At 44.2% G+C, this 71564-nt stretch overlaps 3 protein-coding genes across 8 annotated transcripts; 1 reads left to right on the forward strand and 2 right to left on the reverse strand.

Moving 5' to 3' along the window:
- Positions 1-2132: 2132 nt before the first annotated feature.
- On the forward strand, positions 2133-7195 carry Mrpl16 (mitochondrial ribosomal protein L16). The gene is made up of 4 exons (XM_021662094.2): positions 2133-2301; positions 2575-2640; positions 4656-4804; positions 6546-7195. The coding sequence occupies exons 1-4, from the start codon at positions 2247-2249 to the stop codon at positions 7029-7031; spliced, it is 756 nt and encodes a 251-aa protein (XP_021517769.1). The 5' UTR covers positions 2133-2246; the 3' UTR covers positions 7032-7195.
- A 791-nt stretch (positions 7196-7986) lies between these two features.
- Stx3 (syntaxin 3) lies at positions 7987-49327 on the reverse strand. 6 transcript variants are annotated; one of them, XM_060386863.1, is made up of 11 exons: positions 49013-49286; positions 31889-31972; positions 22516-22615; positions 21133-21207; positions 19786-19853; positions 17971-18079; positions 16964-17037; positions 16689-16823; positions 14386-14496; positions 9639-9721; positions 7987-9144 (listed from the first exon to the last, which is right to left on the reverse strand). In XM_060386863.1, exons 1-10 carry the CDS (start codon positions 49040-49042, stop codon positions 9644-9646), a joined length of 864 nt encoding a protein of 287 aa, XP_060242846.1. In that variant the 5' UTR covers positions 49043-49286; the 3' UTR covers positions 7987-9144; positions 9639-9643. The 6 variants fall into 6 exon arrangements, with proteins under 6 accessions (XP_060242846.1, XP_021517768.1, XP_060242834.1 ...); XM_021662092.2 differs by lacking the exons at positions 7987-9144; positions 9639-9721; positions 14386-14496 and adding exons at positions 11640-11779; positions 13114-13227; positions 14613-14723 and having other exon boundaries at positions 49013-49281; XM_021662093.2 differs by having other exon boundaries at positions 7987-9721.
- An 8804-nt stretch (positions 49328-58131) lies between these two features.
- Positions 58132-59228, reverse strand: LOC110564597 (olfactory receptor 10V1-like). The gene has a single exon (XM_021662089.2). It carries the CDS (start codon positions 59077-59079, stop codon positions 58132-58134), a length of 948 nt encoding a protein of 315 aa, XP_021517764.2. The 5' UTR covers positions 59080-59228.
- Between the last annotated feature and the right edge of the window lie 12336 nt (positions 59229-71564).

Genomic DNA, 71564 nt, shown 5'->3' on the forward strand with positions numbered 1-71564 from the left:
CTCTTTTTTAAAAGGTTGGAGTCCTGACCCCCTCCCTTGTCCTTTGAAATGTGGCTTTTTGCCAGGGAAGGAGGGGGAACGTGCTCTTTACAAAAGTGAACAAGTTTAAATTGTGGATTTTTTTTTATGCCATCTCATTGTTTATTATTATGTGTCTAGCTCTTAACATTGCCTGGCATAACATGGAAGGGACATTTTTTAAACATTTAAAAACTGAATTTTCTTTATTGGAAATGACTGGTTTATAAAACTTTTTGCAGTATTCAACAAAGTACAGTGTACTTCATGCCAAGATTTTCATTCAGTCATAGCTTCCATAGTTATCCCTAACGCTTCAGACATTGCAGTTTAAACCTCTTTATATATTTTTTACTTTTCATTTTTTTAATTTATTTATTTTTACAGTTTATTCACTTTGTATCCCAGCTGTAGCCCCCTCCCTCATCTCCTCCCAATCCCATCCCAACCTCCCTAATCTTCTCCCATGCCCCTCTCCAAATCCACTGATAGAGGAGGTCCTCCTCCTCTTCCTTCTGACCTAGTCTATCAGGTCTCATCAGGACTGGCTGCATTTTCTTCTTCTGTGGCCTGGTAAGGCTGCTCCCCCCTTAGGGGGAAATGATCAAAGAGCAGGCCAATCAGTTCATGTCAGAGACAGTTTCTGTTCCCCTTAATAGGGAACCCTAATAGGAACCTTAATAGGGAACTGAGCTGCCATGGGTTACATCTGTGCAGGGGTTCTAGGTTATCTCCATGCATGGTCCTTGGTTGGAGTATCACTCTCATAGAAGGATCCTGTACCCAGATTTTTTGGTTCTGTTGCTCTCCTTGTAAGGCTCCTGTAAAATTGTGTTCTTAGGGTGGCTTTGTAAAGTCCATTAACACTTGCAAAGCAGATTCATTGCACAGGTGTGTAGATTTCTAAGCAATTTTCCCAGTATATCTACGAGCATTATAGGATGTATTTACTGTTTGTGAAATTAATTCTTAAGGGCACACAGATTTAACGTGACTTAAACACAACAAACATCAGTCTCATTTGCTAATCCCATTTGAGTCCTTAAAGCTTGGATACAAATTCTCTTGTTATAATCATTACAAAGCTCCAGCCTCATGAAAAATGGTGTGCCCAACATTCCCAAAACGATAATTATACATTATCTCACTTCCCTTTGTTATTAATGTGTGGTCCATTCACTATCCCCCATCCTGGAACAGCAGAGTGTTCTTAACTACCCAGCCATATCTCTACCCACTTCTCTTAGATTTCTTGAAGGAAAAGACTTGCAGACAGACACTGCCCCTCTTTTGTGAAGACTTTAGTCTACTACTGCATCTTGAAACAGAACTGATCTCTTACAGAAGCAGACTGATCCAACTGTGCCAGTTTGAGATCACCACCATGCCAAACCAGAACTGAGGTGAAGATCAACCTTGACAAGGACGGCTTAATATGCATACTTTTTAGCCAGCTCCCAACCCGATGCTCCAATTCGTCCTCTAATTAAATTTAAGCTGCCGGGTGTGGTGGAACATGCCTTTAATCCCAGGACTGGGGAGGCTGGGGCAGGTGAGGCGAGCCTGGTCTACATGGTGAGTTCTAGGACAGCCAGAACTGCTTAAGGATCTACCCCTTCATCTATTATTCAAAGTGAAGCCACCTTAAAGGAATAGTAGCTTTTCACCGTTACTCTCTCTTTAATTGGCATATTGGAGACAAGTGATCAAACCAGCCGGTTGGGACTGCCCAAGCCTGTGCTTTTACCTTGAAAACTCCGGCTACAGCTCTTCTCGTGGATTTGTCAGGACCAAACCCTGCAAGCATCCAGTATATAAGGCAATGACAAATCAATGACATCTTTCTAAGGTCCTCTAGAGAAGGGACATAATGTAGCGAAAATTAAGGAAACAGCTTGCCTACCAAACCTCGGGCTTTCACAGACTTCTAGACCAAGGAGAAAACCCTGAGCCACGACTACGCAGGAAAAAACTAGAGACCCTCACAGAAACATGAAACACCTTGGGCGTGGCTTGGCTTGCAGGGCCTTTTAACCGGCAGACACTTGCTCCGGAACCAGGTACTCGGCTCAAGTTTCCTCCGCTTCCGTCGGGACTCTCAAAGAACTGGACCTTAGCCAACGTCACTTCCGGTCCTGTGCGCCTTCAGGCCGACGGAGATCTGCCTTCACTGAGGGAAGCTACTGCTGTCGCAGAGGGAAGCCTCACCCAGCCTCACGCGCGTGACCATGTGGAGGCTGCTGACGCGCGCCCCCGTCCCGCTCCTGCGGGTTCACTTTTCAGGTCAGAAGACCTGTTTGGTCTTTAAAAAAGTCATTCCCCTCTTCTTCCTCTCCACACTCCAAAGTATACGCTTACTCTGATAGGACCTGAGCTTTCCTGTCGCCACCCCCCACTCTGGGGATGCCTGGATCCCGCTCTTGTGAGGGAGACGGTGCTCCGGGACCCAACTAGCTCTTTGGGGAGCCCTCTTAGTGGATCTCGCGCCCCCATGCTTCCAGACACCTGTCAGGAATGATCCAGAATTAACATTAGTGGCTTGATTCATCTTTGTAGATTCTTGGGCAGCCCTTCCCACCAGTGCTGGTCTGAAGACATTCCTCCCAGTGCCCACTTTTGAAGGTGAGTGCCTGTCATTGCCATTTATTTATCTGCTAAAACCCAGCGGATGATAAAAAGACATCATAGGTGTTCTTGTGCTTCCTATATCCGTTGAGTGATTCAACAAAATATGTGTAATGAAGGCATGCTGTGCTGCCAAGCTATGTTCTAAGCACTGGAAGCAACGAACAAAAGAAACTGTAAAAGTTCTTCGCTGCTTTGGAACAAATACCTGTTGGGTTCGCTCCCAGCCATCCTGCCACTGATATGTAGCCCATGATCTATCCAGTGACGGCTAACGGGGCACGAACCAGACTTTTTATCTTCTAAGCGACAGTACATACATGCAGACAATTAGCAGTGTGTGACCAGGTGAGTTGCAATCCTGTAAATCTAACTTTACTTTTTTTATATTAAAAACTCCAAAAGTACAAACGGCCTGGACCTCAGAGGGTCTTCTGCACATAATTGTTAAACTATTGTACGGACTGGAGCAATGGCTCAGCGGTTAATAGCTTAATAGCACGTGTTGCTCTTGCAGAGGACCCAGGTTCAGTGGGTCCCACACGATGGTTCATAACCATCTATATTCCAGTTCCAGGGGAACTGCACATCAGTACATGCAGGCAAAACACCCATAAAATTTTAATAAAACGCTGTGTGCTCTTGGAAGTGCATACCAAGTTGTAGATGAAAGAAAGCTTTACCAGGCTTCACAGTAGTTGCCCATAGAAGTTGGGAGTGGGGGAGATTGTAACTTGGAATAGCAATTTTGTAATTTCACTGACAATTCCATGAATCTTTGAGGCTTCCCGTTTTATTTCTATCATGGAGCCATACATTTTTCACATTTAATTTTTTTATGAATCACAATTGTTTTTCCCAAGTTGTCAAATGAAGAGGATAAAGATGTGAAAATACTGATCAGAGAAATCCTAGGTTGTAAGTTTCCCAAGAAAATACAGCACAATTGAAGAACTTAATTTTTATACAATGTAGTTTTCTGTATCCCTATTAACATCCAGAGGGGCAATGTGTTAACTGAGTTAATTGTGAAATGTCTCTACACCGTAAGTTCTTCTTTTTGAAAATGGAGATTTGAATACCACCTACCCAATTACCTGTTTCTTGTTCTAGGCAAAAATTTTGTGTTCTTGTTTCCAATTTTTTTATTTATTTTTATTTTGTATGCATGTACATGTGTAGGTACACATGTGCCATGGCACATATGTGGAGGTCAGAAGATTTATGGAGTCGGTTCTCTCCCTCCACCATGTGGGCCCTAAGGATCCAACTCCGATGGGCAAGCTTGACTGTAGGTGCATTTTACCAGTTGAGACATCTCACAGGCCCCTTGTTTCCAATTTCTAATACTTCACTTTGTATTTTTGCCTCTTTTTCTATTTAATGTAGTTTGTAAGTTCAAACTTTTAAAAAAGAAGCCCTAAAAACTATAAAGATTGCCATGCATGGTGAGACACACCCTTAGCCCAGTACTGCTTGCAAGTTTAAGGTTACATGGTGATCACCTGACACCCATTAAGACTGTCTCAACCCTCTACATATATGTTATGGTTGTGCAGCTTAGTCTTCTTGTGAGACTCCTAACAGTGGGAGCAGGGGCTGTCTTTGACTCTTTTGCTGGTTTTTGGAACCTTCTTTCTCATACTGGATTGCCTCATTCAGCCTTAATACAAGGGGAGCTGCTTAAGTCATGATGTGGGGTTGGGGGGAGACTCTCAAAATACTGACGCTGCTTTAACGATGAATGAAATACTAATTTAGAACAGTCCCTATTACAGGTGCTAAATGAACATAGAGCAGGGGTTAATAAGTGAATTGGTTAGAAACATTTATATTATTATAGCTGAAAGATCCCAGTATCAGTGGAAACATCTACAGGAGAATAGTAACCACTGGAATTATTATTCTGTAACCTAAGACTTCCACTTGATTGGTGTGACTCTTCAGAGGGAGAAAGCAGATCCTCCGAGTAGCATAGCTTCACTATTTCTTGTTGCCCTTCTTCCTGCTAGATGTCTCCATCCCTGAAAGGCCCAAGCTTAAATTTGTTGAAAGGGCCCCACTTGTGCCACAAGTAAGAAGAGAACCTAAAAATCTGAAGGACATTCGAGGACCTTCAACTGAAGCCACTGAATTCACAGAAGGCAATTTTGCAATTTTGGTGAGTAATAAAAGAGATTAACAAAGTTTTCTACCCTTTGAGTTGATTTGTCTCTTCCTCTGCACTTATTAGAACTGCCACACCTACATGCTACATTCCTGTTGCTCTTAAATAGATGCAGATCAAAGACAGCCCCTGTTTCCCTTACGAGGGAACCCACTTGGAGACTGAGCTCCCTATGGGCTACATCTGAGCAGGGGATCTAGGTCCTCTCCATGCATGGTCCTTGCTTCGTCTCTGCAGGCCCCTCTGGGCCCAGACTTTTGGTCTTTATTGGTCTTCTTGTGGAGCTCCTGTCCCCATCAGATCCTTCTATCTCCCCTGCCCATTCCCCCAGACCATTCTTCCATAAGACTCCCTGTGCTCTGTCCAAAGTTTGGCTGTGAGTCTAGGCATCTGCTTCATGAAATTCCCTGCTGGGTGGAGTCTTTCAGAGAACATCTATGGTAGGCTCCCGTCCAGTACCCTCTCTTCTACTGCTTCTGGTGTCTATCCTATTTGCCCTAGGGAGGCCCTCCCTAAGGTCCTTGTTCTGTGGATTGTAGTATGGTTATCCTGTATTATATGCTAATATCTGCTTATAAGTGAGTATCTACCATGTGTGTCTTTCTGGGAGGGAGGGAGAGACGGAAGGTAAGACTGGGAGGAGATCAGGGAAGGGCTACAATTAGAATAGGAAGTGAATAAATTATAAAAAATAAAAATAGATGTGGATCAAGGCTGCTGGGCACCCAAATAAACATGAGTTATATATGTCTTGTTTGGTGTAGGATTGAAACACAGTAACCAGGTACCGGATGCTTGAGAGTGTGACTAGCACTGAATTCTGTCTGCTAGCCCTGTGATAGTGTCACAGTGGATCTGATAACCTAGTGGCTACTAAGCAACCAACAGGCAGGTAGTGTATACAAGAGGTATACACTGAACAGGTGATTCATATCTAGGTGAAACTGTATAGAACAAGATGATGCTAGATTTTTATCTTGCTACTCCAAAAAGTGTTTAGTTAAAATTATAAGTTGTTTCCACCAGGATCTCCACTATTTCAGATGGGTTGAAACTATAGAAGGGGTAGGGAAGACTACTGTAAAAACAGGGAACAAAGGTGCTGCCTCATTTGCCCAGTAAGAATGAGATCTTTTCAAGCTTCTGCTAAAAGTGAAGTGTTCTGGCTGAGGATTAGAGCAGCAGCTGCTTTATTACTGGTTGGGTGGTTTCCATAAAGATTAGTATCAGTAGCCACACATATGGATATACACTAGCATTTCTGCTCTATCAGGCAGCCAGAGTGATGCTGTAAATTCTTCTTCCCCTGGCCTGCACTCTACCCAAGTGCTGCTGCTGACCTTTCAGAACCTTACGCCCACTCTGCATTCCTCCTGGACCCCATCTACACTGATTGTACTTAAGCTCAGCAAGCCCTTGGCTGTGTCAGGGTGTTTACATCAGTGTTTCTCTGCCTGGGACTCTCTCTTTCTCTTACTCTTGACTAGTTCTTAGGATTCTATCCTCAGCTTTAACTCTCATATGTACAAAAAGGCTCCCCTGGGCTCTCCATGGGAATGACTCTACCCTTGATGTTCTCTATTACTGTCCCTGGGTGTCTCCTCCATATTACTAATTAGGACTTCTATGTTTATTTTCCATGTGTATCATTAAAGCCACTTACTATAAAAAAGAAGCATGCTAAGAGACTCCATAATATTTCTAAATCCCCATTGATTTTTCTATTCATTTTCAGGCACTAGGAGGTGGTTATCTCCACTGGGGCCATTTTGAGATGATACGCCTGACAATCAACCGTTCTATGGATCCCAAGAATATGTTTGCCATATGGCGAGTACCAGCTCCTTTCAAGCCCATCACTCGCAAAGGTGTTGGGCAGCGCATGGGGGGAGGTAAAGGTGCCATTGATCACTATGTGACACCTGTGAAGACTGGCCGCCTCATAGTAGAGATGGGTGGACGCTGTGAATTTAAAGAGGTACAGGGTTTTCTGAACCAAGTTGCACACAAGCTGCCCTTTCCAGCAAAGGCTGTGAGCCGTCAGACTCTAGAAAAGATGCAACAAGATCAAAAGGAAAAAGAACAGAACAACCAAAATCCCTGGACCTTTGAGCGCATAGCCACTGCCAATATGCTTGGCATACGGAAATTCCTGAGCCCATATGACTTGACACAGAAAGGGAAATATTGGGGTAAATTCTACTTGCCTAAGCGTGTGTAGTGAAGACACATGTGCACAGACTCTTGAGCAAGAATCTGCATCTTTATTGTCCTTAGGATCTTTGATGGTTCTTGGATCTTAACTAAGCACATCAGTAAGTGACTTCTGAAAAACTGTTATCTGAGTGTTTCTAATTAAAGTTTGAGTGTAACTTTGGGGTACAACTTTTCCTTGGTCAGTTTCAGTTGCTTAAGATATTAAGGACAATTTGCATAGCCAGGGGTGGCAGGGCATTTCTTTAATGCCAGCACTAAGGAGGCAAAGTCAGGAAGATCTCATTTGAGTTCAAGGTCATCAACAGCTACAAGCAAGATCCTGTCTCAAAAAAAAAAAGCCATATAGGAACTCTTAGTTCTTGCATGCCTCCAGGGATGAAACTTGTCTTTGCACCTCAAGGCTCTGGAAATGTAAATATGTACACAGCTTAGTTTATGACATTTTGCTCATTACAAATGCATTTTTAATTATAAGGATAAAAATGACAGTAATGATTAGTAGATTCAACAGATATTTATTAATGCCCAGCTGCCCATCTTCTGTCAGTCTCAGAAGGGGATACATGGAATATGACAAGAAATGTACCCTTTAGCAAAAGAACTCAGAAGAAAAGTAGAAATCCATTGTGTTTACAGATCTGAAACTAACTAAGGAGGGGCATTTTGGCTCTGTCCCTTCAAGATCTAATGTATGTGGACCACACACGTTTCTGCTCGATAAATGAAGGTCCCATGTGTTCCAAAACTTCATAGTTCCAACTCCATTTGTCCATAACAAGATTATTCTTGTTCTGAGCAAACCAGCATCCCCTGTTCACACTCAGGGAAACAGGAATTGATAGAAGTATAAACCACTTGCTTTTGAAGGTAGGTAGGGAATGGCACACTGGTAAAACATTGGTTCTTATCCTGCTTCTTAACAAATAAAATCTCCAGCAAAGAACAGACAAGTATTTCACTTACTTTCAAAAGTTAGAAGCAGATTTTTAATTTATCTTATTGAGTGTCTTACAATGTAATAATCTCTAAACAAATTATTTTTTCAAGTGAAGCACAATAAGACCTTGAATTGCAGGCATGCTTGGACCAGTTTCTTGTACATGTCACTGATCTGTAGCTTCTGCTAACACAGACCTGGTAAGGGCTGAAGGAGAAGCCTCATTACTCTTTCTCTCATTCTGGGTAATAGAGTATGCTGGTTTGGAAGCTGAAGCATAGAATAAACTTTCTTTTGTTGGAGGAATGAATTTAGTGAGTGAACCTCCATCCTGAGACCAACCACCATCTCTGCCAAATGAGAGGCTATAGATAGAAATTTGCACCACTGATAGAAACCCAACCTCTACTTACCATCACCACCACCCCCAAAACAAAAGCAAAACACTTTAAAGTGTATGATATGGTAATAGGGGGTTGTTGTTATATTTTTGCATCTATGTCTGATACTAGTAAACTATGTTCCCAATAATACCTTAAAGAGTTTAAAAGCCAAGCCCAGGGACTCATCCATGAAGGGCATCAAAGCTAGACTACAAGTAAGCAGGTATCTGGAAGTGGAGGCACTGTGTGTGCTAAGCAGTAGGGACACAGTAGTGTCTAAGACAGGCATGGTGCCTATCCTTAAGCAACGTCTGTATTAAAAACTAATCTTGGACCTGAAGAGGGAAGCAGACAACTGGTTGGTTAAGGTTGAAGAGCCTTAGTGTAGAAGTAGTGAGTACCATGATCTGAGAGACGACTTCACAGAATTTGATTAAGACCCTGTTGAGTTGGGCATGCTGTAATACCTGCTTCTTCATACCATCCTGGCATTCAGACTCTGGGTGTTGTACCCTAAACAGGGACCCATTATGTTTCTCTACTATGCAGGCCTGCCCTTTAAGGGCCATCTAAGCCAACTTTATATTGCTGGGCTCCCTGTTCCTTCATCCCTACCCGCCTCAACTCCACATTTTCATTAATTTGTTCCCCCTGTGTGTGACATTTAATAAGCAGTTGATTGGTGCCCTGTGTTGTAAGTTTCCTAATGAAAAGAGGCATAGCTGATGAGGACTCTGAAGGGGAGACGTGATGGCACCACAGAGGTGGAAGATTGGAGATGCCTGTTGAGATTCCATCTGTGAGGGCAGAGGAAGTAACAGAAAATAGAAAGGAAAAATTATATATTACACAGCATGGTGTTCATGACCAGGATACCACCTCCCCTGCAGGGGTGAGAAACTTCTCTCAAAACTGCACTAGCTTGTTCTAGCCTTGGAAGCAGGGGTTTTAAGGCAAGTTCAATGCAATATATATATAATTCCTTTTACCATTTCCAGATACAAGGGTTCACATTTTTACAACAGGAACAAACATCCTCACTGTTGAGAATCACCATCCAATTAGCCTCAGTCAGGCAAATTGCTACCTTGTCTCCCCATCTCCCTCCCTCACTACCTCCTCCCAGTTATTCTTCATCAACTCTAAAATATCCCTTTCCTTGTTTTTCTCTAACATTCAGCTACTCCTTATTCTCACCTACTCCTTATTCTGTAACCGGGGTGGCATACACCCAGAATATAAGTCTGTCAAGTTAAGTGACAGCAGGCCTGCCCCTCCCCAGACAGCTCACCTTCTTCAGGCAAATATGCCCCCAATGGTAGAAGCCAAGATGATGGCAAGGATAATACAGCAGATCATAATCATGATCTTCTTCTGCTCATCACAAGGAGAGAGAAATACATGAGAAATGGCATCACTGTGCACATACACATTCTGACGAAAAGGAAACAGGTGCAGCTAGACATGGAAGAGGGAAGGAAGGGACAGGGGATGCCAGAAGGAAAATGGATGGATCTGGCTTATTCATAGGAAAGTTTCCAGCTTCGAGACTTAAAATCATATCCACAAGGATCTGTGTGTTGTCCTTTCTGCCTTCTGGATAGCATCCCAACAGATCCTAACTAGAGCAAGTGACAGTTGTCTCCTGGGAACCAAAAGTCGCCACATGGTGGCACCAAATCACCAAAGCATTTTGCAGAGAGATAGACCCAGAGCTGTTTTGTAATCAATATAAATTCATTTTATTTTTAAATTAGCAATAAAATAATCAAGTTTACATTTAAAAAATACAAACAAAGGCCTTTCACATGTGGCATTTCAAACTTTCAGCTCCTGGCATCATCAGAGGAGAGAAAAAGCCTGCACTGAGGACTGCCTGCTCTCCTAGCTGGAGCCAGTCCTGCCAGACATCACAGCCATAGGGAGGAGGGCATCCCTTTGGCTCTGTCTTGAGTGCTGGGTGACTGAAGAAGGAGCCTTGACAAAGGAAGCTAATAGGCAGGGCCTAGATTAGAATGTTCACCCTGTCTCACAAAACATCAAATTCAGGGCTTAAATACCCAAATTAAGGGATACTGGCAGGGACCACCAAAGGTCTAAGGCTTACCACTGGGTTGCAATCTCTAAACAAAGACTTCCAGGCTGTTGCCTCCATGATAAGAATAACAGGAGAGAGCAGGAAGAGCTGTCCTATAGCCTTCCAAGTCTCCCGCCATAGGGAGACATCACATAGATAGTGCAGATAACATCAGATAGTTGCAAGATGTTCCCTGGACAACCCTCTTGTAGACAGCTGATGGGGGTAAATAAATACTACACTCTCTATCTGCTGTGCAGAAAACTTCAGTGGGAATCAATTCAGCCCTTACTCCAAAGGTCTCAATTGATTCCCATCTCAGCAGCCATCCAGAAAACAAGCTTCTTGGTGGCAAAGGGGAGGGGAAGGGAGGGTGGGAATCACATTTCTACAATGATTCACTTGAGGTAAGCATATATTCCTTACCTGCTTTTAGCCAATCTCTGTTTACCTTTATCACTTTTTTTTTTGAGGTCATAGTCTAGTTTTTCTACTTCCTGAGAGGCAGACAATTATGTACATATCTCTCACATACACAGTTATAAAAGTACACCTGGAACACAAAAATGATTGACATTTCCAGAGCCTGAGACTATAGCACCATGTCCCTGGACCAGTTATAAATCCCTGGTTCTGTTTGGCCTCAAGGTAATGGCTTCACAAAGAGCAATTCTCTAACAGTTTCCAAGACTCAGACATGGAAGCATATTCCATAACCTCAGTCTTTGCCTATGGTAGCTTCCAAGGATTGTCACCCTGATCCCTCTGAGTAAACGAGCAAATGCAGAGAAAAATCAAAGTGGCCAACAAGCTGAAGTTAGAGCTTAATTAGAGGGTGAATTTCAAATAAGCCAAATTATAAGGCTAAATGGCATCTGTTAGTCCCTCCCGTTTTCAGGATATGGGACAACAAAAGACTGGCTTCCTGCCAGCAAGGGGCTCTGATGTAAGCCAAACTTGGAAGAACCCCTCTACTTTGTTAGTTACTCCTCTACGAAGTATATTCCAGGAGAAATTCCATGAGGTAGAAATACAGTGCCTCGGGCTGGTCTCACAGGGATTTTCCAAGGCACAAGGCATAACTGACACACCAGAGGGAGAGAATGCTGGATTGCTTCACACAGTCCAGAAGGGAGGGTGCTTCAGCTGCTAGGGTGGGAGGTGGTTTTGAGGAGACTCAGGACTGCATCAGGTAGTCTAGGTTCCTCCAGGGGTAGACTGCTTGCTGAGCCAGGTCCAAGGATGGTTACAGGGAAAAAAAGGAACAGGTGCCCCTCATTCTCAGGAAGGCCACTCAGACTCTGTTCCCATCTGGAGACAAGAGTGGTCAGGCCAAGCTGGAGTGAAATCTGGTTCTAAGAGAGGTAAGGAGAGGGGAGCTGATCAGTATACAGGACAATGCTAAGGAACAAGATGAATTGGCCACAAACCCCAAATGTGGAGATCAAAGATCAGAAATGTCTACAAAATAGAGCATGCAGAAATCAATATGAAATTGAAATAGCCCAGAGACAAACCTAAGGCTGGACATGCAAATCTATATCAGCTCTCAAAAAGGTTCATGCCTGCTACTTCAGTAATGTAATTTCTGATTTTATAATAAAGAAAAGAAAAATACAAAGTTCATCACACTTAATGATAGCAAAATAATATAAACTCCAACACTGAGAAAATGCTAAATGTCCTCATGTTGAAAATTAGATTTACAATAAGATTTTAGTGATAAATAATGGTCCTTATGATTTTCTAACTGGATAAAAGCACTATATAGTTAGTATAGTCTGAACTATGCAAAACTGTGTATGAGCCTGCCACATAGTGACAGAAATAATACTGCAAGATAACTTTCACTTGTCTATATCTCAAAAGCTTTTAAAATAACATATACTCCATTTTATATTTTATTCAGGAAAAAAAAAAAAAGAATGATCTTAAGTCCCAAGGACTACTAGTTCATCTTTATCATACTCACCACTAAGCCTGATTTCCTGGCCAGCTATGTCCTACTACATCTTGGTTGATAGCCTAGAGTTCTTTTGTCCTTGTAGACAATGGTAAAGACGACCTTGTTCTATAAAGGGAAGCTAAGGTGTGGTAAAGCACTCTCCTAGGTCTACTCTTAGCTGTGTAGCTCTGAGATTTGAGTTTTTCTACTTCCAAAATAACACTACCTGTCCCACAAGAATGTTGTGAGTATTCTTCTATATGTAAAATGGTGTTTGGCAGACTCTCTGCCACGTCTCAACACTTTAAATGTTATCAAGTACCTATTCAGTAAGCCAACCATTCAGTCACAAACATAAGGCCTGAGGCTGCAGTGTAAAGCTTCAGCTATGTTGAAAAGGATGAGGAAAGTAAAGCCCAGCATCCATGAGAGCTGCTGAGGATTTGGAAAACAAGTTCCCAGATTACACCCAGCATCTACCCATATCTCCTGGGTACAGAGAGTAGAATAAGGTGCTAAGTGACAAAGTAGAAACAATCTTCAGGCTACAAAAACACCAAGACCTGACCCATATCCCGCAGCCAGAACCCAAGAACGGAATTTTAAGAAAATGAAAGAATTGAGGCTACCAGCAGTTTCAAAGTTCACTGTGGCAGTCATTAGACCAGAGTAGAATTATTACAGCCCAGACTAATTCCTCAGGAGGAGCCAATCCAGACTCCCCAGAAGCATTCATCTACTTACATTTCAGTGCAGCAGCCCCTTAGGCCACTCTTATTTCAGCCCAACGGAAAGTCCAATAATCAACGCTAAAATGCCCAGCAACACAACTACTACCACAATGATAATTATCAATTTCTGGAGAAAGGAATAAAAAGCAAAAATAAGATCATTATTACAAAAAAAAAAAAGTAATAGCAACTCATCTAAAATTCAGCCTTTCTCATCTCTTCTACAAAAAAAAAAAAATCTTCTTAATCCAAGTAAGACCTATACATTGCTATATAAAAATGTTCTCATGGATATTTTTCATTTCTTAAATTTCCTACCTAGCAGTGCCAGCAAGTACAAATGGTGTGAACTACAGGTTACACATGTACACTCCTGGCAATCAGTATCATCAGATCTCTAAGCAGCCCATCACCAATCCACGAAATGTCTAAGTTTGCCTATTCAACAGGACATATGAAGATATCTCTGACATAGTCCTAATTACCAACGTGTCTTCATCTGTCCTCCTAAAACCCCAGTTACATACTTCAGACTACATTTACTGAATAGGTGTCCAAAGTGTGATTCATGCTAGCTCCCTGAATAATTGCACAAGCAATAGGTGCAGTTGGAAGAGAAAGAATTAAAGAACAAGAATATCAGAGCCTAAGAGAAATAAAATTAAAAAAAAAAAAAGGCAGAAGTTGCCATAACTGGACATCCACAGCCAGTGAGGACAGAGCTTCAGTGTTCTTGAGCATAGGGCCAAGAGGAAAGGCAGACTCAAGATACACTGGAAAGAGTGTGAGTGGGGTGTGAATGGCAGGCCCACCTCCTATACTCCTGAGTGGTCTCTGACACTCAAAATATTTCAACTAGAAGAAGAGAAAGGAAGTACTTCCATGAATGTGTGGTAACTTTTATATAACAATTAGCACCAGTGCTAGGCTCAAGTTAGAGAAGAATGGTGGGCAGAATGGAGGACCATGTTTTCCAGAGATCGGAGGAGCTGTATAATATAAGGGTTCATGAGCTGCATTCAGGAGATTAGTGACAAGACCTAGGCCATGTATCCAGCCCATGGGGTTACTCAAGTGTGGGTTCTTGGGCCAAAAACATGTGAGAGCCAGATCCATGCGAGGTACCCGGGAAGGAAGGAAGGAAGTCTCTAGGAAAGGCTAAGGTAGGGGATTGGAAGAGGCTAAGGCTAGGACAGAGACAAAGGACATGGTCTCAAGAACAGAGGTATAAAGGTGACAAGAGACAAGGAGAGAAGACACAACAAGCAGAGCCTGAGGCGCTCACCCTCCGGGCTTCACTCTGATACTTGACAGCCTTTTTGGTATCTGCCACAGCCCGCTCCACAAAGCCCACTGACTGGTCCATGTTGTTCTCAATACGGTCAATCATGGCTCCCTTTCCCCAGATGCAAGATGTGGTGGCAACAGAAACAGACAGGAAGAGGAGAGACAGAAAAGTGCAGTAGCAAACAAAATGGTCTCTGCTGTCTGAAGACAGAAGGAAAACCTCACCTTCCGAGCCTGACTCTGATACTTCACGGCTTTTTTAGTTTCATCCCGAGCCTTCTCCACATGGTCCACTGTATGCATGACATTCAACTCTATGTTATCTAACATCTCACCCTGAAAAGAAGACACAGCCACACCTGTTAACCCATCCACAACAGCCCCAACTAATGTGGGGAAGGGACTGTATAGTGTTCAGTGCCAAGTCATGGACAGAAACCTTAGAGCACAACCTTCTGTAAAGAAAACTTTCCTACTTCCTGTGTGATGACCTCTAATTCCCCAGTCCTTGACAGTGGTCACTCATTCAAATAACTACTGGATTACTTCCTTGAGATCAGCACTATACTAAGCATCTGAAGCAGTTTTACTAAGCTTAATAACTATGTGTTACTAAATATAAACAAGGAAATTCCCTCTCCCACATTTTTCTTTAATTTTCCTATTTTTTATGCATATAGGGTTGAACCAAAATAAGAAAACGTCATATTTTTAAAATATCACAAGGATGCTGGCCCCTTCTTAGCCATCCAAACCCAAACCAAGTTCTTGAGTTTATTCACTACTATGAAATACTTCCTGGCTCATAAAAGGTATTCAGTAAGTATCAGGTTGACTACAGTAGAAAGGACCTAAGTCCTTCAAGAGAAATGACCAAGCCCCTTACCCAGTGATGTTGGGTCTACACATGCTTTGGGGTATATCTTCCCTTCTAGACTCTAGTCTTTTAATAAGACTAATCATTCCTAATCATTTCCCAGCTCTTACTGCCCATCAAGGAAGTTTGGTGACTCCAGTTACTTCCGAGAAATCTGAAGATGAGAATTTCCATTGCCCACCTACACCTTTCTCAACCCCATCCCATCACCAGAGGATTCTCAGTAAACACAGCAAGGCACTTACCATTACTTGAAACTCAAATCAGATCCTCAGCAAAGGCAGTATGGTGGGAAAAAGAAAAGTGGGAATGGAGGGATTAAGAAAGGGGTCTCAAAGGCCAGAAAGGGGGATGGGAGGGGAACACCAAACAAAGGGGCAGAGAACTAATGTAAAAAACTAATTATCCAGTGTTCAACTAGGGCTTCAACTAGGTTTAGCGGTCTAGCTAATAAGCAAGAGTTTCCAACTCTGTCCCAGTGGCTGAACAGCTGGACATTCCTAGTGCACAGCACCGTGACCCTGAAGATACCTAACTCTATCCCAAGAACCAGGGACCAACCATCTGACAGAAATGAACACCACATACAAGCAAAACTGAATTCCACCCCCGAGCAAGCATGCCTGGGGATGAACTGTTAAGTAACATAAGTGTTCCAAGTGTTTCTATAAGTATTATTTTTCTAATTCTTCACTTATGTCTAGTGTTGATTCTTAGCAAAAAGTACCAAAATGCTCCAAAAAAACAGAAGTGAAAGAGCAAAACTGGAAAAAAAAAATAACTTGCTTTTAAGTTCTATGGTGGATTAGAGGGGAAAAAATGTTTTCAGTAAAATAGTTCATATCAGTAGACTGATTGTCAAGGTATTGTCAGTAAGATCTTTTACTTTTTTAGGAAGGGTAGGTCTCATGTAGCCCAGGCTGCCCCTCAGACTTGCTCTATATTAAATGATAATGTTGAGCTCCTGATCTTCCTGCCTCTGTCTTCCAACTGCTATGAATATAGGTTTATGCTGCTATGCCTGGGTTATGCAGACCTGGGCCAGGAAATGGCTTGGACTCAAGGCCTTATGCATGTTAGGCAGGCATCCTATACTGAACTATATACATTACTCAGCCAAAGAACACAAGTCTTTAGTTTTAAAGTGGGAAAGAAAAAAAAATGCTGTGGCTGGGTGAACTATGTTCTTGTCCTGATACACAAAACTTCATGACTAACTAGAATCACTGTGAACTCAAAGTAGCAGGCAAGAACAAGATTGAGGTAGCTCAAAGTGCCAGCATTCCATAAGAATACACACCTCTGCCCCTTACACTAGAATGCTGTTGCTTTGTGATGAAAATTCCCTATACCTGCCCTACCCAACCTCCAGAATGGCAACTATGGTTCTCAAAGAACTGTGTGCTTTTCTCCATGCCAGCTACCTGATTCTCCACCAGCATGGCGATGTCCATAAACATGTCATGGAGCTCCTTGATGCTGCTCTCCAGCCTCACGATGTCCTTGTGCCGACCCTCAATCTCACTGAGGGCTTGCTTGGAAATCTGGGAGTCGATGATCTACAGGAGGCCCCATACAGATAGGCCATCAGCCACCTTAGGAACAGAGTACCCCTGCACAGCCCTCACACTGCTCCCTCCCCCGCATGGGCTGCACCCAACACCCCCATCCCTGTGTCCATGGAGGCTCAGCTGCTCACCCCAGAAGTGAAGATGGCAGGGTTGCCACTCTCCAACATCTCTTCCAGCTCCTCATCTGTTGTCTTCTTACCAGCTTTATAACAAAAGAAATACAACATCAGAAACACGTTTGAAGAACAACTCCATTTACGATTTCCTCAAACACTGCCCGCAACAACCTCCCGACTCTACTGATGTCTCCCAATTAATCCATCTTGAACTTTATCAGCAATATCCCCCCCCCCACGGCATTACTTCCCAGCTCAGACTGCTGATTAGCCCAACCACCGTACCACAGAGCCCCAGGCCTCGTGACAGTGCAGTTTGTGGGCAGCCATCCCTTACTCCTGCACTGCAACTTCAAACACCCTCCTTCCAACCCCAACCTGCCACTCCTAAACAAACACATCTGCTTTTTCTTTATTCACACAGCTTCTCCCATTTGAAGCCATTTGCCTTGTAAGGCCTACGCTTCCATATCACTAAATTCCTAAAGTATATACTTTTTTTTTTTTTGAGACAGGGTTTTTCTGTATATCCCTGGCTGTCCTGGAACTCTGTAGACTAGGCTGGCCTCGAACTCACAGAGATCCACCTGCCCCTGCTTCCCAAGTGCAGTGCTGGGATCAAAGGAGTGTGCCACCACCTTCTGGCCACCTTTATTAAATTTTTTTTAATTCCTTATAGCAACTAGCACACCTTTCTCTCATAAACGTTCTTTTCCATTTAACTGCAAAACTGCAATGAGTTCTCAGGAGACTAACTATTTAGTGTGTGTCCCCTGAAGAGAAGGGAAGTGTCAGACCCCATAACAATATAGTTCCTTGGCTCAATAAATGTGCCCCATTTCCACTTAGGCTACCACGTTACAGATCTATCCGTCCCACAGCATCTGTCCTGTGTTTAAGTCCCAAAAAGAATGGAGAAGGCACAAGCAGCAGGGTCATTGTTACTTCCCCCAGGACTCGGGATGGACAACCACATTGCAGGAAAAGGTGGAGACGCTGGCCCAGCTTCAAACACATACTAATTTCAAGCTGCCGCTGGATGCGCCCTTTGCTGCGTTCACGGAAGTCCACCTGAGCCTCATTGTACTTTGTCATCACCTCCACAAACTTCCGGGAGAGCACAGAATGCTGCAGGAACAATGTTAAATGAGTAAACCCTCTGGAGACGGTGTAAAACTCCGCCCCACCCTGACACAGCCTACTCTGCAGCCGCCCTGGGCTTGGAACCGAAAGGAAAATATTAAAAACCCAGTTTTGCTTTCCTACTCTGGCACTGAACAAGGAGTCCACTGCCACTCTTGGGGTGAAATCCCCATTACGCATTTTCTGCTTTACTGAACTCACATAATTTTTAGTCAAAAGGAGAGAATCACTGAGAACCTGAGAGCCCAGTTAGCAATTTTCCACCATGACCTTGGCTAAAGTTGTCAACTTCCGTTCCTACCAAAGATCCTTCAGTTCTTACCCCAAATGACAGCCTCAACATTTCTTGCTTACAAATAAACATTTTCTCTCAACAGACCTTTTTAATAATTTCATTCCTTGCCCACCTCACACAGCAAGCCCTCTTGATTTCTCTTTTTACTAAACACATAACTATCATGTAAATTCAGACTAAATCACTGAAAAAGCCTAACTAGGGACCTCCTAGCATCTTGTCTTGTCTCCACTCACATCCAAAGGACTATCATATCCCCCTAGTGCTGTGTAGACTGAAACAAATGACTGTCAGCAACTGGATCGGCTCCAATTCTCTCAACTAGTATATAAAGACCTTTGGAGTTGGACACTACATTATCTGCTGGAAATTCAGCATCTGCTACCCAACTACAAACTCTCTTCTCAATGACATTTGTCCGTCATTCATCCCCACTGCCACCAACACCACTCCTCTGCTGCTGCCAACACACACACACAAACATACCCATCCCTAATCCCATTTCCTATTTCTCTCAAAAAACAAAAGGGAAGCTCTGGCTCCTGAACCTGCCTGTCCCAGGACTATTGCTTACTCACGGCTAGGCCTTCTCCGGCTACCCCCTGTTCTCCATGAGCTCTTTCAACGATGAGACGAACGTGTAATCAATTATGTCTTACATTGTCCTCCTGCTATATAAGATTTACTGCACCACTTAAACATCACATCAGGTTCCTCCCTCCTTCCTTTCTTGTTCTGCTTTTGTCTTTTAATGTTCTCACACCATAGCTCGAGCAAGGTAGCCCTGAAGTCTCGGCAGCCCTCTTGCCTCAGCCTCCCAAGTGCTGGCATAATGTATATGAGCCACCATGCCCAGGTTCTCATAGGACAAGGACCATGTTTTTGATGACTCCAAAGTGCCTGACTCCGAACTGGGCAACTGCTAACTAACAATCTTTAGAAGAAAGACATCAATCTGTTTCTTTGCCTATGAAACAAGGCAGTGCTGAGGTGTGCTCTGAAGAGTCTCGGGGTGGGGGGGTACTTCAGGGGCCTCCTTTCGAGCATGAGAGAAGGCCAAAAGGGACCAGTGGGCCTGGTCACTGCTTCAACCTGGATGGTTTCCCTTTCCCAGTTCCTCAAACTGAATTCCAATACAATAGTATCATATTTTTTCCTTTTTTTAAAAAAAAAGATTTATTTATTTACTGTGTACACAGATCTCACTATAGATCGTTGTGAGCCACCATGTGGGTGCTGGGAATTGAACTCAGGACCTCTGGAAGAGCAGCCAGTGCTCTTAACCTCTGAGCCGTCTCTCCAGCCCCCCCCCCCCCATATTTTTTTTTCAAATGCACAGAGGAGAAAAAATACTTAAAAGAATGGTAAAAAATGATTGCCAAGCCAGAAATGTTACCTGGGACTTTCGGATCCGCAGGTCTGCTGAAGACCGGACCTCGTCTTCTTCGATATGCTTCTCCATGCCTGCAGTGAGAGGGTTAGTCTGGCATCACATTTGTCCTTCCTTCCACACAGCACCCTATTCCACACAGACCTCCTTACCCATCCTCACACATAAAGGCCATGGAGATGGACAACAGGGAGGTCCAACTACAAAAGGTCAGGGTCCCCTCCCATGAGCTGCACACTTGCTCTTTTTCTCCTATGCTGTTGTCAGGTCTCAGCGACACAACCAGCAGTTCAGTTCAGGCCATCAAGGGACTGAGACTCAAATCTCCGCCCTGCCACAGATTAGCTGGGTGGCAAGGGGGAAACCAGGAAACTCTTTCCACCATCTGTCCTCTTGTTTATAAAATGGAAAGGGCTGAGCACAGTTTGTATGAAATGCTTAGAACCAGGAGCGTCTCATATTTTATCAAAATTTGGAGTATTTGCACATGAACCATGGTGGGGGTGGCACACAGGAGTCATGTAGAGCTTAGAGATAATTTTGTACTGTGTTTTTCGTGCACTTGTGAGGCGTGGTGTGAAATTTTCTACTTACAGTGTCATGTGAATGCTCAGAAAGTTTCAGATTTTGGAACATTCTGATTTTGGAAATTTTGGATGAAGCATGCTCAACCTGAATCTCCTTAAAATACCCATGCGAACCGCTTAGCATTAGGGCAGTCATATGATCACCATTTTTAGAAGCTGTCTTCTTCTCCATACCCATTAAAATAACTGTTATAATTTACTGGAAAGGGGAGACATAATATGATTTCCTCTCTGACCAATACCACATACTGAACAATTACTTTGAACAGGAGTATGGATTGCAGATGTGGAACTAAGCAAGTGTTTGGGCATCATGCTGAATCTATGACGGTGGTTTACTGAACTGTGCTCCAAAACCAGGAAAGGAAGAAGGAGTAAGAAGATACATACAAAGAAATGTCTGCTGACTGAATGGCAGCCCCTGCACCTGTGTCCCTGCGGTTACCCCTCAAATGCACACAGGGGCTGGGGAAGCAGCAAGAGAGAACCAGGGGTGAGCTAAAGCAACCATAACAGTAGAGAAAAGCACATCTGCTCTCCCACTTCCCAACTTCAGTTCTGGGCATTTTCAACTGCGATGAGAATCCAAGGGGTGACAACTGACTAAGAGTACAGCAGGTCAGTCCAGGGACAGTGCCTAAGCCTCCAGTAAAAATAGGACAAGTGATATCTCTCCCTTTGGGATGATTGACAGTTGAGAGGTGAGCCCTGAGAGGCTGTATCTGGTTTTGGTAGAGACTGGCTTATTCCTGTGTTCCCTTCTTACTCTTCAGCTTGTTCCGGACGTTGTTGGCCCTTTTCTTGATCTCAGTCGTGAGCTGTTCAAGGTCATCTTTGGTTTCTGGGTAAACATAAGAGGCAGGCTCAGTTAGAAAAAAAAGAATGAACTGCTCTACAAGTGACATCAGTGAACAGACGAGGCAAAAAACTTTCTCAGACAGCGCTGCCACTGCAGTGTTCATCTCAATGTGCTTTCCAGAATCTACGACTTCAGTCAGAGTATTCTCAGACTAAGGAAATAGCACAGTGGCAGATCATGTGCTTAGCATGCACCAACCCCTGAGTATAATCCCTCACATCCAAATAAAACTATTAATTAACTAAATTAAAAGGCATTTTCTAGGCACCCCCTCCCAGACCTAAAGAACCAACTACCCCAGGGTTAAAGCCTAGGATTTGCTTTTAACAGTTCTCTTCAACCCAAGTCATGCTTTTAGAGGAATGAACTTGTTTAACATGTGAGCTCATTCTCAGTAGATAGGAGAGAACTCTATGGAAGTTCTGGGGAAAAGAAATTTCAACCAAAATCCATTATCTAAAATAAGGCAAATATTTATGATATAACTATGAGGTGCCCAGAGCTGTCCCAGCTGATGAATGGAGCGCTGTACTCATGGTGGGTATATGGAACAAAATTAACAATAACTACAACCATTCATTGCAGAACTATCCTTCAGTACCTCCACACTTAAAACCAAGTGAAAAAGGAAGGGACCAGAGAGAAGATAGAGATTCAGCCATCAAGGGGCTGGGCCTGGCAGGGAATGAGAAGGCGTACATCAGAAGTCTTGATAAGTAGCACAAGGTATGGTTTAAGTTCTGAGCAGGGTGAGGGATGGCTATGGAGAAACCTTAGCACAGCCTCAAGAGATCTGGAAGAGTCCCTAGGGGCAGAGATAGTGGAACTGAGTCTCAACAAACCTACAGGTGAGCAAACAGTAAAAGAGTTAGTTAGTTAGTTAGTTAGTTAGTTAGTTAGTTAGTTAGTTAGTTAAAATGAAAGACTACAGGCTAGCTAGGTAGCCAAGGAGACTAAGAACAGGAATCCCAAGGAGAAAGAATGATGTATAAAGAGCAGGAGGGAACAAGGCATGTTTAAGGAACAACCAGAGGTTAGCATGAGTAAAGTATCAGGGGCAGAGGTGACAGGTGAAATGGTGGAGAGAAAGGTGGAGAGAACATGAGGAGACAATTCCCATATGCTCCACTGAAGAGTTCCAGTTTTAACCCTCAGGAGAGAGGTGTGATATGTGATATCATGTGTACATTAGCATAAGAGAATGTTATGCTCCCAGAAGAGAGGAAAACAAGCCTGTCTCAGCCCTAATGCAAAGGACCAGTACAGCGACTCAACTCAGTCAGCACTCACTTGGCTCTGGAATCGGTGCAGAGAGAATGATACTGTAGAGTTTCTTAGCTTCCTCCACATGCTCTGAGATCTTGTCAATGTTGAGCCGAGTTTCCTCAATCTATAATCAGAAAGACAACAGCCTTCACCATCAACGAGTGAAACTATGTCCTCACCTAAAGGGAATGATTATCAGAGCTTCCTGCTCCAAACTGTCCACCTTCTGTGTTTGTAGAAGAATATGAAAAAAAAAAAAATTTCTTTAGCCACCCAAAGAGTGCCATCTTCACAGTCAAGTAAATTGGTCCATAAAGAACAGTCATTAAGATCCACACTCCTTGTATGGGTGGCACATGCCTGTAATCCCAGCACTCATGAAGGTGGAGGCAGGTGGATCTCTGTGAGTTCAAGGCCAGCCTTGTCTACAAAGTGAGTCCAGGACAGCCAAGGCTACACAGAGAAATTCTGTCTTGAAAAACAAAGGCCACACTCCTCCTCCCCTCCACACTCACCTTAAGGTAAGGTTCAGACCATAGACAAGAAGGTCAGGAAACCCATGGAGAATAACCAGGAAAGGTAACTGCAAACAGTATGAGAAAGATCCTTTGGCCCCAAAGTGAGAGGAGAAGAGAATGAAGGTGGGGCAGGGAGGAAGGAAAACAGTCAAAGACAACAGAGCAAACCTAGAGAATGAAAACCAGAGAAAAGAGTAAAAGAAGAGAAAGGAAGATGGAAAAGACAAGGGACAAGGGAAAGAAAGAGAGTAGGCAAGTCCATCTCAGAGGACCGTCAGGCCTCTCCTGGACACATGTTCTGGTGAACCAAATCTTATAAGCCAACCAACACTGATCGGAACCCAGATTTACAGCCTTGGACCATTTCTGTACATTTTAAGGCTCCTGACTGAGCAGGTGTTGTGCCATAAAGCATTTAGTTTGTGACAGAACCCCATCACAGGATGCTGCTGCTCCCTCCACCAGCACCAGCTGCCTCGGCACCATGGCCCCTGAAGCAGATCATAGTGAGGGCCACTGAGAAGAGACCTCAGCACCCAATGTGCCTGCCTGCCTCCTCCCAAAATGAAGAGAGCAGCAGCATTGTGATGGTTAACCAAAAGGAACTTTGTCATTGGCATAATACAGTTTTAACATCTGGAATGCAGATTTGAAACACAGGTGCCCCTTTTCTCCAATGGATGGGTCACCTCCTTTTTAAAACCTAATTACAGTGCTCTAGAAAATAGCAAAGGTCAAGCTGGACCTTTCTATCCTTCACATCAGCACTTTTGCCACTAAAAAGGATTTTTTTCCCCTCTTTATATGTTGGCTTCGATGTACCATAGTTTGATAGTAGGATCACTATTTAAAGATGTAAAATAAAGTATTAATGTAATCATATCAGAGTATAAATAAACATATGTATAACTACTCAAATATTTATGTAGCATTTTAATAGTTGACAAAATACCAGTTAAGGGTATATTATTATTCAGATTAGAAAACTAAAGTTTAATAAGTCACGGATCCCAACAGGTGTAATCACGTTATTGCCTGCAAATACTGGTGGTCTCTAATCCAACCTCCCCTGCCCTTCCCCTTTCTCTCTTCTAAACACTGGCTCTTGTGGCTAGAACTGGGGAGAATCCTGATCCACAGGGAGCTGCTAAGTCTACAGCACCTCAAGTTCCGAGTTAGTATAGGCATTTGAACACTGAGAGTTAGGTCCAGGGCATCCTGCCTTCAGCTTCCCTTCCGGATGTCCCAAGTCCAGGAGCAAATTTCATGCCACCCTACTAATCACAACTGCTCTCCTCCCTCTGTCCTCATCAATCTCTCCATTTGGAGGCCTTTGGGGGATCTGATTAAACATCACTTCAATCCATTTGCCAAACAATCACGAGACCCTTTGGAACTTCAGCGTGAGCAATAAGAGCTTTTCTCTCCTGAGCTTTGTGTCAGTTTTTTCTTGGAAGTGTTCGTCTTCCTGAAGGATGGATTTCTGAGTATTTCTTGGTAACAGCTACATGAGATTTCCTTTTGTGCATTTGACAGATCATCAGACAAATCATCTGATGAAGCCGTGTAAGGACTGAGAAGTACTTAATCTTAAAAGCGTAAAGTACTATCTGTACATGTGCCCCACATTATCATATATGTAGACGATGCCTGGCCCTTTTCAGTACTTCTGTGAGGTCACCATCACTATCTCCTTTCACACAAAAGAACTGAGGCAGAGGCTTCAAGCCCATCTTCAAACAAGAGGATACTGAGGTTGGAACCAAGCATCTGTTAGATACCAAACCCTGTCTTCTAAACCAGGCAAGGACCAGAGCAGAAGACTCCTTCTCTGCTAAGCTCACGAGTAGTCACCCTACATCAGGGTGATATACATGTCCAACCTAAATTCTGTAAGATTGGTTCTGACAGGCCAGGCGTAGCTGCACATGCCTGCAGACCCAGCACTGATGGGCAAAGACCAGTGGCTGATGAAAGCACTGGCCAGCAAGAGTAGCCAAAACTGCGAGCTTTTGGTTCAGTGAGAGAGAGCCCCTGTCTCAGAATAGTAAGCAAAGAATGATGGAGGACAACACTCACATCCTGATCCGACTTATCATGCATGTTCATGGGTAAACACGTCTGCACACGTGTATACACCACATGCATGTGCACACACAGAGACAGAGAGAGAGAATGAGAGAAACTGACTCGTTTCAGTGGCATTTCATGGCGATGTGCCTTACTTCTCTGTCTGACCACAACTCCCTATCAGGAGCTTTTTGTAGAGTTAACAGAAGCTGATAGAATAAGCCAGCCCAAATGTGGGGTTTTCAGTTTACCCCTGAATTCCAGGGTAATGCATCCCCACTGCCTTTTTTACTTTATATTGATTTTCAGAATATTTACCAATGATCTGTCAGCAATATGAGACTCTAGCAAATACAATTTAAAGAAAAAAAAAGTAGCAAACAGAAAAGGTTCAGGGTTCAGCTCCACCTCTTAGCAATTTTATGACCTTGAACAAGCTTATACTGTATCAAGAACAAAATGAATGTTAGATGGTAACAGTAAACACAAATAGCAATAATAACCACTCAATTATTATATGCCAGGCACTAGGCTGCACCTTTACATGCATGTCTCATTTAATCCTACAGCAATGCTAGTGTCCTCAGCAACCATTCACAGAAATCTAGGGAAATCTGGTCACCCACTGTGGGTGCTTCCAATTAAAATGACCACATCATACTAACCAGGATCATCTAACTGAAAGGAAGAAGTTGGTTTTTTGTCTTTTTCCATTTCCATGAATATATGTGTGTTATGTGTACATGTGTTTGCATGTTTATGAGCACATATGGGCACAAATGCACATGTGTAAACATGTGTGGGTGCCTGAGGTTATGTTGGGGATCATCCTCAATCCCTGGTATGCCTTATCCATTGAGGCAGGGTCACTCCGTCATACCCAGTGTTCATGGACATGGCTGCTTGCTCTAAGAATGCCCTAGCTCTGTCCTCTGAGGCTGAAATAATGCCTACTTGGCATTTACATTGGTTCTGGGGATCTGAGCTGTGGTCTTCACACTTGCGTGGCAAGTGCTTTAATCACGGAGCCATCTCCCCAGAGCAGGTGATAGTTATTTTGAAGGCATCAGCGGTCTCTTTCCCTGGACCTAATTCTCCAGTGGAATCTGATTAGGCAACAGAAAACAGAGAGATTCCTGGCAGACTGGCTGGGTGAGGTGAAAGATAAAACATTTGCCTATTCTGCTTAAGAATTAGTCTCTGCCAAGACTTCATCCACCAACTGATGGGAGCAGATGCAGAGTCCCAGAGCCAAGTATTAGGCTGAGCTTGGGGAGTGCTGTGCAGGAGGGGAAGGAATTATGGGGAAAGGGGAGGGGAGGACAGAAGTCAGAGATACACCTCATGGCCACAGAATCAACTGACAGGGACTCATGAGAACTTGAGAGATACGGAACCTGTAGGCATCTGAGCTAGGTCCTCTGCATATGCTAAGGCTGAGTAGCTTGTTGTTCTTGCGGCAATCCTAACAGTGGGAGTGGGGCTGTCCCTGGGTTCTCTGTCTACTTGTGGACGCTTTTCCTCCTACTGGGTGGCCTGGTCCAGCCTTGATGTGATGGTAGGTGCCTGGTCTTACTGTAGTTATGCTGTGGTTGGTTGGTATCCCTGGGAAGCCTGCTCTTTTCTGAGGGGAGGAAGGGGAGCAGGGATATGGAGAAAAAGGGAGGGAGCAGAGAGGCTGCAGGGAAGGGAGGAAGGGAAAACTGTGGTCAGGATGCAATATATGGGAGAAGAATAAAAAATAAATAAGTAAAATTGAATAAAAATTTTAAAAGAATTATTCTCTGTCTCTATTAAACTTCCAAGTCCCTAAAGAGTTTTTATCAAGATTTAGATTAGTGTTTCAGCTTTTCATGAATGAGAAGAATGACCTCAGAGTTCTTGCTGGCCAATAAAAACAAGTTTTCTGAGGCAATATTCTCAAATCAACTAAGCTGAAATACTGATCTTCCCCAATCAGAATGTCAATCATAAGAACAAACACGGGGGTTAAGGGACTGCGCTGTGGATGGGAATGTAAATTAGTACAGCCACTATGAAAATCAGCGTGGAGGTCCCTCAGAAAGCTAAACACAGAACTGTATGTGATCCTGCTGCTCCACCCCTACAGACACACCTGAGGGAAATGACGTCAGCATGCAAGAGATACCTCACACCCATGTTTACTGTGGCAATACTCACAATGACCAAGATAGAGAATCAGCCCAAGTATGTCAACTGATAAATGGATTTTAAAATGTGCACATATTAGAATGATATTGAGCCATAAAAAATAAAATATTGTCATTTGTGTGAAAATGGATGGATGACCTAGAGGTTAAGTGTGGAAAAAATCATGTTAAAGCAGTCTCAGAGAGTCAACAAGGCATGTTTTCTCTCATATGGAATTTATACACACACACAAAATGAAAGGTGAGTCACTATTATTCACTGTAAATATCTGTTTAATGAATATATGACCACAAGTAACTTCAAGAAATAAGCATGCTTGAGGCTGAGGTCTAGTTGGTAGACCATTAGAAGAGGTCCAAAGTAAAAAGCAAGGGCACAGTAGGGTAGGTGGCTTCAAAGAGAGCACAGTATTCACATATATGACAGATAAATCTGATAACCTGTATAATACATACATTTTATAATTTATTTTATTTGCGTTGGTATTCTGCCTGTAAGTATGTCTGTAACAGGGTGTCAGATTTTCTGGAACTGGAGTCACAAACAATAGTGAACTGCCCTATGGTTCCTGGGAATTGAACCAAGGACCTCTGGAAGATCAGCCAGTGCTCTTAACCTCTGAGCCATCGCTCCAGCTCAATATATACATTTTTAATGTGGTTCCCAGCAACAAAGAGCAAAGTGCAGAAAATAAAGTGGGAGAAATAGGTCAGAACCAAACTGTCAAATAACTAACCAAGACTTCCTGCCTCACTTTTGGAAGAGCCTGACATCAGAATCTGACAGCTTGCCTACTTTCTTCTAATTCAAATACCTTACAGAAAGAGTTAAGAAGTTCTCAACCTCCTGGACTTGATCCGAATGCCTGGATTTCCAAATTATAATCACTTTGAAAGGTCCTAGGTTCTAACAAAACTTAAGCCCAAACAGCAAATCCCTGTGCTTCACGATAAGTCCCTCTGTAGCATCTACTGCTTCATCAACACACTCCCTTCCCCAACCCACCCCATCCTGGCTCTGGAGAGCTTTTCGTGTACTCTGTAGATACGATTCAGACCGCTTCAGATTCGGGGACTGAGTTTCTCATCTCGGGCTACTTGATAGACTTCATGCAGGGTCTACTTGATAGACCCAAACATGCAGGGTCACCCGTAAAGGTCTTTTAACAGATGTAAGTTCAAGAAATAGGTGGGTTTGAGGCTGTGGGAAATGGTCCAGTTGGTAAAGCATTTGTCTTGTAAACTTAAAAGGCTGAATTCAATCCCCAGAACCCAGATAAAAACACAAGGTATAGAGGCATGTCTGTCATCCCAGCACTGGGAGGCAAGGACAGGTGGATCCCTGACGAGCCAGCTTAGCCTAACTGGTGAGCCCTGTGCCAGTGAGGCCATATTGCAAAAGAGGTGAATGTTCCTGAGGCTGACACCTGCGGTTGCCTTCCAGTCCAGCCCCCCACACACACATGCACACTTGTGCACATGCTTATACACACCTCTGCGAGAGAGAAAGATGTTTCCTAACCACAGCTAAACAGTCTCATCCCTATAATGAACTAGATGTTGTGCCTCACGAATGCATACATTGATTCTTAATGTAAAGGTATTTGAATGAGGCTTTTGTAGGTTAGTAGGCCATGAAGGTGGATCCCTCGTGAATGGGATTAGCTGTCTTTGCGAACACTTTGGGAGGCTACGGGAAGCTGAAATACACTGTAATCTAGAAGGAACAGCCCAGCAGAATCCAATAGTGCTAGTACCAGAGCTCAAACTTTTGGGCTCAAGAATCACAGCAAGTAAGTTCTATCATCTACAGGCCATCCAGACCCTGTACTTTGTGACAGCAGCCCAAACTAAGCCCAAAGAAAGCTTCAATGGTGCATTTTCCAAAGTGCAGTCACTAAGCCTTGTTAATAAAAGTTCCATGTCAGGTCTGTGAAGAGCTAAATGCTGAGTAAGTCTAGTAAAGCAAGTTTCTTCACTGTGGGACTTCCTGGAGCCTTTAGGAAGATTATATGCATTCTAAGTTTCTGAGAGAGGGTCAGCAAGATGGCTCAGTGGATAAAGACATTTCCATCATCCAAGTTAGATGCCTAGGACCCATATGGCCAGAGAGAAGGCATTCACTGTAGAGGAATTTTAATTCAAAACATGGCTGCTCTGGCAAGAGATCACATCCAAAGACTTTCTGGGTCTGTATGATCTGGCTAGACTATAAACACATCTTTAATCCAAGAAACAGAGGCAAGCAGATCTGAGTTCAAGGCCAGCCTAGTATAGAGCAAGTTTCTGGCAAAGAAAAGCTTAGGCCCAGATATGGTGGTACAAGACTTTAATCCCAAACAATGAAGGTAAAGTTCGTTTGTAGAAGGAAGTACTCATGTTTTGAAAGTGATGTCTAATTGAGTGGCAGAAAATGTGACAAATCAGAGAAGATTTGACAGACTACGACACACCCAACTCTCACAAAAAGAGAGGAAAGGGAAGCTACTTAAGGGGCATTGCAGAGAGAGAAAAAGGCAGTTTTCCTGGGGCAGTAATAGAGAGAAGGGTTTCAGAGAAAGAATATAGGTGAAGACAGAATGAGTCAGAAAATGAGAAGGAGCCAGAAGACTAGAAGAGATTGTTGGAGTTAGTGTGAGGCCAAGTAGAGCAATTCAGAGGCCAAGAGAGAAGCCAGATTGAATAAGTCAGCTGGGAGAGGAGTTTGAGCCAGAACAGCTGAGTTGAACCAGACAGCTATGAGCTCAGAAAGAACAAGAAAAGGTGAGCTTAATAAGTAGTGAGTCTCAGAGGCTGAAAACATTCTAGGGCCTACATTAGGAGGCTACTGTACAGAGGCTAGAATCTTCCAGGACTAAGCCTAGGTTAACTGATGGAGGCAAAAATCCTCCGAAACAACACTAAAAACAGCTGAGTAAAAGATCCTTTTACAACTCACTCTCTTTGTGACCCTTCTTACAAAGGCTGTTCAAGGCCACGTGTCCAGTACCAGCTAGGAAAACAGACTCTAACCTTTACTCACAGACCAAAGCCCAGCATCTTCCTACCTTGCACGGAATATTGTCTCTTAGGAATCCTCCTATGGAACAGGAGAAGAGGGAGAACACATGTACTAGAGAAGATCCCTCATCATAAAGAAGATGTTCTTTAGCACATGTGAGTCTCCAAGGCAAGACTGTAGTGACAGGGACACTACATCTCACATCAACTCAAGCCCACCTCCACCACTGAACAAGAGTATTGTCTTCCACTGTGCTTAAGTAGAACAACACAGGTGCTGTCTGACATCACTGAGTCCTTGACTGAAAGGTCATACCCACCCTCAAGCAGAGCTGGGAGCTGTGTAGGCTGACAGCAACTTTCCCGTCAGGCCAACACACACTCAGCTTACCTCTTCAACCCAGCTCTTAATCTAGCAGATGAGCAGGCACAAACTATCAAGCTCCAGTCCACTCCATTCAGGGGAACTGTGGAGGACCACTTCTCCACACCCACGATCCAGATGGTGGGAGACCCCTGAATTCCCCCTCAAAAGAAAATAATGTCTCTTCTCTCTTTCCAGGGAAATTAAAAGATACAGTAGAGACAGAAACTCAGTGGCAATAAGACTGAGGAGGAGGGGTGTTAAGAACAACGCACTGAGTACATACATGCCTAGTAATATTCTGGATGGTTTATGAGTATAATCAGACCCAATCGATATAACCCTATGGGGAATCATTATCCAGCTGACCCCAATTTACAGAGGAGGAAAACAAGGCTCAGCAGGTTAAGAAACATCCACAAAATCGGCCGCGGTCAGAAGCAGTCTGAGATCTGAACCCAAGCCCGTCCACTCCGGTCCAAAGGCAGCACTTCTGTTCTTTATACTATCCCGCCTCCCGATGCTTGCACCACTCAGCATTGCTATAGCTCAACCTGAAGGCCTTCCTGCACAAGAACACGTGACTACAGAGGCACACGTGGCCCTGTAATAAACGGCCCAGTAGAATCTTGTTTTCTCTGTCGACACTAGAATTAAAGCAATTAGAAAAATTTTTAAGATACGACAAATTTGACTGGTATGAATCAAAGGCTTAAAGAAGCAATAGTTTTGATTTTATGCCTAGCTGTGACTCCCTGGTTATATAATTTTAAATAAGAAAGGACATCTTTAAAATGCTCAACTACATGCAATTTACCCTCTTCTGACTTTTTTTTTAAATCATTTATTCTTTATTTTACTTTGTGAACGGGTATTTTGTCTGCATGTATATGTGTACCATGTGCGTGCCTGGTGTCCACAGGGGCAAGAAGAGGGCATTAGATCCCTGGCGTTAGAATTACAGATGGTGTGACTCATCGTGTGTATGCTGGGAATCAAACCTGGCTCCTCTAAAAGAACAGCAAGTGCTCTTTAACCATTGTGCCATCTCTGCGGCCTCTTTCCGCTGACTTCCTTAATAGGATGTAAATTCTAGCTACTCCCAAAAGCTGAAAACAGAATCTCCCTGGAACAACTCTGCCTGCCCATCTGTTCCTTTGCCAGCATTAAAACATCTAAGGTGGGTTTTGTTTGGTTTTGTTTTGTTTCATTTTTACTAAGGAAACTGTGTTTCCTCATACACATTCAGAAGAAAACACCAGAAGGCTGCCCACCTCAGAAAAGAACTCATCCATGAAGGCTGTGTTGTCGATAGCAATCTCAACCTCGTCGGTGTCATCATCCTGTGTCAGCTGCTTCTGCAAGAGAACAAAACAGGCCAGGGTGAGAATAAAACCACCATAAACAGCCACTGTAATTGAAGGAGTTATATTTAGGCATACATATACATGTGTCTAATGATGTCATTGTATGACATCATTTTATAATTATATATATAATTATATGTGTATAAATATATAATTTTCTTTAAAATGAATAAAAATTCAATATTATAATACTCTGGAGTTGTCTGTAATTAAATTCAAGCTCTACCACCTGCTGATTTTGTGCAAGGGAAGAAGGAGGAAAGAAACAAGTTACTACTCAGTTTGTTGGGCCTGGGGTTCCTTTACTGTCAGAAGCAAATAGCACTACTTCATAGAATTTGTTAACAAAAAATAGATAATCTGGGAGGTGGTGACACACACCTTTAATCCCAAGCACAAACACTTGGGAGGCAGAGGCAGACAGATCTCTGAGGCCAGGTTCTGGGACAGCCAGGGCTACCCAAGAAACCCTATTCAAAAATAAATAAATTATTAAAAAAGAAAGAAATGATATAATGAAGATAAGCATTTGTGCACAGGATCTAGTACACCGCATACTCCGTGTTAGGGCCTGGGTTGTGGTTGTTCATCTGTCTTGTTTTGCTTTGTTTTATACTGCGGGCGGAAACCTAAGCCTTCACATGCATTGGGAAAGCGCTGTCACTGAGCTCCACAAACACTCCAGTCTCATTGCTGTCGGCGGTGGCGTTTCTTTAACTCACTCTAGTTGAAGAGCCTAAAACTTACAGAGATTTAGCAATAGGCAGACTCTAACCCACCCACACTGTTTAAACACTCTCCAGGCAGTTCCTTCCAAGCATGAGTCATTGATCCTCACAGCTGGAGTGAAGATCTTCCTGTTCAGAAACTACTTATTGCAAAGAAAACCACGTTGCTCCCTGTCCACAGCCCACATTTATCAGGAAAAGAAAGTTCTTTCCCAGGCCCCCAGCAACTCAGAGAGTGCAAGCCTCCTCAACTTCATTCACCTTCCTCCTCAGAATTACAACATGGCCCTCTGGAGGAAGTGACTCCATTCTCACCCAGCAACAAGGGCCTGAGCTGTTTGCACATTCTTCCTGATTGCTCCCTCCCAGACAAGGGCTATACAGGGCACTGTTAACTTCCCAGAACACAGAATACCGGCCTTTGAGAGTGAAGGTGTGGCAGGGGCAGCCCTACGCCTGCTTCATCATGCCCTTCAATGGCTTACAGTCTTCTACATTCAGCTGCTTCACCCTCGAAGGTTCAGAGCTCCACAAGCAATGAAAATGGCCAGGCCTCACATCACCTGTTACCATCCCCATAAATCCATAGGGATTCTCATAGAAATCTGCAACCACCCGGAAAATCTCTATAAGGGTTCTCCCAGCATCTCATTTTCTGTCTGGTCTGGAATCGTCAGCATCGCCAGCTTACTGGCTACATTCAAGAGAGTTGAGTCTGAGGATCTTCCCATTCGTTCTGTAACTATCTCCTAAAAAAAAAATCAACTAATTATGTCCTCCTAACACTGATGGTCAGATAATGACAGCTTATCTCCTAGTACCAAAATCCCTCTGCCCAAAAGAACACACTTTTAAAATCCAGCCTCATCACACTTCTCACTCAGTGAATTCTTGAGATCAGCCACTTGAAATTCCTTGCATTTCCTAGACACATCATTCCTTTATAAGTAACGTCTTTATTTCCATACTGCTACACACACAAGAATTCTAACAAAAAGTTATCTCTCCAACTACCAAAATCTTATTCAGCTTTAAAAGTCACTTCAGACTGCCTGACACCTATCCCTCCTGTGCAAAATTTCAAACTTCCCTTAAGCTCCTGCCACTCTGTAAAGACCTTCCTTGGCAACCACCTTGGCCTACTGTCATTTGCCCCTTAACTCATCGCTCTGTACCCAGTGACTCCGGGAGGATCAGAGTTATCACGTGCACCTTTTAGAATACACTCACTGGTTTATCTGCCTGCCAGTCCAGGGTACCCTCTGTGGAATGCTCTTTCACCTGAGAGAACCAGTCCTGACCCCTCCCCCGCAAAAAAAAAGTCATCAGTCCCAAGAACTAGGCTGTAGGTCACCAATTCCAGGAACAACACCATAAAATTTCCTACCCAAGGAACAGACTGAGGATACCCACAGAATGGGAAAGTATCTTATCTTGGAGGGAAGGGGGCATCTATGCAGGCACCAACCCTGTAGTAGAATATTCATGGCACAGAAAATACCTAACATTCCTGAGGTCTATAGATAGCTCCCTCAATGTTAGTTACGTTCGTTAGCCAATCACTTTGTAGCAAGCTTGCCCTTGCTGAATGTCACCCAATAGTGTAACTGCTAAGCTAGAAATCCCTGGTCCTTGTTCAGACCCCAATAAACACCCTGCAGAGCAGGTGCAGCTGCTGGGGCCCTCTCCTCTCTGATCCACTGCGTGGAGAGGCAGAGCTTAAGCCCAAATAAAGCTCTTTGCTCTTGCATATGTAGTTTGGCTCTTGGTGGTCTTTGGGGACCCTAATATCTGGGCATGACACACCCTTCCCACCTGATTTTGGGAAGGCCAAAAGATCACTCAAGGTCCCTGAAGAATCTGAGTTGTGAGAAGAGCCTAAAGGGAATGAAGCCTAGAGAACCCCAGAAAGCTGCCCTCTTTCCTTTCCTAAGTCCCACTTCACTTGGCTGCTGGCAGATTCTGCAGATCTCCCATTGTATTCTTTCAGTTAGCTCAATGGTTCTTTTGTTCTTTTAGCCAAAAATCACCCTTATCACCTGCAATTAAAGTACCACGCCATACCTGTTATAATGCTTTAAATAAGAATGGCCACCACAGGCTTATACATTGGAATGCTTAGACAACAGGAAGTGCACTATTTCAAAGAATTATAAGGATTAGGAGGTGCGGCCTTGTTGGAGGAAGTATGCCAATAGGTGTGGGCTTTGAGATTTCAAAGCCCAAGCCAGGCCCAGTCAATCTATCTCCATCTGTCTCTCCCTTCCCTGTCTTCTCTCTCTCTCTCTCTCTCTCTCTCTCTCTCCCCACCCACTCTCTCTCTGCCTACAGACCAGGATATAGAACTTCCAGCTACTTCTCCAGCACCATGTCTGCCTGTGTGCCACCATGTTCCCCGCCATGATGATAATAAACTAACCTCTGAAACTGTAAGCAAGCCCACAATTAAAATGTTTTTGGTTTTGTTTTTTTATGAGTTGCCTTGGTCATGATGTCTCTTCATAGAAATAGAACAGTGACAAAGACAAGTTATTTATTCTATATTTCCCAACAGAAAACTAATCACTTCTAGCAGAATATAGACCTGGCATTCACAGTGACCTGCATACTCAATTCACATATCAGTTTTCAAACTTTGAGACAAAATGTTCCAATCCTCAAGCATTCTCAACATCCAAGCCTCTCAGAAGCCTCTACAGGATCTTCTCTCCAGGGAAGACACCTGGGCTATTTCCTAGAACACACAAAGCCATTCTTCCTCTAGGAAGTTAGTAAGCTTTTGTCAAGAACGTCCTTTCTGTTTTGGTTTGGTTCTGGTTTTTCCAGTCAGGGCTTCTCTGTGTAGCGTTGGCTGTCCTGGACTCACTTTGTAGACCAGACTGGCCTCAAACTCAAAGAGATCCGACTGCCTCTGCCTCCCGAGTGCTGGGATTGCAGGTGTACACCACCATGGCCGGCAAGAATGTCCTCTTTTTAAAGGATTAACTTATTAAACTGTTTTATGTTCACAAGTGTTTTGCTTGCATGTATACCTGTGTACCACTTGCATATAGATTCTAAGAACATCAAAAGAGGCTAATGTATTCACTGGTATTGGAGTTACAGACAGCTGTGAGCCACCACGAGGGTGCTCAGAATGAAACCAGGGTGCTCTGCAAGACCAGCGCATGATCTTACCTGCTGAGCCATCCCTCCAGCCCCACGAATGTTCTTTCCTAGGAGGTGGTCTAGACACTCTGATACACAATACAAAAACACCTACGTGATGTCAATTCAGTGTGCAAACTGGCATACCTGCTAAAGAAGTAGGAAGAAGCTACTTCTAGATCAAGAGAATAGACCAAGGGAAGCTCCCGGAAGCTAGGGACAACTCTGGATTGGAACGCAAGAAGCAGATATCCAGTGATTATCATAAGATGAGGCAATAGGAGTAGACAATGCACAGGGGTTGTCCAACGTCCAGAATGGCTCTTGGCTTCCCGCAGGCTTCCGCCAAGTGTCCTGGTCCACTTTTAGTGAGAGAGTGGACTAGGAAAAGAGAAAGAATCATGTGGAGACCTACAAGCTCAGTCTACTACCACTCTAGCTGTGAGACCTCAATCAAGCACCACACTTGTCTGGTTGTTTTAACCCATTGTTGGTACCAGCACCACAAACTTTATTACTTCTGTGAGAAATGAAGACATCACATATAGAAACCTTTTAGCACAACACCTAACTCCCCGACACCAGCACCTGCCAGGTGTCAAGTTCCCCATCAACTGGCATTAGAGATGTAGGCACAGAAAAGCAGAATCCATGAGGAGGGGACCCTCCCCTTTTCCTAATAGCTGCATCTGTAAGACAGTTCTGTGCGTGCAACACGTGCCAGGGTGACAACGTGGCCCTATCACGCTAGTCACTGAACCCTAAGCATGTGGTTTCACATCTCGGAGCCTCTATTTCCTCACCTACAAAACCAAAAACATCCCACAGAACCTTGCATGAGAAGCAGGCTCTGTACATTGCAACAGCCCCCTCAACCACTTGATCTCTTTTCCAATCCAGTTACCTCCCCAGCTCCTAATATACGATATTATATATTGTATATTAGGATATATGTATATATCGTATAGGATGCGTATATATCCTAATATACGTATATATCATATATTAGGATATACGTGCTAGGCAAAGTCAAAGGTCTCCTTTTAAAAACCCTTTAGAAGATGACTATGCCTATGTCTTAGAATCACAGTCTCCCTGCTTGGCACCCAGCACTTCCTGTCCCCACCAACCTGCTCCTACATCGTCTCCTCATGTCATGTTTATTCCTGTTCCTGGGCCTTCTACTGGCACTCCACCCTTCATTCCCTCCCAAATATTCATAATTAGGAGACCCCCACCTCTCTATGTTCTACTTTCAAAGCCTAGCTTTGGTCATTTTCCCCACAAAGTTTTCCCTACCTCATTTTTTTTTCTAATAATTTTGGGATCTGCAATCTCTAATATTAAGCTCAATTTTAAGCAACTAGAGGTAAAGAAAATCGTATCTCCTAAATCTCAGGGCACATGAGGACATAAAAAGTACGCAGGAGTCAGCTGACTGAATTTATCTATCACATTCTATGTAGCCACAGGCCTACTAGCTCTGCCAAAATTTATTTCCAAGTCTGACAGGAACAAGGAAAACTGAAAGGTCCACCTCCTCTCCCTGATCCTTCCCTGTTAAAACTTAACAAATACACAGGGATCAATGCACGCGTATAGTCTGCATGACTGTTGTGAGGATTACATTAGGCAATGTTTTCAAGTTTCAGTTTATATACATACATACATACTCTCCATGAAGCACTGTATATAAAAGCTACTTCTAACAGCGTTACCCTTGGTCTAAATGTCATTAAGATAAAACAGGACTTTTGGAGCTGAATGAAACCTTAAGGGTGCCTGACACTAATGGGTTCTGGAAGTCCATCTTCTCAGGCAGAGTTCTTCCCATGTATAGCCTCTAAGTACATAAAATAACAACATTTAACCCCCATCAGAAAATGCAAGCAAAAGGTCACAGTCACGTGACCCCTGACATCACTGGACCCAGGATGATCCTCTAGCTTCTCTACAATGTATCCCAGGAAGGGGGCGGGGCTCCTTCTGATCCAAGTGGCTACAGTAGTAAATCCAGGTTCCTCAGGGAGCACCACCCCCCAGAAGGGAGGGGATAGGGAGGGCAAGGAAAACACACTCTGTCCTTTATTCTCAGGCCACATGACTGAGTTTAACATCAGCATCAGTATCAGAATCAACAGCCCCTGAAAGTTCAGCAATGGGGGAAAAAAAGAATGGGCAGGAGAACCACAAGCCTAGCCACCTGCTTCCTCACGCTGCCTTTCCTGTGGGGAGATGAAAGATACCACCAACGACTCGGGGAACAGCAAGCTGCCCAAAGATTTATCTCCCTTCCTCAAGCCTCCAAATTTCAAAGAGGAGCCCAGAATGCAACCTCAGGCAACTTAACCTGTAATTCTTCAAACTGCCTTTTTCTTAGAGGCCTTCTCTACCATCCTCTGTCTGACCACAGTCTCTATATGAACTTCTATATACTAAATAAATGTATTTGTCACCTATAGCCACTACTAGGTACTTGGTGGCTATAACACCCTTACTACTTTTTGCACATCGTGTCAACAAATCCCCAGCTGGATGCTGTAGCTAAGAAACTAGAGGTCAGAAGTAGTCAGGTCTTACAGCTGCTGATGCACAGAGCCACAGCTTGGGCATGGGGCCTCTGTCCTAAGCCCTTCTTACTGCTGTGCTCCATGCTCAAAAGCTACCACCAGCAGCAGCCCAAAACATGAAATTGGCAGCCCAGGCATGCAGAAAGCAAGCATGCAGAAAGCAACCTAGGCTGAGAGAATGGAGCTATAGATCTTGGTCACAATACACGTCTCTGGGAAATACGTAGGATGCCCCAAATGTGCCTCAGAAACCACCCAGCATAGTCAAAGGAGGGAAGCCCAGCAGGTGGGCTCCAGGGCCCCACATCCCTTTTCATGTGCAGGAGCTTTTCCTTCACCGGGACTCTGGAGAGATATAGAGAGGGAAGAAGATGGAAAGCCACTAAAGTAGACAGTGGCTAAGAAGCTAGGAAGAGAGATGAATCAATAGAGGAGAAGAGACAGATATCTGGTCACCATCATCCCCCTTAGAGGGCTAGCAAAGAACTATAGCTTGTGGAAGGAGCCCTCCTGCCAAGCACAGGAAAGCACAATTTTTTTCTGTCTTTTCACCCCTGGTTGAAACAGTTATTGGCTCCAGGCAAAGACTCTTTATAAACCCAGTTTTCTCCTGACCCATCTCAGAGGGACGATGACATACATCCCCTTTTCCTTATTCTTGCTACCCATTCCTCTAAAGCTGCCTCCTTTAAGACCGAGGTCTGTGGCCTCCCAAAGACAGAACCCACAATTCATGGGGCCCCAGACACATGGACAGATTATAGCAGGCACACAGACAGATAGACACACATATGCACACGCGCAGTAGCCCAATCTGAGTACCCTATCCCTCTTCTTTAATTAAAAGAGCCAGGAACTCTTAAGTGAGTGTGTGGGTTGTCAATGGGTACCTAGGGCTCTCTATTCCCTGATGAAGAATCAGATAACTCTTTTCCAATGCCCAGTTCTCCCAAGGACAATTCACCAGGAAAACCCTCCCTGAGAAAAATTTCCTCTTCTCTCTGAATTTCATCTTCTCCAACACCCTTGTCCCACGAATAAAGAGGAAATCGGCAGCTAATGATACCTTAGTGAGCATCCTGCTTTTACTTTCAACCTCTTGCTCTTGCTGAGCAGTTGAAGGCAAAACATTAGCCTTACCTGAAAGGAGGAGACCTTAGGAATAAAGTCATTATCAGATTAGTCCAAGACCAGCAGGGCAGAGGACAAGAGCCGAAGTCCCTGATGGCTCACCCCATGTACTTTGTGACAGCAATGACAGTAGGTGTTAGGCATGCATGTTTGTCACAGGCACTTCCATGACTTCACATGTGTTATCGAAGTCTCACATCAACCCTCTGAGGGACAAATATTACTTCCCTCACATACAGATAGGATAACTGCTAATTAAGGTTCATTAATTCACCCAAAGCAATTCAGCTACTAAATGACATCATTAGGACTCTCCGCCAGCAGGGGCACGGGAGCACATGCCTTTACCTGCTCCAGTGCCTGGAGGGGCCTCTCCACAGTCTCAGTCTTCATCTATTTTAGAGGATGTGACGACATCCATAAATCTAAGCTGCATGAGTCTATATGCTCCAATGAAAGCGCTATCATGCACGTATTCCTACCTCTGTTCATGGATATGAAGACGTTCAGGTACATCTGACTCCTGTAGTGAAAACCCAGCATGGCACCCCACGGCTGTGAGCTACCATCTTGAACAGGTTACTTCTCTCTGCCTCAGTTTCCTCAGTGGTAACATGACCAGAACACTCTGCTCACAAAATCAAATCAGCTATTACACACAAAATGTTCAGGGAGACACTGGGTTCTAAACTCATTACATTTGACTCCAATGCCAGTTCTCAGATGTGATGGAAGAAGAGGGAAATTCATATTATTATGATTTATTTCATTTGTTTTCAGCTTAAGCCCTTTGGTTTTCTGCTATATGAGTTTTCAAAAACAAGCAAACAAAAATCCTTCAAATTATGTTCCAGCTACATTCTCACAATTTTACTACTCTTAACTATCATTTATTTCTTAATACTTTGTCCTTTCTGTTTTGATTTATATTACCTGTTATTTAGAAAAAAGTTTTTAAAATTCTAACCTGGGAGAGTATTATTGTATTGTTATTCTAAGGCTATCACTAACTCATATCCTGTGGAAGTGAACATTTTCTTGTATCTTAGTAAAGAGTCAATATTTCTTAATATTCTATGTAAGTTTCAAAATACCTTTCATTCTGCTTGTTGAAACAAACACTGAAATCCCATCCCCATATGTCCAGCTAGTGCCTATCTGGTTTTGATTCTCAAGACCTAAGCTAGATCCTGAGTTAGAACAGTAAACATTCTCAAGAGAGGAAGTAGGTAGAGGGAAGTAGGTAGAAGTAGATATTATAGCTATAAATAAAGTTAGGAGTGACCAATCCGGGTCACTCAGCTAATCAGGAACAACGCTCATTCTGGACCTCTCTTTAATATGATCTGAGCTTCATTACTATATTAACTTGGAGAAGGATCTCAAGGTTGCATAACCAACCTCCACACTCAAAATACTCTCCTTCTCGCCTTCATTCATCCAAGAGGAAGAACTTACATCTGCCAAGTCCCAACGCTAGAGACTCAAAGGACAAACTCAGCATCTCTGGCTCTCCAAGCTCTCTCTGGATAAAATAGGAGACAGCTGGGCAAATACCACATGAGGAAGGGGGACAGCAATTACAATGAGGAAAAACATACAGGAGAAGACAGGGCACTCAACCTCACCTGAACATAGAGAGCCTGTCAGAGATGGAAGCATATGAAAGAATGTTTGCAGAGCAACATATGAGACCACATATGAGAAAACTGTGAAAGCTAAAAGGATTTACCCAGAGGAAATTTCCAGCAACACCAGTCTAAGTGAGATGACCACTCCCTGCATTCTCTCATCCTTGAAGCTGTAAGAGAAAACTAAAAAAAATACTTTCTTCTTCCTCCTTCTGAACTCAGCTCCCCTTTATGTCTTTCAACCCCTATACTAACCTCCTTCTCTCTTTCTCTGACTTTCCTTCCTCCTCTCCCTCTAGTCCTTCCCCTGAATATCTCTCCAGAATACAGAAAAGGGGAAGGAGGAAACTGATGATGTCTAATTCCCTCCTCAACTCTCTGCTGGATCCTTCCTTTCAGCCTGCCCCCTTAACCTCCTTCCCAGCATGATCCTTGTACAATACTCAAATAAATCACCGCCGCCGCCCAAGCCAGAGAAGCCTGCTCTCAACCAGCCTGTAGACTCCCCACCCATACCCCGGCTGCAGCAGGCAGCCTGGCCCGAGGACATGCATTTCCGAAGCACTGTAAAGCAGATGTCATGCCAACAACTTCATGAAAAAGGAAGGACTGGGAAACTGTATGGGGAAGCATGACAAGTGGATGCAATTTGTTGTCCTGGCTTAAGTCCTAGAAAGGATTTGAGTGGGATAACAGGAACACCCGGATAAAGCCTGGTGTTTAGTGAGGGATCTTAGGCCAGGATCTCTTTCTTTTGCTTGATGAACGTACGCTGAAAAGTGGATGTTAACAGGGGAGAAAATGGAGGAGTAGAAAGGATCTCTCTGCACTATCTTCGACAAATCTGAAAGTATCTAAAAGAAAGAAATTATTTTAAAAAAACAAACAAACAAAAAAAAAAAAAACTAAACAAACCTGATGCCATACCAAGCTGCCCTCACCCAGACAGCTGGCTTACCCAGACAGTACATGCTCTACTAATCTCTTCAGACAGGAGCTGAACTTCACTCTGTCTCCACACACCCTGGGAAATGTTGCCATAGAAACAGCCGAAGGCCACAAAGCAGGGTGACCTAACAGGAAAGACAGTGTTGGGAGAAAGCTGAAGAGGGGCCGTACATAAAGGAGGCTAGAAATAAGGTCTGTCTGGGACTACGAAGTCTTCATGGAGATAAATTCATCAGCAGTATAACTCTGTTCGCCTACTGAATAGCTTTTTACCCCCTCAACTGGGAAGGACGTCAAGGAAGTATGCGGGGTCTGCTTCTTTCCAGGGCCCCTGACCTGACAGGGCTGGCAGCTTCTGGAACTGCAATATCATCTATCTATAGAGTACTGCAAATGGCAACATATATAAACTATATAAACTACAAACTAATTAATAATATTGTATTAGCCATACAGCTATGTTTGTATCAGCAAAATAAGGAACAAGTGGGAGTCACGGAATGCACGATTACTGCATTTAGCCTGGGAAGCTTTCCCGTGGTGATGGCACTAGAGCCCAGCCTTAGGGGATGTGAAAGATTTTACCAGGGAAAAAATGAGGTAGCTAGGTTTTCATTTAGGTATCCCCAGGTCTGTCATTGTCTTTCTGAACAAAGACAGCCTCTGTGACATCCTGGTGTTTTAATAAAGGGAAAAGCCTTGGAATTCATCTACCTTGGGGATGAACCACTGACTTTTGGCTTCATTAGCAAAGTAATGGATTCCCCCCCCCCCCCGAGTAAATGTCCTACTCCAATCAGGTAAAGCCTCACCAACCACAGGGAGTAGAATAAGAAATGTCAATCATAATAACGAATAAGGGATGCGTAAGGGCCAAGCTGATGCAGGCCCTCAGGAAGAGAAAGCATAACATGCGACTATCATGCAGAATGCTGGGTACTGGGGCCCCAGGGGCCTTATTGCCTGTGGGGAGGGAGTACATAGCACAGTGGGAGGTGGTCAGATACAACTTGGGAAGACAATTCAAAAAGGCAAAACAAACATGTTCATTCTTGATCCCATCACCTCCCAGCTAAGGATGGATCGCAATCAAATCTGAGCCTCACATGCCTCACCTGTAAAAAGGAAATGATACACACCACCACCCTGCCTTATAGAATAGAGAAGACTGGAGAGACGGTGGGCCAGGCATCAAACCAAAGTCCTGGACAGTAGTAATCTCTCAATAAGCGATCCTTGCTGTACTTCATGGCAAGTATTTAAGTCACCAGTCTTAAACAGAAGAAGACAGAGAACACAAAGCACAATTCATGAAGAAGCTAGTGAGGCTGGGCGCAGAAGTGCATGACTTTAATTCCAGCACTTGGAAGGCAGAGGCAAGCAGCTCTCTCTTGAGTTCAAGGCCAGCCTGTTCTACATAGCAAGTTCCAAGACAGCCAGGACTAGACTGTTAAGATGGAAAAGAAATTTGTGGAAAGTGGTTTTAAACCCACTCTGTGGTAACAGATATTTTAAAAAGCACTAACTTATTTAGTTGCAAAAAAACACATAACTAATGCCAGCCTCAGGGCTGGATGGAGAGTACTCTGGGATGCAGAGAGTAACTGCCTGTAAAGAATGAAGCTGGGGAGCGGGGCATGAATTACAGCAGTAGGAAGGAAGCACTGAGAGGGAGAGAGGACAGTCTGGGCACACTCCTACTGGCCCCCTAACCTCCCCCAAGCTCACAGGAATAAAAATAAAATTAATCCCCTCCTCTCATCCAAGCATTTTCTCTCTGGCCTCCAGCTGATGGATCTATAATCCCTGCTCAATCCCTATCACTCTCATCTCTGCTTCGGTCTACTCACAACAAAACAGCCCTCCCAAGAAAGGAACCCTCCCAGGTACCGAGAGGAGATGAGGACCAGACCGGTTAGAAATCTTATTACTAAAGAAAGACCAAATCTCCACAAAGGGCAAGATGGTATGTTAAGGTCTGTTATGACCCAAGGCACTTGGCACAGGGCAGGGGTGGGCAAGCACTCATTGACTAAACTAAGCTTTAAAGCAGACTCACAGCCCCTTATTCCTGACAGGATTGCAGCACAGCATTACCCTAAGGAACTCTGCCCCCACAGGGATCCTGAACTTCCAGTGGAAAAGGACATACCCAGACCCTTAGAGAGCAGCAAGACCAAGACCCACATGGTCAAAGGTCAAGCCAACGCTGTAGAGCGATTGATTCATTACTGTTCCCTACTGGTCCTGTCTTAGAAGGTTATAAACATCCAAGTCATTTTAGTTTTACTTGGTGGGTCTCTAGGCGGGGGTCCAAAGTCTTGACCTTGATACTATGCATCTCTGGCTGCTCTGTTTTCATTACAAGGTTGTACTCGATTTCTCTTTTCATGAAATACATTTGTTTTCCCTATTTGACCCATTATTCTTTAAAACAAGGGCTTTTTAAAACAATAATTCTGCCAGACTTCATATGCAGCAGGATACAAGCTAAATACGGTTCTAAAAGTTCTGATTATGCTGGCTAGGATGTACTGTGAACACACACACATCTTTTGGTGTCAGCATGCACGTTTTTATGTTCTTCATGCTTTATACATAAAGCACTCGCCAAAGGGAGAGGAAGTGAAAAGATCTAGGGTCCATGTCTTCTTCCAAATAAACTCCATTTGCATCTGAAAAGACTATATGAGATTCGGAGAGAGACCTCCACTCAAAAAACTACTGCTGGGAATGACACCCCCAGACTTACCTCCTATCTCCCAGAGGCCAGTCGGCAGGGTTTTTCTGTGGTTGCTCCTCTCACAAGAATTACCTGTCATACCGTCTATTCCTCTGTTCTTTCTCCCCAACTATGAACTTCCTAAGCTCCAGAAACAAAAGTTTCTCACTACTTCAACCCAGAATCTACTGCAGGGCCTAGCACATAGGAGGCAATTAGTAAATGTTTACTGAGTATTAACAGGACCACACAAAAGGTTCCTGGGCCAGGAACTGTCCGGCAGACTCAAAGTTCAGTTACTGAGAAGTGGGTGAGAATAGCAGATGGGCTGGGTGCGGTCACTGCACGTTCCCCGGGAACTTCTAGATCAACAAGAAAACGCTGACGGGAGCCCCTCAGGAGGAACAGTCAGGAGATAAGCTCAGCCAGGTCCTGTGACTACAGCCTTAGAACCATATGTGGTTCAGGGTGGACACTGCTCCCAGGGAGCTAAGTCTGCACAGCTCACATGTACTGTAAGAAATGACCATCATTGATGGTCACAGATGATCTCATTTCACCTGCACAATGACCCTGAGGGAAAGACTGATGATGGTCTTGACACGTGTGACCCTGACGCCTCCATCCTTGCAGACTCCAGAACAGTAAGACAAATAATAATAATCAGCATCTCACAAAACACCCACTCAGGATTCATGGAGGCCTTCACTCTCCTACACTTCACCTTCCCTCCCCCAAGAGATGCTCAAATTCCAGCAGCACTCAACACTTCAACCATCTGCCTGCCTCTCATGGCCTGCCCAAGCCCTGAGCAGCTAGTTACATTTTTTTAATTACTTTCTTGAAGATTTCTGATTTCTACCCACCAACCCTATGCTCCTATCTACTCACAGCTAAACTAATCTCAAGCACATGACACAGCCCCAGCTAGCTGAGGCAACCATCACCCTCTCTCCCCTGGGGTTTACAAAGACCCTACACAGGCTACTCAATGGGAAATGTATTTCTTGCAGGTTAGCAAATCAGAGAGACATCATGCCCTATCTTGGTGGGGAAAAAAAAAAGGTGGTTCCTAGGATAAGGAACAGGAACAGGGGTAGAGAAAAGGGATGATATGCCACAGAATGGTTGATTATGCACAGAAACCTTTACATTCCTCACAGAAACCGTTAATAATGGCATAAGCATATTTTGAGATTTTTGTTTTACAAAGGAAGCATCAAGAAGCTTTGACGTAAAGCTGAAGAGATGGCTCAGAGCACTGACTGATATTTCAGAGGACCCAGGTTCAATTCCCAGCACCCACACGGCAGCTCACACCGGTCTGCAATTCCAGTTCCAAGGTTTCTGACACCTTTACACAGACATACCGGCAGGCAAAGCACCAACGAACACAAAATAAAAAGAAATCATCAGAAAAAAGAAGGAGCTTGGAGGTGAGGGTACCTACTCCTGATGCTTTGCTACCCAGACACACTGTCAAACCGTCTTCGAAATACTTATGTTTGTGCACATAGATCGCTGCTGCCCTTGACCGCGATCAGAGAGGCTTCTCGGGCAGTGGGCAGCAGCCATCGCAGAGACTCCAGGTCAGTGTTGACAGTGATTGACAGTTGGGTGCTCAGCCCTGGCTGGGATATGTTTTTAGACCACTACCATCCAGATGCATGGGACATGGTGGAAGGGGAGACAAGAAGAATTTAAGAGGCAGAGGCTGGGGGGGGAGTGCTACAAAATGCTGTCTTCTGGGCACGACATGGCTGTAGCGCTCATGAAGTCACTGACAGAAGTTGTGATTGACTGCACACAATCTAGTCAGTCAACATTCCATCACAGATCAGGGAGGGCTCGCCGGGCTCTACCCCTAGGTCAGGGGCTATTGGTGACTGACAGCTTGTAGGAAAGGGGGGATCACTTTTCTTCCTTCAGGAGTGTGCTTCTCTCCCCCTCCCCCCTCCCCAAGGCTGCCCACACCCTTGGGTAGAGGGCCCACACTCATTTGCATGTAGGCAGTCCTTACTAGACTCACTTGGTTACATAAAGTTTTTAAAGGGGAAAATAAAAGAAAAAAGAAGACATGAAGGTTAAACTACCGGAGGTTATCTGAGGATAACGGAAGGAGGATTTGAGTCAGTTATGATCAAGATACATTGCATACATGTATGAAACTGTCAATGAGCAAATAAAAATAATCAAGACGCAGCAGCAGTGACAGCAGCAGCAGCAGCACAGAGGTGAAGCTGCAAAAGGTTCCCAGCTATTGAGTGTCAAGGGCTCACTTAGAGGAGCCCTAACCCAACCTGTTCCTCTTTTCATTGCACTGCTCCAGAGCAGGCCAGCAGCCTCCCTGTGGTTTCAAGACACTACCATAACACAGCATCATCCAGCATCTCACGTTCACCACATTCCAAAGAGGTAAAGGGCAGAAAAACACCATTAGCCCTGCTTTACAGAGGCTAACCCTGAGGAGCAGCTGAAAGGCAAAAGGATTCATTCCAGTTCCCTGGAAAAACACCTTGTTCTTGGAACTCAAAGCTCATTCAAGACTACTCTGTTGACTACGAGCTACCGAAAAGAGCTGGGGAGCATCTCGGTCTAGAAAGAGATCCCTTAACTAAAGGAAGAAAGCCGCCTCTGACTGCTGACTGCCGGTCAGCGCTGAACTCCTCTGACAGGGGGCATTCCTCCCACCCAGACAGAGTTCCGCCAGGTTCCCCAATTACAAAACAGAAACAAGTAAATTTTGCCCTTCAGTTAACCAGGACGCCCTGAGGCTCAAGTGTGAGAGAGCAAATTTAGGGCAGAGGCTCATTCCCACAATAAGCACCTGCCCCTTCCTTCTCTCCCTCTGCAGCCCAGTACCCAGAGCATTTGAACCGGGTCAGGAAAATCTCACCCAAGGGAGGGAGGAGAAATTAAAACAATTACAACACAAAAGCATTGGTCACCAACAGTTCTAGTTTATAAAAAAAAAAAAAAAAAAAAAAGAACCGTTATTATCGTAACAGTTAACGATTTGTTAGGTCCTATGTGCCATACAAAGAGCTCCTCTGCAGCTCACTTGCCTTTAGCTTGCACAACTACTCATTTTACAGATAACAAAACTTAAGCTTGGGGTTTAAAGGGTAGCCAGTAAGCAGTAGGGCCAGGACAAAGCCCCAGTACTAATGCAGACTAATACTTCCCAACTGAAAGGAGCTGTTAATCGCCTGGGAAGATTCAGTGAGACCTTAACCAGGTCTAGACTGAGGCCTTAGCTGACGCGCTTCCAGCAGGTAGATGGACTCCACTGAGAATACCGGGCTGCCCTTTAGATTCCATTAAGGGGCAGCCTGTACATCACTGGGTGGGTCCCCAAAGTTTCACACCAGCCCTTCCCCGTAGAATGTACTCAAGGGCTTATTAAATGAATCTGCGTCTCAAAAATTCATGCTTCAACACTCCCCTGCCTCCATTCAATCTTCACAACAGACCTGTAAGGGAGGGCGATTCTCCCTTGACAGACAAGGAAATAGGCTCAAAAGAGTAAGTGACCTAAGCTTTGCAGCGTTTGTGCAGCAGAGACGACCACAGCTGTCTCGGGGTGCAAGAAAAATAATTATAGACCACGGAATGGTAGGAGGGGTGACCACCCCAGCACCTGACAGGCTCACCCTCCGCACCCAGAACTCTCAGCTCGCTACTCTGGGGATGGGGTAGCCTCGCCCGGTGCTCCGGGAGGGAAATAAGGAAGAGAGGAGGAGGCCCATCTGGGGCGTAGTGCCAGGGGGCAGAAGGCAGCTGGTGAGGTGAGCCCCCTGACTTCTCCTTTAGCTCCGCTGATTTCAAGCACACGGGTGGGTCCAGCTCTGAAGGAACTCTATCCAGTTTTGGGGGGACCTGAGGGTGAGAGGGTTCCGGGCATTCAGGGAAATCGCTGCTAGGTGATGAATCACCAAGCACATGACCCTGCAGGGGAGGGGACGGTGCCGAGCTGCACGGGATGAGGCGAGGGCTGGGGGACGGGCGGAGGGAGTAAGGCCTGGCGCGCAGAGCACCCCTAACGGCCCGGGTTCGGGGAGCTAAAGGGAAGCCTCTCTCCCTCGCCACTTCTCCTAGCGGAGGATCCCCGCACACCCGGGCCCGCCGAGATCCCCCTGGCGCCGAGGACTCACGGCCTTCAGCTGCTCCAGCCGGTCCTTCATCCTGGCCCAGGTGAGGGCGCCCGGCACCCCTTCCCAGGTGAGCGCGTCCCGGGTGAGCGGCCTGGAGAGGCGGCGGGTGCCGGCCGGGGCGAGGGAGCTGGCGGCGCAAGGCGGAGGCGGGCGGCGGCCGCTCTCGAGGAGGAGCGTCCGAGGCCACCGAGGTCCGCCGCGCCGCCCCCTCCGGCCCCCGCCGGCGCCGCGCTCCAAATCCGGCTCCCTGGCCAGCGCCGGCTCCGCGCCCGCCCGCCCCTGGACCCGCCCCGTACCTGGGCCGCGCCCCGCGCTCCTGTTTAAAGGGCCAGCGCGCGCTCCAGCGCCACCCGGCCTCTCGGGTTGTTCCCAGGAGCAGAAGCGTTCTGGGGCTCCCCACCCTTCCAGCACCCCAACGCAGGACAGAGAGAAAGAGGAGGCATCCGTCTGGCTTCGATTCCATATTCTCCGTTCCGTCCACGCTTGTCCCTCCCTCCGCGGACTCGTCCGGTTGAAGACGAGCTGGTTCCTGCACCCTTTGGTGGGAGGGGAAAAATGTTCCGACGGTGCTCCTGAAAGAAGAGACCTGCGAGGCGCAGAATCGGCGCGGTCCCGGCTCAGAAACCTGCGCCAGGGGACATAATTGGGATGAGACGCAGTGGGTCGGGCTGCGGCGAGGAATTTGGGAGTTCATGCACTTAGTGGCCGTGGGGCCTGTCAGGGGAGTGTGTACAGGGTGTCCAGTCACCTTTTATTAACAATCTGGGTAACTGTTAGGGAACTCCTCTTCCTCTGGAGGACTCCACTTCCATCGCTATAAATCAGAGGCTACTTAGCAGTTTAATTCCAACTCTGTGAGAAGCGACTGAGTTCTGACTACGTACGGTTCAGGGAAGGTTGGAGGTTTAATTGAAAAAACTTAAGCCCCATCTGTCTCCTCCTTGGTGTAAGGAGCCTCGAGGTTTGAGGGATTTTTGGAAACATGTGGCTCCTCTCACTGCCCTTCCCTCTTCACCATGCACCTAACCTTTAAGGCTTTTCGATTCTGGGTAACAAAAGGCGTGTCAACCGTTGGAACTAGTGAAGACCGAGTCTCAAATTCGGAAAGCGTCGTGCGCTTTGCGCTCAGTTTCAAAGGTCGTAGATATTTTCTTAATTACAACCGGACTTTGCCCTCTGAGACGTGCGCGCCCCTGTTGACTTCCTCCGCTGCCATAAAGATAGTCAAGTGGCGCAGGGCTGGGGCTGTTTGAGCCGGCCCCGGGGTTCTCAACTCTAATCCTCTCTCTGGCCTCCCCCTCCTGTCCTTCTGCTGCTCCTGCTGGGCACCGCAGGACTTCGAAGGCTCCCTCGCCCCCTGGTGGTCGTAACTCCTAAGGCTGGGGGTTGAACCTCCCGCCTATCAAACACTTAGAAAACAGAACACTTTTGAACTCATTCAGTCTAGGCAGAAGGGAGCAAGGAGGATTCGTTTCCAAGCAAGAACCAAGGATTCCTGTTAAAACACAATTGCTTTCAGGCTGCTGTTCAGAGCACCGACTGGAGGGCCTGGGTTCAAGTCTCAGCTGCCACATGGTGACTCACAGTTCCAGGGGGATGCAACGCCCTCTTCTGGCCTCTGTAGACACTGCACACATACAGTGTACGTTACAATATTCAGGAGAAATCGCTCAGACAAGAAAATAAATAACTTTTTAAGTCTCAGAAAATTATTTTAGAAGACATAGTTGACTTCAGCAGGGTAAAATTGTGGCTGTCATGTAAATATAAAAGAAATATGTTTATTTAAGTATTATGTAAACACTTAATATAGTATATAATTATATAAATATAATTAATTTTTCAGCTTATTAGTGAGACAGCTAGTAAGGAGTTAAACCCGTTCAGATCTTCGGACAAAGAGCAGGAATGCCGGAATGAAGAGGTAACTTGATGCAAAACTGGCTTTGGAGAGGTGGGAGAGCCTATGCTTCTCCTGCAAACAAAGCTTTTATGAACCAACTTCCCTTACGAACACAGATGCAAAAATGCTCAATAAAATACTTGCAAACTGAATCCAAGGACACATCAAAATATCCACCATAATTAAGTAGGCTTCATCCCAGAGATCCATGGATAGATCAATATGCAAAAATCAATAAATGTAATCTACCATGTAAACAAGACAAAATCAAAAATCACATGATCATCACACTAGATTCAGAAAGGGTCCTTAACAAAATTCAACACCCTTTCATGATAAAAGTCCTGGAGCTATTAGGGATACAAGAGACACACCTAAACATTAATAAAGACAGTTTACAGCAAACCCATAGCCAACAACAACATAAATTAAATAGAAAAAAACTCAAAGCAACCACACTAAAATAATGAACAAGACAAGGTTGTCCACTCTCTCCATAGCTATTCAATACAGTATTTTAAATCTTAGCTAAAGCAATAAGACAACCGAAAGATATCAAGGAAATACAAATTGGAAGGGAAAAAGTCAAACTATCTTTATTTGCAGACAATAGGATAGTATACTTAAGTGACCCTAAAATTCCACTGGGAAACTCCTACAGCCGATAAATATTTTAGTAGCTGGATACAAAATTAACTCACAAAAATTAGCAGCTTTCCTGTATACAATTGACAAGTGAACTGAGCAAGCAATAAGGGAAACAAAACTTTATACAACAGCCTCAAATAATGTAAAAATATCTTGGAGTAACTCTAACCAAGCAAGTGGAAAACTTGTGTGATTAAAAACTATAAGACACTGAAGAGAGGAATTGAAGAAGATATCAGAGAATGGAAAGATCTCTCATGCTCATGCCCATCCTACCAAAAGCAAGCTACAGATTGAATGCAATCCATAGCACAATGCTTCACAGATCTTGAAAGGACAGTTTTCAGCCTCATATAGAAACACAAAGAAACCAGGATAACAATAAAATAATAATAAGGGAGCAATGAAAGAACTTCTGGAGGCATCACTATCTCTGGCCTCAAGGCAGAGACTGGGGCGATGCGCACAGGGCCTGTGTGGCTCTGCCTCGATAGGCAGTGGTTGGAAAGGAAGTAGTTCAGCTGTCTTTCTCAGCAGGTGACATGATAGTTTGCCTACAGACTAAGTGCTGATTTCCTTCCTGCCCTGGCTTCCTGCTCTGTTTTGTAATATATGTCTTATCATTTTCCAATCAAAAAGCAAAGGCCTGAGAAGGAGATTTCCAATTCTTGCACCCACCCGGGTCCCTATTTGCAAATGAAATTTTAATATTTTCCAAGAGAGTCTAACTAGGGAAACAAACATTCTTTTTTAATGTTTGTTTATTTATTTATTTATTTATTTATTTATTTATTATCTATTACAATTTATTCACTTTGTATTCTAGCTGTAACCCCCTCCCTCCATCTCTTCCCAGTCCTACCTTCCTTCCTTCTTCTCCCCCTATACTCCTCCCCTATTCCACTGATAGGGGAGGTCCTATCCTATCAGGACTCATCAGGACTGGCTGCATTGTCTTCCTCTGTGGCCTGACAAGGCTGCACCTCCTAGGGGGAGGTGATCAAAGAGCTGGCCACTGAGTCCATGTCAGAGACTGCCCCTGTCTGAGTCCAGGGGGAAGCCTGAAGAGACCAATGCTCCAACCAAGGAGCATGCATGGAAAGAACCTAGACCCCTGCTCAGATGTAGCCCATAGGAGCTCAGTATCCAAGTGGGTTCCCTAGTGAGGAAACAAACATTCTTACATGCAGACTGCATTCCCAGCAGCAGATGGCCAACAGAAAATGAACTTCATGCCATCTTTGGAGATTACTTGTCTCACAATACCGTGGCAAGGCCTTTCTCTTATGTAGGCATAAGGTTATTGTGTGAATCAAATGCTGATTTCTGTATCCTCCATATCTGGTGGCAAGCCTTGTTCTGAGACTATCCTGTCTTAATGTTGTATAAACTCTGCTCCCCAATGCTCCCCTGATATGTCACTAAAGCACTTACAGCCAATCACTCTGCAGGGGAGAGAACAGAGCTGGACTTTCTACTATTCAAGGGAGGAGGAGTTAAAAGACAAAGGAGCTGATTCAGAGAGAGGATCTAGCTGCAGGAGAGGTCCTGGAGAGACCTGGAGAGAGAGCTCAGCAGAAAAGCTACAAAGTACAAGTATTCTGGGATGTATGTTGGGAGGAAACCAGATTTGTTTGGAGGCTTAAGAATAGCCATCAGAATGGCTAAGATCAAAAACTCAAATGACAATCCATGCTGGAGAGGATATGGAGAAAGAGGAACCCTCCTCCATTGCTGGTGGGAATGTAAATTTGTACAACCACTTTGGAATCAATCTGGCACTTTCTCAGACAATTAGGAATAGCGCTTCCTCAAGACCCAGCTATACCACTCCTAGACATATCCCCAAAAGATGCTTAAGTATACAACAAGGACATTTGCTCAACCATGTTTGTAACAACTTTATTTGTAATAGCCAGAAGCTAGAAACAACCCAAATGTCCCTCAGTTGAGAGGAATATATACAGAAATTGTGGTACATCTATACAATGGAATATTACACAGAAAAAAAAAAAAAGAAAAGAGAAAAAAAAAGAAATCATGACATTTGCAGGCAAATGGTGGGAACCGGAAAAGATCATCCTAAGTGAGGCATCCCAGAAGCAGAAAGACACACAGGGTATACTCACTCATAAGTGGATATTAGACATATAATATAGGATAAACATACTAAAAGCTGTACATCTAAAGAAACTAATCAAGAAGGAGGATTCTGGCTAAGTTGCTCAGTCCCCATTCAGAAAATCAAAGAGGTTGGATATCAGAAGAGGGAGAAAACAGGGAGAAGGACAGGAGCCTACCACAGAGGGCCTCTGAAAGACTCTACCCTGCAGGGTATCAGAGCAGATGCTGAGACTTATTGCCAAACCTTGGGCAGAGTACAGGGAATCTTATGAAAGAAGGGGGAGATAGAAAGACCTGGAAAAGACAGGAGCTCCACAAGGAGAGCAACAGAACCAAAAAATCTGGGAACAGGGGTCTTTTCTGAGACTGATACTCCAGCCAAGGACCATGCATGGAGATAACCTAGAACCCCTGCACAGATGTAGCCCATGGCAGGTCAGTGTCCAAGTGGGTTCCATAGTTATGGGAACAGGGACTGTCTGACATGAACTTTTTGGCTTGCTCTTGGATCACCTACCCCTGAGTGGGGAGCAGCCTTACCAGGCCACAGAGGAAGACAATGCAGCCAGTCCTGATGAGACCTGATAGACTAGGATCAGAAGGAAGGAGAGGAAGAAAGACCTCCCCTATCAGTGGACTTGGGGAGGGACATGGGTGGAGATGGGGAAGGAGGATGGGATTGGGAGGGGAGGAGGGAGGGAGCTACAGGGGGGATACAAAATGAATAAACTGTAATTAATAATTTTTTTAAAAAATGAAGAAAAAAAAGAATAGGATCTGAGCCCAAGAGATCCTGCAGAAACTAATGCACCAACGGAGGACCATGCATGGAGAGGACCTAGACTCCCTGCTCAGATGTGGCTGATTGGCAGCTCATTCTCCATGTAGATCTCTGAGTGAGGAGAGTAGGGGCTGCCTCTATGATGAACTCAGTTGACTGCTCTTTGATCACTCGCCTCTGGTGATACAGCCTTGCCATGCCACAGAGGAAGAGGATTCAAGCAGTCCTGATGGGACTTAATAAGCTTTGGGCAGGTGGCAATGACAGAGAACTCCCCCTTTCAGAGGACTAGGGGAAGGGGATGGGGGGGATAAGGAGGGAGGGTAAGACTGGGAGGAGTTGAAGGAGGGGGGCTTCAATCGGCATATGTAATGAATAAATCATAAAGAAAAAATAAAATTAAAAAAGAATAGATTAATAACTGTTCAGCTCTTGTTTTGTGAAGCTTATTATTAAAAGAGAATTATGGAGACTCAATTATTTGTACGATAGCCAGGTTGAATCTGAGAAACAAACACAGTTATAAAAATAACAGTAACAATCTTATGCTTTATTTTTATTTTACCTTATTTTTCTTCTCTCTCTTTTTTCTCAAAAATTTATTTATTTATTTGACATTTATGGGCACTCTATCTACATATATGCCTGGATGCCAGAGGAGGGCTTCAGATCATGTAACAGATGGTTGTGAGCCACCATGTGGTTGCTGGGAATTGAACTCAGGACCTCTGGAAAAGGAGCCAGTGCTCCTAACCATGGAGTCATCACTCCAGCCCCCTCCTTCTTTCTTTTCACCCTAGACCCTTTGCATGTAGATAATGCCTTCTAGTTTAGTGTGGTGGTGGGCTCCTGGGTGTGCAACTGAGTGGTTCTATTTCTTGTTTCTCTTGGGCTCTTTTCCTTCTGTTTGCTTTGTTCAGTTTCGTCGATAGGTTAGTTTCCATTTTATCTTGTTATATTTTATTATTATCTCTTAGCAGCCTGTTTGTTTTCTATTGAGACAGAGATGGGGTGGGCCCAGATGGGAAGGGAGGTGGATAGAAACTGGGAGGGGAAACCATAATCAGGATATATTATGTGAGAGGGGGGAAAAATCTATTTTCAAAAAAAAAAAAAATGAGGAACTGAAAATGCCTGAAATTTTTCACATACAAAATAACATTCTTGGTATTCACTGTCAACATGCCTATAGAAGCACTACTCAAAGGAGGGTCAGATCGGGTGAGGAAGCAGTTGCCATGCAATTGAAAGGACCAGAGTTTGGATCACCAGAACCCACTAGCATGGCAGCTGCCTATATCCCAGGGTAGAGAGACAGAGACAGGAATCAGTAGGGCAAGACAGTTGTCTAGACTTGCTGGAATCCACAAACTTCAGGTGCAACAAGAGACCCTGCCTCAAAAACAAAGTGGGGAGCTGTTGAGGAAGACACCTGAGGTCAACTCCTGGCCTCAGGCAAACTACTGTGGTGGTTTGAATGAGAATGTCCCCCATGGGCTCACATATTTGCATGCTTGGTCACCTGTTGGTGAACAGTTTGGAGGGGATTAGGAGATGTGACCTTGTTGGGGGAGGTGTGTCACTAGGAGTGGACTTTCAAGTTCCAAAAGCCCACAGTAAGGCCCAGTGTCTGTCTCTTTGACTGCTGTTTATGAATCGAAATGGAAAGCTCTCAGCTGCTGCACCAGTGCCATGGCTGTCTGCTTCCTGCCATGATGAAAACGGACTAACCCTCTGAGACTGTAAGCAAGGCCCCACATGCATGCTTGCTTTTATAAAAGACACCTGGTCATGGTGTCTCTTCACAGGGATAGAACAGTAACTAAAACAGCTGCATATGTGCTTCTGCACACATGAAAGCACCCATTTACACACACACACACACACACACACACACACACAGCACATGTACATATAACATGCAAAACAAAAAGGAGGTTGTGTCTTTCATGTATATCATAGCTACTCTTTGGCCTTTGCAGGCAGTGAGCAACCCTGTGGTAAACAGTACGGGGATGTTCACAGTTGTCTGATCATACAGTATTTATCCCTCCACAAAGCATAATGTCTGAAAGCATAATGTCCCACAGACACCCTGTACCTGTTAATCCTGAGATTCGCCAGAGGGCGGGGGGGGGGGAACAGTTCTGCAGTTTTGAACCACATCTGAAGCAAGCTTTAATTAAGTGCTGACCAGGATGAAGTTAGGTCAGGACGACTACGGGGTATCCCCAGCTGACTGGTGACAAGACACATGTTGTAGGGACTATTTAAAGACAAACCCATACAGCCAGTGTATTTTCTTATGTGACTTTATTATTTTTCAAGAACTACAACTCCCAGCATTTCAGGAACTTATCTAGTTGGGTGGGTGGGACCTACTAGTTAACCTTGGGTCTTACGGCACCTACCAGTGGGATATGGAGCCAAAAGTGGCAGTGACTGAACCAAAGTTGCTTTTTTTTTTTTTTTCTTGAAATAGGGTTTCATGTAGCCCATGCTACATGAAACTTAAACTTGCTTTGTAGCTAAAGATGACCTTTAACTCTTGATTCCCTGCGTAAACCTCCATACTGCAGGGATTATGGGCATGTGCCTCTATGCTCCACTTCCTTTTTGTTCTCATCTTTCAAAGAAAAAAATACAAAGTTTCAGTTCTATGAAATATGAATTCAAGTCATGATTTTGCTTTTCTTCCCTGTGGAACTCTTTCAGAGAACTGAAGTTTTACAACTCATGCCTGATGGTTTTCTAGACCAGGAAGCAAAGGCCTGAGGAGAAGATTTCCATTTCTTGTGTCCTTCAAGCTCTCTGCTTTAGGAATGCTCATTCTACTCAAACACCAAGCCTACCATTACACACACACCCGTTCCCTCTACTACCCCTACTCTGGGGCTGCATAATAAAACAAATCATCAACACTGAACATATATATATGACAGACAGACATATGCTCAACCGCCTCTCAAATTCATGAACTCTTCTTTAATTACTGATATATATTATATATAAAAAGTAATTAAAGGATATATATATATATAACGTGTATTATATAACAGTAATTAAAGAATAGGATTAATTAGAGAGTAGTTCATGAATTTGAGAGGGGGTTGAGTAGGATGCGGGACAAAGGGAGAGATAAAATGGTGTAACTACAGTTCTCATATATGAAATACTCAATAACAACAAAAAAAAGGAACTCAAATTAATGCAACAGGAATTATGAGAGGGCAGAGTAGAATGTTCTGGGCCTAATGCTTGTCTTACTGCCAGATCTTTCCCATGTTCAAGATTCAGGATTGCCATAAACCTCAGACCTGTATCTAGAGAAAAGTGGAAGGTGAGGCAGATGGTACCTATGATAACTGGAAAAGGACAACTATGTTCACTACTGTGTTTCCATTTAAAAGTGACAAGTTATATCACTCACATCTGCTAACTATCGCACTCCTCAGCATTTCAATTCCTCAGGTCTTCTTCACCCCATGATGGAGAATGACTAAGGTGAAGCGGAGAAAAGAAACGCCACTGTTGAATAGTAACATAACCAGAAAATCAAACTGCATCAAACCTTCTATAGCCTGCAATCCCCAACTCCTCATCTCATTAACAGTTGAGTCATCTTCTCTACTCCCCAGTGTTGGAGAGGACTGTTCAGAGTGCTCACTGTTTTTCAAGCAGGAGGAACCTCATGACTGCCTTCCTCAAAGCATCCTTGAGCTCTCTGTTCCTCATGCTGTAGATCAAAGGATTCAGCATAGGGGTGATGAATGTGTAAACCACAGACACTACCTGGCCCCGCTCAGGAGAATAGCTGGAGCTGGGACACAGGTAGATGAGACTTGTGCATCCATACTGCAGGAGGACCACAGTCAGGTGGGAGGAGCAAGTAGAGAAGGCTTTGTGCCTGCCCTCAGCTGAATGGATCTTCAGGATGGCATCCACAATGAAGACATAGGAGACAGTGATGAGGAGGAAAGGGATGGTGAGGACGATGACACTGACCACAAACAGAGTGGCCTCGTGGACACGGGTGTCTGCACAGGCCAGTCTCATGACAGGGAGGACATCACAGTAGAACAAGCTGATTTCCTTGCTGCTGCAGAAAGGCAGTCTGAAGATGAGCACAGTCAACTGCATGGCCAAGATGAAACCCAGCAGCAGGGACCCCAGGGCCAGCTGGACACACAAGTGCCAGCTCATGATCAGGCTATAGCGCAGAGGGTGACAGATGGCCACAAACCGGTCATAGGCCATGACAGCCAGCAGGATACAGTCAGCGCTGCCCAGGAAGATGAAGAAGAACATCTGGGCCCCACAGCCTGCCAGGGAGACCACAGTCCTCTCTGTGGACAGGATGCTGGCCAGAGTCAGGGGGGCTATGGTAGAAGAATAGAAGATCTCCAGGCTAGCCAGGTTTGCCAGGAAGAAGTACATGGGGGTGTGGAGACACCGGTTGATCCAGATGGTGAGGACGATGGACAGGTTTCCTCCCAGGCTGACCAGGTACATCATGAGAAAGACCACAAAGATCAGCATCTGCACCTCAGGGAGTTTGGAGAAGGGGCGGAAGTGGAAGAGGACCATCCCAGTCCCATTACCTTCCTCCATGTACTTAATGCATTGGGTCTGCTACTGCCACAGGTGATGGCCCTGGAGGTGAGGACAGACAGATGTTAGCACCTGATGTTCCTGTGGGTGGTGTGCTGGACTCCCACTCTCACCTACCCTTGTCAGCTCAAATCTAACTGTTTTTACACTGAGACCACATTCAGCAGCTCAATTCCATGACTGTTTTAATCAAAGAGTAACAGTTGAGTACTGAAAGCTTCTGTTGGAATAAAACATTGACTACATCCTCATCTTATAACTGCTCCTCTATTTATCATTCTCCCAAAAGTTTAGCTGATTACATAATAACTCTCCATTGTCTTCTACACACCCCTGCTTTTCATTCTGTCTCTGTGAAGTTGCATTTTCTACGTACCTCAAAACACATGAAGTTATTCAGTTTATTAAACATCCTTTCAAAACATAATCTTTCAAGGGCTATCCATGTCAAAATATATTTGTTTTTTTTTTTAAGTTTGAACTGAAGTACCTTTTAATGGTCATTAGTGGTGCTCCCGGAAGTCATAGGCTCTTAAATAAAACTCACATACCAGATGTGGGATACCTCCCTATAAGCTATTGGTTAGGGAGACCACAGAGGTTCTCAAAATAACACAGGTTCTTGGTTGCCTACCAGAAAGAGATAGTGGTAAGATCCTACTGCTGAAAACACACCACAGTTTGGTTGCAAGACACAGAGAAACTTCCAGTAAAGGCTAGAGGTCACAGAAAGACAAAAACCTGTTGTTGGGATGGTCAAAGACTCTTTAGGAGAGGTATGTGTGTGTCTGTGTGTTTGTGTGTGTGTGTGTGTGTGTATATGTGTGATTTACTATGGATGTTCCAATAAATGGGCATAGAGTAAAACTGCCTTATAAATATTCATATTTCTATCAATAGACAAATTCTGTTCTCAGCTTTGCTCAAAGAAATTTCTTTTGCAGAGGGCAACAGCTAATGCAGAGACTCTTACCTAAACTAAGGGACCCTAAACAAATACGTATATGACCCCTTTAGAAGTCCAAGAAACATTGCAGAAACGGGGGTAAAGGTTATCAAAGCCACAGGATGAGGAAGAGTGCTGTGAAATGCTGCCTTCTGGCTGTAACATGGTGGTCACTCCACAAACTTTCAGCAGCTTCGGCTGCCTGAGCACAATAAAGCCACTCTGTTATGAGTGGGGGAGGAGTTGTGATGTGCACCTGTCTTTCAGAGCTGTAGGCAAGTTGCCATGGCAGCTGGCATCATTTTCTTCAGTGGTATACCCACCAGGAATTTGCCCATGCTCCAGTCAATAGTCCCTACCCATCATGTCCATAAAAGGGACTCTAGAGCCTGGTGTGGTGGTGCACACCTTTAAATCCTGCACTAGGGAGGCAAAAGCAGGCCAATTTCTGAGTTCAAGGCCAGCCTTGTCTACAGAGTGAGTTCTGGGACAGCCAGGACTACACAGAGAAACCCTGTCTCAAAAAAAATAATAAATAAATTAATAAATAGATAGATAGATAAATAAATAAATAAAGGGTAACCCTAATAACCCTAAATTCATTGCATAAAAATAAAAAGACAGCGAGATGAAAGCAGGAGAAAAGTGGAAAAGCAGGAGATCAGCAGAAGTGAGCAGGGGATAGTATGATCGTAAGATCATAACACATTGCGTACATGCATGGACTTGTCCCAGATTTTTAAACTGCATCACTTGCATGGCGGGATAACATTCGATTGTATGTGTGTGCTACTTGGTTGTTTTCATCCGCTCCTCAGTTCAGCAACAATGCACAGTTTCTCCCCTTCTGCTGCTGAGAATAATTCTGAGATAATTCAGCATACCAATCCCTTTTTAAGTCAGCACTGAAATTGCAAACCAGAGTACACCACACTGAAACCACAAACCCTACTACTTTCTTGATCCTTTTTCCCAGTAATCAGGGCTGTGGTCTCTGGAGTTAGATTGTGTAGGTGCTAGTGTTAGGATGCACAGACCAACAATGACCTTGGGCAACCTGTGGATGCTTTCTGCTCTGATACCTTCACTCAGGAAACGAACAGTGGGACTCAACTCTTAGAAACATCAGGAGGATAAAGCTGCCCGGGCCCTCGAAGATCTCCATGACTGTTCGTAATTATCACTGAAACTGCTCTTCTTCTGAGGCTGGAGCAATGGTTCAGCTGTCAAGAGTACTGACTGCTCCTCCAGAGAGCCTGGGTTCAAATACTACATGAGGTGGCTAGTAACAGAGGAGCTAATAACTGTCTGTAACTCAGGACCCAGGGGATCCAACACCCTATTCTGGCCTCTCCAAAACTAATTCAAAATCCCCTTGTCTCTTCAAATGTTCTGTTGTACCCCCCTTCATTGATATCTTAGTTACTTTTTTTTAATTGCTGTGATAAGACACCTTGGCCAAGGCAACTCATAGAAAAAAAAACTTTATTGGAGTTTCAGAAGGTGAGTCCATGTTCATCATGAAAGGGAGAATGGCGGCAAGCGGGCAGGCGTAGTGCTGGAGCAGTAGCTGAGAGCTTACTGTGAGCCAAAAGTCTGAAGGAAAGAGAGGAGACAGGGAGAAAGAGCGCTAATTGGAAACCATGTGGTGTTTTGAATCCTCAAGCCCTCCAGCGACACACTTCCTCCAACAAAGCCACACCTCCTAATCCTCCTCAAACAGACCCAACAACTAGGGTCAAGTATTCAAACATATGAGCCTATGCGTGCGTGCTTTTCTCATTCAAGCCACAACTAATTACCCCACCTCTGATGTCATAAATAGCTACCTGGAGGGTGCTCAGATCCTTCCTACCAACTTTAGACCTTCTCTGCTGCCCTTTGAGGACAGCACACTTTATCACATGCCTTGGTGTAGCGATTCATTTTCTACCACCAAAATTAATTCCTCAGACCTTCCTGTTTCCTCTGGGATGGTTCTCCAGAAGGCATTTGCTCAGTCTACTATCTACACCACTGTCCCCCATTCTGTAACTGCTTTATCTGTGGTCTAAAGCAGTCGCCATCAGTGCTACCCCTCAAGACGTCCTGCCAGGTTTGGTGAAACTATTTACAGTCCCACTGGCCGGGAGGTAGAGGAATGAGGAAAAGGAGTGCAAGGTCATTCTTGGCCACACGGTGGGTCTGAGTACATCCTCGGCTATATCAGATCATGAGAGTGAGTCTAAAGTAAAATAAATAAATAATAATAAAAGAAGGGAAAGGGGGAGAAGAAAAGGAGAGGTGGAACAAACAAAAACTCTCTTTTCTCCTTCCTATAAAAGCCATTATCTGTTCTTATTACAAGGTTATATTTAATGCTTCTACTCTTTGTGACCATCTTAATGAAGGTAACCAAGGACCTTCCAATTCCTGAATCAAATAGGTAGTTTTGGAGTCCATTTATGTTGCGTTCAAAACCATCGGTTACCCCTACTTTCTTGGAAATTCCTCATTTCTTGTCTCAGGCTATCCTCCCATCTCTCTGGACACTCCATTTTCAACACTTGGAAAGCCTGCTCTCCCTGATCAAAACTCACTTAAGTACAGGTTTACTGGCTATTCAGCTGATCCCCCCAACACCACCCCCAGATCTACCTTCTGTCTTCCCATGCCGTGTGGAAGGCTTGCCTCAGCTAGGTCCATCACCTGCTGGCTTCTAGTTAGGTTTGACCAAAGGTAGGAACTAGCTGGAAAATGAAGAAGTACATAATAAGAGGCAGGATGTTTGTCTCCCGCAGACTATCATGTCCCCGAAATCCTGTGATTCAGTGACAGTAGCTGTGAGTGAGTGCCCTATCCTCCATAACGCAAGGCATGGCTGAGCTCCTGTGGCTCTGTTCCCTTACCTTATTACTCTAGTCCCAATGACAAAACCAGTTTCCTATCATCGCTGGCCCTCTGTGCTCCACGATCCCTTATGGGTTCCCAGAATTCTTCCCTTGTCTTTGTAAATAATCCCAACACTAGATGCCTGTCCGTAGTAAACTACATAAAGCAGGTTATAGTGAATAATTGATGAATAATGAATAATATAATAAACAATTAATGCTTAAAGAGACAGCTCTTGTTTTAATTTATTTTAAAGTCTCAATTTAATAAAAACAAACATCACTGTCAGTTTCCATGGCGTCTACAATAGCAAATTAGACCAAGAGAAATACACATAAACACACACAAGCATATATGCAATTATATACCTGCACCACCACACCTGTTGTGTAAGCAAGAACAGAAATCTGTTCTTTCTCTAGTGTATAAACATTTGTCTTTGTTCAGGGTGTTATTTTAAAATACCATTAACTGAGTAGTTCAGACCATAGACTTCTATTGCTCAAAATTATGATAACAGAAAACTCCAAATTCAAGGTAGCCACAGGCTGGGTCACAGCAAGCGCACTTGCTCTGGATGGCAGATTGCTGCCTTCTTCTGTGATCTCACACAGCAGAGAGGAAACTACTCCATTCCTCTTCTAGAGGAGCACTAATCCTGTCTCAGGGCTTTCATGCCCACACCCTCATCTAAACTACTTCCTCCTCGGGCCCCTCTAACTAATAACAACGCATTGCCGAGTTTAAAAGCAGCATTTGAACAGGGCTGGACGCAGACACTCAGTTCAAAAGCATCTCACTGCCACAGCAGACAGAAAAACACTATTGTGGGTTTTGCTCCCTGAGTTAACAGTGCAGCCCTGCAAGGTGTCAGGGGCATCTGCAGAAGAAATGTGCCCTTGCCAGTATTTGCTGTCTCCTGTCTGAAGACATGCCTTGACCTTTGCACGTATGACAATCGTATAAGGATACTTTTCCTTTCCATGGTGGAGAATGGGGCAAACAGTATTCCTACTGACTGCAGCTTTCCCTTTAACTTTTTCTATATTTTGGTATAGCCATACCTTATAAAATGTGACGTCATGCCCATTTTACAAGTAATGCAGTTTCCCCTCTCTAAAGACTTTTGCCCCTGTGCTGTCATCTGTTGCTGCAGAGGCAATTGGGACAGCCATACCTGGGTAGGGAGTTAGGAGATGAAAGAAAATTAAACAATAGGAAGCAAACAACCGAATCAATAAATGGGCTATTGGAGGGAACAGACAGATTAGAAAAGATAAAATAAACATAATGAAAATAAATTCAGAAGGTCAGAAACGTGGATCAGCAGTTAATAGCACTTGTTGCTCTTGCAGAGGACCTGAATTTGGTTTTTAGCACCCATGCAAGACAGCTCAAAAACATCTTTGACTTCACCTTCATGGGATCTGATACCCTCTTCTGGCCCCTGTGAGCACCCACACACATATGAACATATTTTAAACTACACATGCACACATACACACACACACACAAATAAAAAATGAATTTAAATAATTTTGAATGTTCAACCACACACTATCAACAAACTGCATCAAGATTCTATCTCATCCCAGTCACACCAATCATCAGGAAAACAAGTGCTCCCCAGGATCTGAAACAAAGGGAACACTTACATATTGCTGGTGAGAATGAAAATGAGTCCAGCCGCTGTGGAAATCTGAATGGCACTTTCTCACAGAACTAAAACATCCATATGAACTAGCTGCATCACCCCCAGGCACTTCTCCAAGCTAACATGTGGTCGGGAGAATTGCACGTTAATGTTTACCGTAGCACTGCTCACAACAGCCCAGTTATTGAGCCAGCCGGGGTGCCCAACAACAGCAGAATGGGTTAAGGAAAACATGGTACACGTATACACAAGGCCAGCTTTTCATCCATGAAGAAGAATGGAGATCTGGTTTTTTGCAAGAAAACAGGTGCAACTGAAAGCAATTACACTAAATGAATTAAGCCAGCCTCAGAACGACAAATGCCCTGCTTTCTCTTGTGGTTACTAGACTCCATAGAGATACATGGGAGTATACAGGGCATGAAAGTAGAAGTAAAACTGTCTAAGGAGATAAAGACGGGAGAAAGGGAAAAAGTAAAAAGTGGGGAGAGGTATGTTCAACTCACAACATATACTTGTATGAATAGTTAAATTGTTTTCTTAGAAAAAGAAATACAAGAGAACACACAGATGGGCAGATTTTGTCTGGGAGTTTCCAAATGTTGAAATTCCTTGGCTGTGAGCAGAACTGGGTAGACCCTCCCCAGCCCCTTTCTCTGTGCAGGGCACTGGGGATAACTAGCAGACCTTCCACACCTGGTATCTAATTTCTGAGAGTAAACACAAAGGGGACACTCGGCGATCACAAAGGGAACTCTTGTATCCAACAAGGGTCTCTCTTCTCTTTCGGTGGCATGTTTACTTGTGTTCACTTGTTTAGCACCATACCTCCAGGGTTGCAATCTCCCCGGCAGCATTAATGACTTTACTCAACACTCACTGACGCTTAAAGCCTAAACCAGTGTCTGGCACTCTAAAATCAGCAATGACCACTACGCTGAAGAGTTAGAGTGACATTTGTAGGGCGGGGTCTGGGGAGATGGCTCAGTGGATAAAAGTGCTTTCTCTGCAAGCTGGAGAACCTGAATTTGAATTTCCAGCACCCACACAAGAAGGCAGGCATGGCTGGCTGTGCCTGTAACCCTGGCACTGAGAAACAGATACAGGCAGATTCTGAGAGCCTGTGGGCCAGACAGTCTAGTCAAAACATCAAGCTTCCAGCTAGGGGAAAGATCCTGTCTTCATGTAGTCAGGCAAGCAGTGATAGAGGAAAGCACCCAGTATGCTGCTCTAGCCTCAGCATGTACATGGAGGCACCTACACTGGCAGACTCTGTGCATGCCTCACACACAGAGAGACAGAGAGACAGAGAGGCAGAGAAAGACAGGGATGGAGAACAGATTTTTTTAGTGCCACTGAAAAAGACAATCTTCACTTTAGCACTTAAATACTATTGCAGGATTCCCATTCTAGTGAGAAAAGTCAGCAGTTCTGTAGAAGAGTTGTAAAGTTTTATGTGCACTGAATCAACACTCCACACTAGAGAGGTCAGGGCTGAGAGACGGCTCCACAGCCTCTAGGACTGGAACTTAAATTTAATTTCCAGGGCTCACATGGTAGGAAATGATGGAAGTCCCCAAGTTGTCCTTTGTCCCCACACATGAAACACACACATGTACATGCATGCACGCACGTGTGGTTTAAAAACACAGGGTGCTGTGAAATACAAACTTCTAGATTTGATATGGCAACTGAACTAGTGATGTCACACCAGCTGTGCATACCAGCTACCTGCATAAAATCTGCACAAGATCAGTCCAACCAAGCTTCTAGCACAGATGTGAAAGGTGTTCTCCACAACCTATCTCTTACCTAGGAGCTATCCACACTTGATAGCTGTGAGGGAAGATTTTTGTTTGTTTTTTATTTTGTGACCACTGATAGATGCCTTGTGCTCCGGTGGATCCCCACACCCATGAATATATAGACTGTACTAAATAGACTCACTGGGTTATATTAAAAAAAAAAAAAAAGAGGACATGAAGGTTAGGGGTCATGTTAAACAGGATTTGGGGGTAACTACAATTGGGTTTCATTGTTTACATGTCTGAAATTCTCAAAAATAAAGAAAACTATTATTTTTCAAAAGGTCAAAAAACTTAATCATCATCCCAGCCTTTTGAAATCCTAGAAAGAATTCCAGGTTTTGACTCAATATATAGCCAAGTTCTCCCCACTGGCATTGGCAACTACACAGAACTTGTTTCCCATAGCTAAGTCTGCCCACTAGACCTCAGCTTCAAGAAGCTGCATCCCTCAGTCAGGCTACTCTGAGATTCAACATGTTTCAAGTGAGTTCGAAAATCAGAAGAGCAAAGAGAAAGAGGATCATCATGTTGACTATGCCTAGTACTCAAACCTTCAGTGTGTGTCTGTAAACAAACACCATTTACTAAGATCACTGTGGGCTCATTCACACACACCACACTCTTTTCTTCCTCTTCCTTTCTTTATCGTTTTGTTCTTAGCTGTTTTTTGTGCTGTGTTTAATTTTATTGTTATTTGTCTGTTGTTTGTTTGTTTGTTTTTGAGTCAGAGTCTTACTCTATTACTATGTATTCCGAACTGGCTGAAACTACCTATGTAGCCGAGGCTGGCCTCAGTCTCACGGAGAACCTGTTGCCTCAGCCGCCCCAGTGGTGGCATTACAAGCGTGAGCCACCACACACAGATGTTTTGTTTTGAGACATACATTGACTACATAGCCAAGGCTGGTCTTGAACTCGTGATTCTCCTACCTCCTCTCTCAAGTGCTGGTATTACAGGTGTGTACCACACTCCTGGAGTCACACACACACATTTCTTTTGAGTATTAACTAGACATGCATACATATGCAATCCAGTTTGACAATAAATGCCATGATTTCCTTTCGTGGTAGCTGTTGGGAAACCCAAACCAAGCTTGAAACTGAGTTATTAAACATTCTTTGGCCTAATTTAAAATTAAATTGATATTTCCATTTCCATTTTTTTACTTTTATCCTACATATTTTATTTTGAGCTTGAGGTTTAATTATGAGTTATTTTATTCTTTGAGAGCATCCAAAGTATAATAAACCGAGAAATAGAAACTTACTCTTGTTTTGACTTTACCCAAGGCATTGATGGATAACTGAGAAGGCTCCCCACTTTCCACTGTTCCGTTCATTCCTCTTCTGAGGACTTTGCAAAACAGCAGGAGTGCAAGACTGTGAGCTTCTGCTGGAGGTGATGACGCTCTTTTTCGGTGTCCTTGTGACTGCACAATTCTCCACCTCTTGAAGGCTCCGTTGGTAAGCTCAGGGTGTCTTCTCATGTTACCTTAGTAACGTCATCCTCTGATGCATCACTTTATGGTACCAGTACTGTCTCCAAAAACATCACCTACAAGTCTTTCCTTCCCAGAACTTCAATCTTGGCTTTCTATTCTGAAGCTGTGTAGATTGCAGTATATTTTCTGTCTGTTGCAGTGAAGCATTCATTCCTTAGGGAAGGATAGATTTCTGACTACCATCAATCAGACCACGGTTCTAGGGAAATGAGTCTCTTCTCTCATCCCTTACAGGGAAGGTGTTTGCCTTAAAAACTGGTTTGTGGTGGTTATTAATTGTACAAAAAAATAAAAAGACTCCTCTTTAGGTAGCTTTAGGAGTTTATAGGAGTTTAAACCACACTCCAACTTATCTGTGATTCAACACCAGAAAGCCCCTCTCGGGAAGTGCCACAGCCAGGAGCATTTATTGGCACATTCCCAAGATCTAGGCTCAGACAGGTCTCTCCTATCTCCTTCCTTTCTTCTGCCCAGAGGACCTGGCACCACATCCTCTACCCAAGGCTGACTGAAGCCCAGCTGTGCTCCTCCTAATGGCTTGGCAACCATGAAGCTGAACCTCTGAGAATCCCCCTTCCTCTGAGGACAGCACACGTTTCCATGTGCCAGGTCTTCCCCACTGCCCCTTCACCAGGGAGGAACATGGGACTTGGGGAATTGGAGGGTTGGAAGCCTGGGTTGTTTCTCTGCTCTCACTGTTCATCTCATTTCCCTGCCCACTTTGACTCCACCAAGCCCCAGGAGGCTGACTTGGCTTTCACCCGGACCAGCCCTGGTAGGTCTTTGAGCACAAATAGGAATTGTTTGGGGATATGATCTTCTATACTGATTTAATTGCTGCTAGATTTAGCCATGCTTTAATGACTGGCTCGGTTTTTATCCTTTACTCTTAAGGTAGTTGGATAAGCTCACAATCATCTGTGAGAGACACAGAAGGAATAATTTAGTGGTGCCTCACAAATTCCGGATGCACACCCTTTCAACCCTTCTCTTTCATTTCTAGGGTCCCTATTTTTCTTCTCTCACTGTCTGGCTCTCTGTGTAAGTCTCTCTCTGACCCCCCTTTCACTGCTGTGTGTGTCTGCTCTGTCTCTGTGTGTATGTGTCTTGTCTGTCTCTCTGTCTATGTCTCCTATCTCTCATTTTTTCCTATTCCTTATTATTTCATAATTGGTAGATTTAATGTGCCTTTGATCTTATAGGGGCTAAGAAGAGAGACTTTTTTTTTTTTTACAGTTTCATAAAGAAAAGTCTACTCACTCCTTGGCAGGAGCTCTGTCCTACAGTCAGTCACTTCCTTGTTACTGGAGTTTGGAGGAGAACTTTTGTCTCAGGCAATATCTGCAATCCAAGCTCAGTACAGCAATGGAAGGAATAAACAATAGTGGGAAGCAGAGAAGATAATAGTCCTGAGTAGCCACACTGGGGAGAGAAACAAATAAAGGAGTCCAGCGGCACAAAGTCCTTGCTGACACTAGGTTTACATTTAACTTGAGGAAGAGCTGGGACAGGAAAACTAACAGGTGTGTGTACGGAAGCAGTGTTTTCAAAGGGTGGTCTGGCTGCTTGTTGTCTCTTTCAGGTTCCACAAGATAATTGGTTCTAAGAAGTCTTTATCACTTTTAAACTTGGTAACTCTGGTTTCTACAAGATGACAGCTTCTGCTCCAGGATGGGGGCCTCACTTCAGGGATAATGGCCCTTGCCCTGGTGATATGTTGTGCTGTGTGGTTCTGCTGTTCTGGGAATGACTCAATGACTCAAGAGGAAAGTTTAAAGACAATAATATCTTCTGTAAAAGTAAAAAAGGCAGACAGACACAAAATGAGGGCAAAGATGCCTGGATTTCATTGTGCTTCATTCACACCTTGGGCTCAAAGTGAGGAGTCAGTGCCTTTTAGAAAAGCTGCTTTTAAGTGCCTGTCTCATTCTGAGCTATTGTCTAGGACCAGGCAGACTCCAAGGAGTTCCTAAGAGACAGCAACTGATTTTCCCCCAAGATGTTCTCTCTGTGCTCTCCCACTGGCTCACCCCCACCATTTCAATCTTTTCCCAAATTGAACTGCAAAATACGAATGGGCACAATAGACAAATATATATAGACTTTGAGGCCTTGATCAAAACCCGCATGTCACCTCTCAAGGAAGAATGAGCTGAGATGTTCCAGATACCACCATATACTCCAAACGTCAGTGTCCTTGCTAAGAGCAATGATCTAGACAAAATAAACAGGCTGGACAGTGATGATGCATGCTTTTAATCCCAGCACCTGGGAGGCAAAGGCAAGTGGATCTCTGCATTCAAGGTCCGTCTGGTCTATGGAGTGAGTTCTAGGACAGCCAGGGCTACACAAAGGAACCCTGTCTTGAAAGAATGAATGAGGGAAAGAGAGAGGGAGAATAAAAGAAAGAGAGAGACAGAAAGCATCTATTTGGGTGCCTACTTCCAGTTTAGAGGGTTAGACCATGATCGTCATGGTGGGGAACAGACAGGCACAGCGCTGAGTGCTTTACACCCTGATCCGCAGGCAGAAGGCAGAGAGAAAGAGACTGGGTCCAGCATGAGCCCACTCCCAGTGATACACCTACTCCAACAAGGCTACACCTCCTAATCCTTCTCAAACAGTTCCGCCAGTGAGGCCCAATTGATGAACCTATGGATGCCATTCTCATTCAAACCACCACATTACGTAATCAATTTTTACATCCTAAGGTAAATTCATAGCTTTAGTCTTAGCATATGTACTCTTCCATGCCCCTCACCTAGAATAATGTATGTGTGTGTGTGTGGTGTGTGTGTGTGGTGTGTGTGTGTGTGGTGTGTGTGTGTGTGTGTGTGTGTGTGTGTGTATGTGTGTTATGGTAATTATTTGTGAAAGAATTCAACAAGTTGAAGAACAATTTTTTAAAAATAAACATCCAATAAATGCTGGAAATTGTTGAGTTTCAGACCTGGGACAAGCTGTTGAGGTGCCTCTTTAACATATCAAACAGGAGCTGGCCTCTAGGTTCTCCCAGCATCCCTCAGTTTCTATTTGTTACAAGGTGTGGCTGGCACACCCACCCTCTACCCTGAACTTTACAGCCCAGGGGCTGGGCTTCCCCTCCCCTAGAGGCCCTTCCATATATAATCTAGATATCTCTCTACCGCTCTCTCTCTCTCTCTCTCTCTCTCTGAATTGATCTCTCCCTACATGCACACACTTTTATTCCCTGCACCACTGTCTCCCTGTCTGCATGGTTATTTATTTCCCTGGCCCTGTTCCTTGGAACCCATGAACTTGCCCAGGAGCTACTCCCAAATAAACCTGTTTTAAAAAAAAAAAAAATTTAATTCAGGTTAAATTGGTTTATTTCTTCAACAGAGAAAACCTATTGAAAGCAACCTATGGTTACAGGTTGATAAAATCAGTGTGCAGTTTTGAGTATTATTCTGAGTTACATCTCCTGTAAAACTCTGTTAAAGGTTTCTGTTGTTGCTGCTACTGTTTTGTTTCAGCTTTTTGGGTTTTTGGTTTTCCGAGACAGGGTTTTTCTATATAGCCTTGGCTGTCCTGGACTCACTTTGTAGATCAGGTTGGCCTCAAACTCACAGAGATCCACCAGCCTCTGCCTCCCCAAGTGCTGGAATTGCAGAGGTTTGCCACTGTGCCCAGCTAAAGATTTCTTTTTTAAAAAAGCACTCCTCATCCCTTTTCCATACCAT

The sequence above is a fragment of the Meriones unguiculatus genome, chromosome 1 (genome assembly GCF_030254825.1).
Source record: "Meriones unguiculatus strain TT.TT164.6M chromosome 1, Bangor_MerUng_6.1, whole genome shotgun sequence".
NCBI classification, from domain to species: domain Eukaryota; kingdom Metazoa; phylum Chordata; class Mammalia; order Rodentia; family Muridae; genus Meriones; species Meriones unguiculatus.

Excerpts from the sequence above, each read along its gene's own strand:
- Mrpl16 (XM_021662094.2), top strand. The coding sequence starts at position 2,247 with ATGTGGAGGCTGCTGACGCGCGCCCCCGTCCCGCTCCTGCGGGTTCAC. Across the intron at positions 2,302-2,574 it reads CCTGCGGGTTCACTTTTCAG|ATTCTTGGGCAGCCCTTCCC; the intron begins GTCAGAAGACCT and ends TCATCTTTGTAG. Across the intron at positions 2,641-4,655 it reads CCCAGTGCCCACTTTTGAAG|ATGTCTCCATCCCTGAAAGG; the intron begins GTGAGTGCCTGT and ends TCTTCCTGCTAG.
- Stx3 (XM_060386845.1), bottom strand. The coding sequence starts at position 49,042 with ATGAAGGACCGGCTGGAGCAGCTGAAGGCC. Across the intron at positions 31,973-49,012 it reads GGCTGGAGCAGCTGAAGGCC|AAGCAGCTGACACAGGATGA; the intron begins GTGAGTCCTCGG and ends GTTCTCTTGCAG. Across the intron at positions 17,038-17,970 it reads CCAGCGGCAGCTTGAAATTA|CTGGTAAGAAGACAACAGAT; the intron begins GTATGTGTTTGA and ends TTTGTTATAAAG.
- LOC110564597 (XM_021662089.2), bottom strand. The coding sequence starts at position 59,079 with ATGGAGGAAGGTAATGGGACTGGGATGGTCCTCTTCCACTTCCGCCCC.